Here is a 72,089-nt window from a genome sequence, read left to right as displayed (position 1 = left end):
GTGAACTTATGTTGGATATACTCGATCAATCGGTAGGTTTGATATCTTTGAACCGTCTGTATACCTAGACAACCACAAGTCATACAACCAACCCTTAACCGTCTTTGGTTCTCATTGTTGTGTTCGTTTCAACCATAAACACTGCCCGGTTTCATAAGTGCATAGAGAACTGGTCTTGCAAAATTCTCCTTAAAGCGGCTAACACTTCACATTTACATAGGTGATTCTTAAACATGTCATCCCGTAGATACACTATTTGATATACCCCGTATCAAATTTAGAAATCATTAAAAAGCCTTAATGCTTTATCCTTGGTACTGAACATTGTCTCATCACGAGAATGGACCAAAAGTTTAGTTGACAATGTTGAACCGTCATTAATGACTTTGTTTGATCTCCTTGAATCTAGATCTTGGGATTTTCGATCTTCTAGGTAGAGTTACCTCCACTATGACTTGTTCTCGGCCATAGTCCCATTACCCTTGATGATTTCTCAACTACCTCTCTAGTTAGGACTTTTGTAAGTGGATCCGACACATTATTACTTGACTTTACATAGTCAATCATGATAATTCATCTATAGAGTAATTTTCTAACAGTTTTATGTCTTCGTCGTATATGACGAGATTTACCGTTATACATAACGCTCCCAGCCCTTCCATTTGCCGCTTGACTATCGCAATGTATGCATATTGGTGCCAACGGTTTCGGCCAAAATGGAATATCTTCCAAGAAATTCCGCAGCCATTCATCTTTTTCACCGGCTTTATCCAAGGCTATTAACTCAGCCTCCATTGTAGAGCGGGCAATACAAGTTTGTTTGGACGACTTCCAAGATACCGCTCCTCCACCAATAGTGAATACATATCCACTTGTGGACTTGGAATCAGTTGATCCGGTGATCCAATTTGCATCACAGTATCCCTCAATGACCACAGGATATTTACTATAGTGCAAAGCAAAGTCCTGGGTATGTACTAAATACCACAAAACTCGTTTCATGGCCATCCAATGAGATTGACTTGGAATGCTCGTATATCGACTCAATTTACTTATAGCACAAGCTATATCTAGTCGTGTACAATTCATGATGTACATTAAGCAACCCAATACACGAGCATAATCCAATTGTGATATGCTTTGACCTTTGTTCTTTGCTAATGCAAGATTCACGTCAATTGGAGTCTTTGAAACTTTAAAGCCCAAGTGCTTGAATTTTTCAAGTACTGTCTTAATATAATGAGATTCTGACAATGACAGACCTTGAAAAGTCCTATGGATCTTAATTCCCAGAATTAAATCAGCAACTCCCAAGTCTTTCATATCAAACTTGCCAGTTAGCATGCGCTTAGTCACATTTATGTTGGCAATGTCATTACTCATTATCAGCATATCATGCACATATAAGCAAACAATGACTTTGTGATTTGGAACATTTTTAATGTACACAAGTTTATCACATTCATTTATTTTAAAACCATTTGACAACATTGTTTGGTCAAATTTCGCATACCATTGTTTGGGTGCTTGTTTTAGTCCGTAAAGGGACTTAACAAGTCTACATACCTTCTTTTATTTACCTGGAACCACAAACCCTTCAGGTTGTTCCATGTAGATTTCTTCCTCCAACTCTCCATTTAAGAAGGCCGTCTTAACATCCATTTGATGAATTTCAAGACCATAAACTGTAGCTAACGCTACGAACGTTCGTATGAACGTAATTCTTGTAACTGGAGAGTATGTATCGAAATAGTCAAGACCTTCTCATTGTCTATACCCTTTGACCACAAGTCTTACCTTAAATTTGTCAATAGTGTCATCATCTTTCATTTTCTTCTTAAAGATCCATTTAGAACCCAACGGTTTATTTCCAGGAGGAAGATCAACCAATTCCTATGTATGGTTGTTCAGTATGGATTCTATTTCACTATTGACTGCCTCTTTTCAAAACAATGATTCCGAAGAAGACATAGCTTCTTTAAATGTTTGAGGCTCATTTTCCAATAAAAAAGTCACAAAATCTGGTCCAAATTAAGTAGACGTTCTTTGACGTTTACTACGTCTTGGATCCTCCTGATTAAATGTACTTTCTTTTGTTTCTTCCCGAGGTCGTTTAGATCCTTCACCAATCAACTCACATTCCTTTTTATACGGATATATATTTTCAAAGAACTCAGCATTATCTGATTCTATAACAGTGTTATTATGAATGTCGGGATTTTCTGATTTACGAACCAAAAATCGATATGCTTTACTATTAGTCGCATATCCTATGAAAACACAATCAACGGTTTTCGTTCCTATTTTTACCCTTTTGGGTTTAGGAACTTGCACTTTTGCCAAACACCCCACACTTTAAAATAATTCAAGTTTGGCTTCCTTCTTTTCCATTTTTCATATGGAAATGGATTGTGTTTTGCTATGGGGCTCTCGATTTAAGATTCGATTAACCGTAAGAACGGCTTCCCCCAACAAGTTCTGTGGCAAACCAGAACTTATCAACAATGAGTTCATCATCTCTTTTAATGTACGATTCTTTCTTTCCGCAATCCCAGTGGATTGGGGCGTGTAAGGGGCCGTTGTTTGATGAATAATTCCATATTCTAAACATGTTTCTTCAAAAGGAGATTTATATTCACCACCCCTATCACTTCTTATCATTTTGATTTTCTTGTTAAGTTGCGTTTCTACTTCAATATTGTATTGCTTGAATGCGTCTATTGCTTCATCTTTACTTAAGCAAGTAAACATAGCAATATCGAGTACTATTGTCAATAAAAGTTATGAAATACTTCTTTCCACCGCGAGATGGTATTGAATTCATGTCACAAATATCCGTGTGAATTAAGTCTAAAGGATTTGAATTCCTTTCAACTGACTTATAAGGATGTTTAACATACTTAGATTCCAATACTTAGATTCCACACATACTTGACATTTTGATTTGTCGCATTCAAACTTAGGCAGTACTTCCAAATTAATCATTTTCCGCAATGTTTTATAATTGACATGACCCAAACGTATATGCCATAATTCATTTGACTCAAGTAAGTAAGACGAAGCTGAAATTTTATTATTATTTTCAACAACCATTACATTCAACTTGAAAAGGCCCTCGGTGAGGTAACATTTTCCTACAAACATCTCGTTCTTACTTATTACAACCTTATCGGATACAAATACACATTTAAAACCATTCTTAACAAGAAGTCCAGAATCAATCCACCACTTTTTAGGATTGCCCACCAAGTTGTATTCGGAAAGCATGACACACAAGTCATCAACATCATCATGCTTTTCAACCATGTTTGTTTGACCCTTCTTCTTGTCTTTCTTAGGAGCACGACACTCCGTAGATTTGTGTCCGGCTTTTCCACAGTTGTAGCAATTTCCATTGAACCGCTTCTTGCTTGGGTTGTATTTCGGTCCAGAAGCCTTCTTCCTCTTTTTGTTCTCTTCAACAATATTTGCTCCCATTATTGTTAAGTTTCCATGGCCTCTCTTGTCAGTAGCTTTATTGTCCTCTTCGATTCTCAACCGAACAATGAGATCTTCAAGGGACATCTCATTGCGTTTGTGTTTCAAATAATTTTTGAAGTCCTTCCACAACGGAGGCAACTTCTCAATCATCGCTGCTACTTGGAATGCTTCATTGATGACAAGACCTTCAATGAAAATTCTGTTAGTAAACATAATAAAATTAATACTACCAACACTAGTATTAATTCTACTTATACCTTCAGCAAGGAGATCGTGAATAATCACTTGCAATTCCTGGACTTGGGTAATAACAAACTTGCTATCTACCATTTTGTAATCCAAAAACTTTGCAGCAACGAACTTCTTCAACCCGACATCTTCAGTTTTGTATTTTTTTTTCAAGCGCAATCCACAGTTCTTTTGACGTTTCCACGCTATTGTAGACGTTATAAAAAGCATCCTCCAACCCGCTTAGAATATAATTCTTGCACAAAAAATCTGAATGCTTCCACGCCTCAATCACGAGAAAGCGTTCAGTCTCTAGAGTTTCATCGGACAGCACAAGAACATCTTCCTTGATGAACTTCTGGAGACTTAGAGTAGTCAAGTAGAAGAACATCTTTTGCTGCCAGCGCTTGAAATCAATCCCGAAAATTTTTTCGGGTTTCTCCGCCGATGCCAATGCTGTCGGTGTTGTTCGGCTCGTTAAGGCACATTGGCAGTTACCATCGGAATAGCTTGGTTTCCGTTGTCATTCGTCATTTTTGTAAACGAATGACACAAACGTTAAAATTACGTAGATTTTAATCTCTAATAGAGTACAAACCACAAAGGTTTTACTCTCCAAAAACAATGAGTATAACACAAATACAGAAAATATATTAAATTTCTTAAGCTTGTTAGTAATCTGTATTTGTAGAACAATTCTAGAGAAAATAAAATAACATAAACAAAAATGTAAACGAAATAAAAAAAAAAACAATTCGAGCCCACTGAATTCACAGTGTTTCCTTAAAGAATTTAATCCCCTCCTAGTACCCAAGGTTATGGATTATTTCCTCCCAGGATAGAACCAATTACACACTGGTGTAGTGGTACTTCAAACCCCAGTGTTTCAGCGAATACAAAGTTCGGTAGCAAATCACACTAACTGTTGCTTTCTTTGAAGTTAAAATATGCAGAAGAAAGGAGAAGAACTCAGAAAATTCATATGGAAAATCTGAGAGAATGGACTTGTATTTATAGCCAAAGTTAGGCTGAAATCTGAAGAGGTGCAACTCTTCAGAATGGCTGTTTTTGCAAAACGGCCAAAGAATAAATGTCATAACATAAATGGTTATTTACTCAACAATAAAGAGGGAAAATTGAAGGGTAGTTAATTTTTTGTTACAAAAACAACAACAACAACAACAACAACGACCCAGTATAATCCCACAAGTGGGGTCTGGGGAGGGTAATATGTACGCAGACCTTACCCCTACCCCGAAGGGTAGAGAAGCTGTTTTCAGGAGACCCTCGGCTCAAAAAAAGCAACAGGAGCCGATATATTAGTAACATAAAAATGCATAATAAAATAACAGCAATATAAGAGATATGAAATACAGAATACGAAATATGAAATAGATGGCTGGTATATTAAAACAGAAAACTGAAAATTGGATAACTGAATTGGATTTAATATTAATATTTATTTTAATATTAATATTTTGTTATTAAACCATATATTTAATAACATTTATGTTAATATTTACTATTAACAAATAAATTTTGTCCAAAAATTAATCAAACGATCATTTGACCAAATCCGAAGCCGAGTGACGACGACGGCGGTGCGGGGCTTGCCTTCTTCTCAACTCTTTATGAGTTAGAAGAAGAGAAATTGCTTATATACCCATCAAAAACCTTTTCCTCTTCCCATATGGGACAATCAAGGAGGGAAACTCAAATATTACTCAAATATTTTATTTTTCTCTCCGTTTCCCATTCATCCTATTTTAAGCATTAATAGCTTAAAATCCAACATTAGGTGTTGGGTGTGTGAACAAAGTGCCACGTGGAAAGTAGGAAAAAAAATACTACTTATAAGGTGTTTAATACTATTAATGATGTACTGCCTTTCGGGGAAAATCGTGCGAGCTTGGCCCAAAGCGAACAATATTACACCATGTTAAAAGTATCTTTGGACTGTTTTAGCCCAACATCACATGCACAACAAGATTTTGATGTTTCTCCAATCGTCTCTGTGCTTTGTGTATGACAGTGAATATGGTTATGTTACTTGAGACAAAAGATGGAAAATAATGTAAATTTGAGATAAAGAAATTATTCTATTCCTGGTTGAATTGCTCATTTTATAAGATTGACATTCAGTTGTGATTATGGAAAAATTACATTAGTCTCTAAACATGATGAGGTCGAGGATTCTTTGACTTCTTGAGGATCTAATGGGAAAACGATTATGGTTTTGTAAGCTACATCGCCATGTCGTATATGCTGAGAAACTGCATATAATCTACGGATGCTTTTCTTTCAGGGGATCAAGCTGGAGCGGTATATGTCAAATTGGCTAATTGTCATCTGAAGGTAGTGTTTTATTGTCCTGTTGTAATATGTCTCTATCTGATGCTTTTCCTATACAATTCTGTTAGTTTTACTCTATGTTCACAGTTGGATAGCCAACATGAGGCGGCTAATGCTTATGCTGATGCTGCTCATTGTTAAAAGAAGACCAATACTAAAGGTCAGTAAGTTAAAGCATACCTCATTCTCTTTGGAGCAATACTTTTGCGTTGCAGAACATTTCATGTGCTTCAAACTAGTATTTGACATATTTTGATATAAGTCCATTCCTGCCTTATATAGAAGCATTTACAGAATTCCTTCAGCAGGAAAACGCTGATGGGTTTAGGGAGAAGCAACTCATTGGAGAAGTTTATCTTTGAGTGGTCATAGGTGGTGATAGTTGATTGCACCATATATTTCCTCTACTTTCTTAATGTCAGATAATGTCACTAGTTGAAATATATAGCTCAGCACCACGAACCTGAGTAGACCGCTTGGTAACTGTCTTGGTACATCATACATCAATAATTAACTGATAATAAAATTCATATAGCATGTATATCTTCATTATAGTCTCATATCGTTGATCATTTCTGGGGTTATCTTCTATGAAATCATCACATTTTATTTGTTCATCCCTTCCTTTCTTGTCAGCTTCTCCTTTGGCTAAGAATTTCTTAACACGTATATTATGCAGAGGCAAAATATTGTCTAGAGCAGGCTGTAAACATGTTTCTGGAGATTGGAAGACTAAGCGTGTCTGCAAGATATTGCAAGGTATAACTTTATTACCGTGAGAAGCTGGATGTGCATTCTGGTATTCTCAATGCACGTACTGTGTGCTTAATCAAACTTTCAAGTGGCAAACAATGTTGTCAAGGCTCATTAGAGGCGGTTTAAGTCCTAAAGCTAGATGCACCATAGGATGGGTGCTTCGTCGTGCTTAGGCGGCCCTTCAATGCATGCACCAAGGCTATAAGGCATGCACGTGATCGCCCACGGACGAGAAACAATAAATATAACTAGCGAAGTGATATATTGTTGTTAAGAGGACGTTATAGAATTTATTTGTTTCAATTAATTTGAAATTGCATATTTGCATCTAAATCAGAAATTCAAAATATTTATTTAACCTGATTTACATGATTTTCACTTCATATTAACGTGGTTGTAGACCTTCGCATCATTTATCCGTACCACTGTTTTTTCAGTTTCTTGTATTACATATATAATGTTTATTTTTCTTCCCCTCTCTTCAATAAATCCTGCACTTAACACTTTAAGGTGCTTATATATTAAGAAAGTGTAGTGAATTGGTCTTTATTGAGTAATTTTCGTGTTGAGGTAGTATATGGCCCTTCTTCCATCAAATGATTCTAGGTACTCTTCTTCTGTATGCAGGAAATTGCTGATTTATATGAGCAAGAGAAAAATTTGGTGCAGGCTATCGTTTACTATGAGAAAGCAGCTGATCTTTTCCAGAGCGAAGATGCAACATCAACTGCAAATCAGTGCAAGCAAAAAATTGCAGAGTTCTCTGCTCAAATAGAGAGGTATGTATTGATGGTCTATGATAGCTTTTCTTAAAATAAAGAATTTCAAATAGTTGTCATTGAAAAACTCAATGTTGAACGGTGAAAGATTGACACATGTAAGACAAAGGGAAAATGGTCAAAATATGAACTTTAACTTATAAAAGAAAATTCCTTACAGAACACAAATAATCCTGGAGATCTGAAATTGATGCTAAGCTTACCTGTTAATCTTACACATTTCTCTGTGGAATCATTGAACTTGATCCAAGTCTCCCTGGAGATGCTGGCGCTGTTAATCTCATGTTCGGTAGGATTAAAAAAAGGAAAGTAGAAAAAGGGGTTACTATCAAAGAGTTAGGAAAACGGAACTAGTTCAGAATTAAGAAAAGACCTCTACTGATAAAAGGGAAGACCTCTATTGTAAATGCCATGTTAAAAGCGCTGAACCTTCACTTATGTTGATAAACAAATATTTTAACTTGTAGTATTGCTCAACGTCTAAGAAGAATTGGGTCTTCCTGGAAAACTTGACTGTCTGACACAAAATTCCCCCAGATTCCAGAGAGCAACCGAGGTCTTTGAGGCGATAGCACGAGACTCAGTCAAGAACAACTTATTGAAATATGGAGTTAGAGAGCATCTTCTTAATGCTGGTATTTTCCAGCTTTGTAAAGGTGATGTTGTTGCAATTAACAATGCATTAGAGCGTTACCAGGTACACACTCTCTTCCTCTTGTGCCTCCAAGATTTTAATCTGCAGACATGATTTCTAATAGAAGTAGTAAATCATTTGCAGGAACTTGATCCCACGTTTTCAGGTACACGTGAGTATGAATTCTTAGAGGTATGTCATAGCTTGTCTATTTAGGCCTTACCGTTCTTCTCTATCTTGCTTCCCCGCTCTTCTCTTTTAAACTTGTATCCTTCCATTGTCTTTGTAGGAATGGTGATTTTTGTATCATTTCAAGTTAATAAAATTTCAATTGGATCTGAAAATCTATACCTTTGCAGTTGTATCTGAATTTTGAATATGGTGTCTAGATGAGAGGGAGAGTAAGATGATATTCAGATAGCGAACATATAATTTAGAGATGAATTACCTGATTAATTTATATGTGAGAAAGCACGGGAAAAAATATATACTATTGATGTTCCTTAAGTGTTTTACAATAGCTTATTTATATACAATGTTTACATATACCTAAAGCTTTCTATACCAATGGGGGAGGATGTAAGGCCCCGTGAAATTTCTACTCAAAAAACTCGAAATCTCGTAGTGCTAAGTTAGGAATGTGTAAGAAGTTCGTAAAATTCTTGCAGTTCGGACCCTTTGGATTGATCTGTGCATTAAAAAGTTAAGGAATTATGTTTTTCAGAAAAACGCGTTTCTGCAGTCCATTATGCGGTCGCATAATAGGTATGTGGACCGCATAGTCGCCGCAGAGTGAGGCAGTTTGATGGTTAATTTGAGGTCAAATATGCGGCCAAATATGCGATCGCATAATCAATATGAGGGCCGCATAGTCATCACATAATCTCCTTGGAATTTAGCGAAGGACAGTTTTGCGGTGCATTATGCGACCGCAGAACAGGTATGTGGACCGCATTCTTGTCGCATACCCGGGCAGTTTGTTCAGGTTTTGGGGGCCATTTTGCGGTCTCTTTTGCGGGCCGCATGTCCATTATGCAATCGCAGATTGTGTCGGGGCTTCTAATTTCTAATTTTTAAAACCCGTCTTCATTCCGTTAAAACACCCATATTAGGCCATTTTGAGCATATTTTTTTGATAGTTTAGAGTGGGGGAAAGGATCCTAGGGAGAGAAAGTGGTCTTCATCAATTGTTCTTTAACTCTTGCTTAACCACCTTGAAGATTAACAAGAGAGGCACCTAGGTCTCCTTCCCAAGAGGTAAGCTCCTATCACCCAAGCTCTTAATTCCAAAATGTAGCTAAAATGGGTTATTAACAAGATAGTTCTTAGACTTGAGGGTTGTTTGTTTTGCATGCATGGGTAATGAAAGAATGTAGGAAGATGATGTGCTAAAAATGATAAAAGAGGGATTGTGGAATGATGGAATCTTACACAAAAAAAGAGTCTTAAACATAATGTACACATAGTGTTTGATAGAATGTATTAGTGAGCTAGAATCTTGACTATCCTTCTAATTCTTGATTCAACTTGTAATTCTCATAAAATAAATCGAAGTTGCTAGGAGTTCCGAAGTTATTCTTGTTGTAAGAATTTAAGGAAAGCTCTATTGAGGTATGTATGACTAAAATCCCATCTTCTTAGAAATTGAGCTCCATTGGTGTCTATGCAAATGTGGTAAGACAAAAATTTGATTAATGTATTGATTGTTATTTCACATGAATTGGTTTAGAAATTTTATATATACATGAAAGGTGTACCTCAATGTGTGCAATGTACTATTCTAGATATCAAAAGATGTGCGAAGAATATGAACCATGTGTTGAAATGCCTAGACTTCACGTCAAGATTAAAACTGAGATTGTCATGTCAACTATGTGAAACCTTAGCTATGCTTACAACTTGAATCGCTTTTGTATGTGCCTATGATCCTAAATTGCAAGGTTAACTTTGAAAGTGGAATTGATGTGATAATTGTGGCCCTAAGTGCCTATGAATTGATATATGTGAAATAAAGATTGAAACGAGATGATTAATGAGAAAGGAATAACGCCTTGGTAAGGCGGCCTAGCCGATCGGGCCGTGATCGGACGTCATGCCGCACACATGGTAGTATTGTACTAATATTGAATTCCGAAAAGGGAGAATGAGATTGTGATTGAGGTACATGTCTCAAATGAGGCAATCTAGCCGATCGGGTCGTGATCGGACTCCGTTCAAGCAAGCGGTGGTATTGTGAATGGTAATGAACAGTATGAAATGGCCCAAAACTAAAGCTATGGAAATTATGTGAAAGTTATATGATGCTTTTATTTGATGACGTGGTGTCCGGTTAAAGCTTTTGATTGTCTCTTGTGATTTCCCTGTTCTTGTATGATAGTTCTTTCTAATAAGATGGTGTTTAGTTATACATACTAGTACTATTCCATGGTACTAACGTCCCTTTTGCCAGGGCGCTATATTTTTGAAATGAATGTAGGTGGTTCTATAGCGGACAGTGCCGATCGCAGGTAGCGGAGTATCCTCCTCTCAGAAAATCTTGGTGAGCCCCTTTTTCTTCCAGGGGGTTATGCCGTACATCTTTTGTTATAAATTACCACTTTTGAGGTATGGCCGGAACCTTGTTGCCGTCATTATCATAACTGTCTTTTGTATCCTTAGAGGATCCGTAGACGTTTGTGTGGGTTATGTACGGGCATTGGATGGGTCCCTAGACTAAGTTGTAATTCTAAACTCTTGTTTTCTCTAAATTGTAACTGTATGGAATCTTGGAAACTTAACCATGGTTTAAGGTTGTGATACAAAATGAACTAACGATGTTGAATGTACGATCTTTCCTATTGTCTAAGTAAACAAAAGCGTGGTTTCCTTATTCATATTGAGTTGGGTAAAAAGTGTTTAATAAAGCTTGCTCAGTTGGGTTCACTCGATTGAGCATCGGTCAGGACTCCCGAGTTTGGGGCGTAACAGATGCTATACATGAACTAATTCTAATACTTCCCCTCAAGCTGGTGCATATAAATTATATGTACCAAGCTTTTTACATATATAACTAATACGAGGATCAGTAAGAGATTTGGTGAAAATATTTGCAAGTTGATCATTTCACTTTACAAACTTTGTAACAATATATCCCGAGAGAATCTTCTCTCTAATGAAGTGAAAGTGAATCTCAATGTGTTCGGTCTCCTCAAGGAATACCGGATTTGATGCATGTGACGACTCGGCCAGTCGTCTCATGAGTTACCGTTTCGTTTTCCGCATTTCAGCTTCTTTATGTTTCGCTATCTGTGTTTTTGTGGTATCGGGTTGGGCGGATCGAGTCCGGAATGAGTTTGGTGAAGTTTGGGACACTTAGTCTCTTTTAAGAAGGCTTAAGTTGGAAAAGTCAACCGGATGTTGACTTATGTGTTAGAAGGCTCGGAAGTGAGTTACGATGGTTTAGTTAGCTTCGGGAGGTGATTTGTGACTTAGGAGCGCGATCGGAATGGATTTTGGAATTGTAGAGAAGAGTTAGGCTTAAATTGGTGAAGTTGATATTTTGGCGGTTCCGGTTGATTGGCGAGATTTTGATATACGGGTCAGAATGGAATTCCGAGAGTGGCAGTAGCTTCGTTGTGTCATTTGGGATGTGTGTGCAAAATTTTAGGTCATTCGGACGAGATTTGATAGACTTTTTGATCGAAAACATAATTTAAGAGTTCTTGGAGTTCTTAGGCTTGAATCCTATGTTAAATTGGTGATTGATGTTGTTATGAGCATTTCGAAGTTTTGAACAAGTTTGAACGATGTCATGGGATGTGTTGGTACAATTGGTTTGAAGTTCCGGGAGTTCCGGGTAGGTTCCGGGATGTTTTAGGCCGAAAATCATAGTTGTAGCAGGTCCAGAAGGGTTGCAGGCCTCGGAACCCATCCGCGCGGTCCGCACAAAAAAGAAGTGCGGTCGCGGTATGTGCTGTACGGACCGCACAAAATGAAGTGCGGCCGCGGTAGCTGCTGTGCGGACCGCATAAAAGCAGTGCGGCTGCGGTGGGGAACATTTCACTGGTCCTACTTCGGAAGTTCATATCTTTTGATCTACAAGGAATGTTGAGATGATGTAAAAACGAAAGTTGTAGCCCTTCGTGTCTAGTTTTCAGTAAGGTAAAGATATTGCAATTTGGACATCTGTAGCGAAAGTTATGGCCAAAATACTAAAGCCTGTCACTGCAGAGGAAAGCTTGTGCGACCGCGGTAGTTTTTGTGCGCACTAGTTTTATGCGGACCGCGGTCGATTTTGTGCAGTCAGCGGAGGTGGAAATCTGTGGGGTACTCTATAAATACGAGGTTTTGGGTTTTATTTGATATTTTGACCTAGAGAGCTCAGATTTTGGTGATTTTTTGAAGATTTTTCAAGAAATTCATTGGGGTAAGTGATTCTAACTTAGATTTGGTTAGAGTACATGAATCTATCATTGAATTCATCATTTAACTCGTGATTTGGGATGGAATTTGGGAAGAAAATTGTGAAATCTTTTAAAAATGTAAAATGATGATTTGAAGGACCAAATGGTATCGGAATTGGATACTTTTCATATGGTTAGACTCGTGAGAGTATAAAGATTCTAGTTTTGTGAATTTTGTCAAATTCCGATATGTGGGCCCGCGGGTCGGGTTTGACCAATTTCTGGAATTTTGTGGTATTTGTTTTCACTTGGGTTTTGTTCCCTTTGCATATTATGGCGTATTCGTTCTGATTTTGGATAGATTCGACGCGCGTGGAGGCCGATTCGAGGGGCAAAGGCATCGCGAGTTAGAGATTTAGCCGGTTCGAGGTGAGTAATGATTGTAAATGATGTCCTGAGGGTTTGAAACCTCAGATCGCACATCGTAGTGCTATATTGAGATGAGGCACACGCTTGATGACGAGTGTGAGGTCGTGTACTATTATGGATCGTGACTTGGTCCGTCCCAATTGATGATTTTACCGCGTATTTGACTGAAACTTATATGTTATCATCATGATTTGGGCTGATTGCCATATTTGGGCTTCGTGCCAACTATTTGAACCCTTCGGGAATTTTTATTACTATTTCCTCACTGTTTTAACTTATTAATTGAACTCAGTCATGTTATTTTTCACTGTTTTTCTACTCAGCCATTTTTACTCCGTTTTGAGACTTAAATGATATTTTAAATGATGTTTTGGGCTAAGAATACTGTTTTACTAATGCCCGGTGGGCTTGTGAGTATTTCTTTGACTGAGTAAGGCTGAGGGCATAGTTATGAGGAAACACTGATACTGATTTGAGGCCGAGGGCCTGAGATATATACGCCACGAGGTGGCTTGATTGATATGAGGCCGAGGGCCTAGATTTGATGCCACGAGATGGCTTGATATTGCGCTTGGGCCGTAAAGGGCCCCTCCCGGAGTCTGCACACCTCCAGTGAGCGCGGGTACCCATTGTGATATGAGATTGAGCCCGAGGGGCGAAAATTATTGATGATGTGCCCGAGGGGCGAAACTCACTAAGTTGGAGTACTCACTTTACTCCATGCACCCTTTGTGCAGATTCAGGCGTAGCTAGTACCGCTCCTGAGTGCTGATTCCTCCGGTTCCAGGCGGTTTTTCGGAGACTACGAGGTAGTTGTTGATGTCTGCAGCCCCGTGTCTCTACTTCTCTATCATTTCTGTTTCCTTTCAAACACTTGTAGTAATTTATGACTTTAGCAGACTAGTATTATGGTTTAGTGATGCTCGTGACTTGTGACACCCCGGTTAGAGTTGTGTCGGGTTGGACTTTCCACATTGTTATCGATATTTCCACTATTTAGTATTGTTTAAATCATGTTTAGACTATTTTTATGTTGATTAACTGCTTTAAAAGTTGAGTTGGGTTGAACTGGCTGTCCTTGTCTTCACGAGAGGCGACATCACGACTGGGTTCGGGGTTAGGGTCGTGACAATGCAATATGAAGGACAACTTGTTGTAGACATGTGATTTTTGACCCTTCCCAAGATTTTTTATATATTAGCATAAAATATTTAATTTAGGCATAATATAGATATTTTAAGTAATTTTAGCTCTTTTTACTTTATTTATTACAAGAAAACAAAAAATAGGTTCATTAATGTTTTGTAGTCATTTTTAATCTAAAAATAATATCTTAAAAATATATACACAACAATAGTATCGTATTTTTATTTTAATATGATATTTGAAAATACCAAAAATAGATTTGTTTTAATGATTAGTTTTATTTTAATAATTATTTGAATAGTAGGAATAATTAATAAATGGGCCTGTATTTTTAATCTCGTTCGCAGCGAAAGAATAGAGCTTGGGCTCGAGCAACCATTGTTAGGCCTAATTTTGGACCTAGCCCATAATTTTTAAGCCCATAATTCCTAGGCACATACCCCCTTAACCTAAAACCCTACCACTAACCTAGACCTATGTATATAAACAAGCTAACACCTAAAGAATGAAAAAAGCGGGGAATAGCTAAAAGAACGAAAAGCTGAAAAAAATAGACTATCGGCGCAGCTTTTGGGAAGGGACCCCATCGTCCTGCGTTTGAGCAAAAACAATACAGACCCCCCCCCTGTTAGTCATCTTCTCCAAACGACCCTTGCTTCTACACGCGACCCCCCCCCTCACCAACATAGCAAAAATAGACCCCTCCAGTTCCCCCGTCGATGTTTCTCACTCAGCCGCGACGCCATCACAGCAGCCCATTCAACACCATCCATCGTCATCCCTTCACTCTTCTTCAAAGGTCACTATGAACACACCATAACTTCAGTAGCGGATCAGCCATGAGAACAGTTATCGGGGCAAGACAGATGTTCGCTCGAGGTTTGCTGTCAAGGTTCCGACCGTGACCCTACGCATCGTGAATTTTGAAACAGTCAGTGTTATCTATTTAGAGGTACATTTCCCTTTCTCTTGAGCTTTAGATCTTTATTTTATATCTGGTTTGTACTAGATCATGACTGAGTTTGAATTAAATGTGAGTTTTGATTACTATATGTGTGGTATATTGATTTGTCCTTGTTTAAAAGCACTGCATCGTTAGATTTTCAGAAAAACCATGAATCGTTTCTCCCAGTTTGTTTGCTTTTTGTTTCATAGGCTTTGTCTTTATTTGGAAGCTCAGTTAGTTTGAAAATTAGAAACGGAGAATTTATGTATTACCACTCGCTTTACAAATTGTTTTGGTTTAAAAACATTGAGACTGTTGAATTGGGTAATCGCTGTGTGACTGATGAAATGGCGGAAAGGGCAGACGAGTATGTGTGTTCGGTTGAAACGGCTGACTGAACTTTAAAGAGGAGGAGGGAAAGGTTGTTGGAAGAAGCAAGGAAAAGTGTATCTGAATCAAGAAAAGTGATGCATTTGTTTAAGGCTTTTGAGAAGCTCTCTTTCAATACCAACAAAATGAACAATTGGAGTTTCCTGTTAACTAAGTTGGTGTGCAATCGTTATCGTTTTCTATGTATGACGATAAATCAATTTTTTTTCCTTGTTGATAAATCAATTTGTTGTGTACATGTGATGATCAATTACGAAAATTGAATGGTGGATGCTTTGTTGAATTAAGTGACAGAAGCTGGTGGATAAGAAATTTTCGGGTGTGCATTTATGTGACCCAAATCCGAATCTCAACAACGTTAAATAAAATGTATCGTGGACCGCGGGTGCATTTATGTGACGTGGTCTAAAGACGTGTTTTAGATGACGGTGAATCTTTCTCCTAAAAATAATTAATTCAAGCGGCTATAAAGTTGAAATTGCACCATAGGCTAAAACATGTATTAAAATCAGATAATAGGCCAATTATAGTAGTTGAGTGACCGTGCTAGAACCACGGAACTCGGGAGTGCCTAACACCTTCTCCCGGGTTAACAGAATTCCTTACTCAGATTTTTGGTTCGCGGACTGTTAACAAAGTCATACGTTTCCTCGGTTCGGGATTAAACCGGTGACTTGGGACACCACTAAACTCCCAAGTGGCGACTCTGAATTTTAATAAATAAATCTCGTTTCGATTGTCCTTTAAATGGAAAAACTCTTTTATTTATACCCTTTCCCCGGGTGTGTAAGTGAAAAAGGAGGTGTGACAGCTCTGGAGACTCTGCCAGGGACCTAACCCAGAAACTCTGGTTCAGGGTTTAAGAATTCGAGCTTAGAATAATTGTTGTGTTGGCTTTATCTGATTTCCTTACATGTTTCATGCTAAAGGTGCTAAATGCTTTATCGCTTTGATATTATCTGAACTGTATATAAGCTATGCCGAAACCCTTCTCTTCTCACCTCCCGGGATGTGCTTACTGGTTGAGACTCCCTATTCTGTTAGTGTCATACCCTGAAATAAAAAAAGAGGCTCGGATAAGTTGCAAAGCCGGACGATCCCGCGGGTCCCTGGTACGCTGCCCCTCCTCGACTCGAGTTGTCCGCTCGAGTGCACTGTTTAGAACACATACCCAGGTTTTGAACCTAGAATAACTTGACTTCATGCCGGATCCCTAGTAGGAGCGCTTAATTGCATCATGATGCATTTGACTTAGGGGACTCAACACAGGGGTTGGGTCTGTCTAGGACAAGTGAACCCGAAATGAAAAGACCATCTTGATGCATCATGTTTGCTACATGTTGCATTTATTCAAGGGTAAAAGGGTCATTTGACGGACCAATGATAGTTGAGGGCAAATGAAAAATGAAAAAAAAAAAAAAGAGGGTGAAGCGTAAGGATAAAGCGAGCGGGGCCTAATTATGTTTTCTGTTACATTTTTGTTTAAAAAAAAGAGCTTGAAAATTGAAAAGATTTTGCACTTTTTATCATTTTCAAAAATAAAAAAAATTAAAAAAAAAAAGAGAAAAGAAAATCCAAAAAGATTTTATATGTTTCATCACTGTTCGAAAAAAAAGGGAAAAATGTGTTTTCTATATGTCAGTTGTTTTTATTATTCTCGTCCATATCTGATCTGCCCGAACTACGCAGGTTTGATTCTCACAGGGCGTGAGATACGTAGGCAACCCTCATCGGGTCCAACCTCCCCTTTGCAAAAATAGCCAAAAAATGTCAAAATTTTTATTTTTGTGTCATAAATAAATCGGGTGATGCCGTTTTTGTCAATACAGCCGAACGTTCCCGAAAGGGACGCCAGAAGGCTGACTTTGCATGAACAGCCACCTTTTGAGTCACTTTTTAGATTTTATCCGATTGACCCACACAGCCTTAAAATCTTTGTCCCCGGGGTATTGAAAGGCTGTGTTTGCGAAACCAGGTCTTTTATTTTAATTTGAAAAACAAGAGAAAGAGTCTTTGGTCAAGTGAATACCATTTGGATTTTGGTCAAAACAAGCCGATCCAGTTTCGGCGGCGTCTTAAACCGTTCTTGCCGAAATAGCCCTAGAGTATCTTTCAGTTGTCAAAGGGCTATTCTCGTAAAGAATGGACAAGTTTGTGAAGTGTCATAAAATAATCCTCTCAAAATTCATGCGAAATTGGGAAGGGACCACATTTGCAAAACAATCATTTGGTTAAAATTGGCAAATAGGGAAAGGAATTTGGCCGTTGGTTTTTGAGTTCGTAATTCTTTTGATTAAAGTATGAAGTATGTTTGATTTTCAAGTCTGTAGGTCGTCTTTTCGTCAAAGTCTGTTAGTAGGGTAAGTTTTTTTTATTTAAAAAAACCTTTGTAATCAAGTTTGTTTTATTATGAAAATTCCAAAAATGTTTTATTGTCGTTTACCTTTTATTTCCAGAACTACGCAAAGATCTGATTCATGCGGGGTCATGATACGTAGGCAACCTACATAGGGTTCGATCGAATCATTTTTTTTATTATTATAAAAAAAAAGGAAAAAAAGAAAAGAAAAAAAGAGGTGAAATTGTGGAATGTGAGATATGAGAAATAAAGAGTGATAAAGAAAAAAGAGAAGAAATGAAGGAAAATGGGCAAGCCAGCAAGTGCTAGAAAAACAAAGAAAAGAGAGGTTGAAATGAACAAATTGGGATGATGTCAACTGACCTTTGTACCCTCGAAGTCATTTTAGAACCGATAACTGCGGCTAGGTGCATTGCACATAAAGTGAGATTATCTTATGTTAAATGCCCTAACGCTAACGTGATGGCTTCATTTTGTTATATTCAAAGCAGAAGGGTGGTTGGTTTGTGGTTTTTAAAGTGATAACTCTTCTCTACAACACAAAATCAAAAGGCAATGGCAGACAACAACAGAACTGAGTTGGTTGATACCGGGGCCCGAAAGCAGTTGGTTGAACAGGACAATGGGTTGGTTGAAGAGGTGAGGATGTTAAGACGACACATGGCGGACATGTATCATGCCTGGATGACTGGGAGGGAACCACCCCCGCCACCACCTAGCTTCCTAAATGCTACCCTTACCCAAACACCGGTCACAGTGCCAGATGATCCCCCATACTCTCCAGATTCACCCGCTTACCATGGCTTTCCTAACCACTCCGGTAACTCCATCACTCATCATTCAACTATCTTTTCCCAAAGGTGCCTTCAGGTCACATCCACTATGCTCGACAAAGAACACTTACCCAGAGCTCATGATGCCCAATATTACCCCTTCAAGGTCACTCATAAGGGTCCTAACTCGCACAAACAATGGCCGCAAGATAAGCCTCGTGTTGAAAATGGAAGGTTCACAGAAAGAGAAGGGACAGACGGGGAATCCATGAAGCTGAAAGAACCGTCCGTGGACCGTTCCTCCTTGTCTGGAATGGAAAAGAAGCCAAGGGAAAGCTTTAGAGAGTTTGGGCTCAGATGGAGGGAACAAGCTGCTCGAATCAATACCCCGATTGATGAGAAAGAGATGGTCGAACTTTTCATACAAGCTTAGGGGCCCTCCTACTTCAATCATTTGATCCCGGCCGTGGGCAGACCTTTCGATGATGTGTTAAGAATGGGGGAGTTAGTAGAAAGGGGAATCAAGTCGGGCAAAATAAGGAGTTGCTCGAAAGACATTCAGGACATCTCGGTAAGCTCGGAAGTGAGAAGGAGAAACAGAAAAGATGATCCAAAGGGCTCTCCTGATCAATATTTCCAACCCTGATATCGTACCTGTGAATATCCTCGGGCACCGGATGACCCTCACCAACGTTACTTCTCTCCATGGGACTCCTAAAGACAGACTCAATTTTCCAAATACCCAGCTCCGCAACATGCTTATCCACCCCCACGAGCATACCAGAAACTCCCTAGGTCAGGTTTTAGGCCAAATCAGGCGTTTAGGAACGAGAAGTTGCTGAAACGAGAAAAGGCTTTCACCCCTATTAGAGAGTCATATACCAGTCTGTTCTAGAAGTTGAAGCAAGTGGGCATGCTGAAGCCGATTCAGATAAAAAAGTCGAACCCTCTGAAATGTGATTTTTCTCTAAAGTGTGCATATTGCTCAGATGCTCTGGGGCATGACACGGAAAAGTGTTGGAGGTTGAAGAAAGCAATTCAGGAGCTTATTAACGCAGGTAACATCATCGTACAAAATTCGGATGCATCGGACACCAGCCAAAATCCATTGCCTGCGCATAATAAGGTAGACATGGTGGGTATGATTTGTTTTGAAAAGGAATGTGAGGATTCTCTGAGAGCCTAGGAGGCCCAAAACCAACTTGTTGAGGGACGATGTGATGAAAGTTTGTAAAGTTCCTAATGTTGGTAACGCAGAATTCAGTGTCTAAGATGCTGTACTTGGTAATTGGAAAGACGCTTCATTCCTAGGTCAGCCGGGGAGGAGCTTTGGTGGTCCATGTTGCTATCATTTCTGCTGTCCAGGTTATTTTCAAGGTTGTAATCCAGACATTGTCTGGTGGCTCAAACCCTTCTATCCTTTTATTTTGCCTAGTTTGTTTAGTCATAGTATCCCGTCTAGTGTTGTCTAGGTTTGTTCTAGGTTTGTGTCCCCAGTTTAGTTTGTTTGTTTTGTTGTTCAAACCCTTTCACCATCTGTCTAATGCAATTTTCTGTTTTCTGTAATTTCTAGTCATTTTCACTTGGTTCTCTTTTCTTTTATATTTCTTTTCCTTATTGACTCTAGTGACACGACATGCACGCGTAATGCTCGGTCTGGTCTTAAGAAGTTAATTTAGTCATGAAGCAATGAAACAATGTTGAAGATGTAAGGACATTTAAGGGAAATAAATAAAGGTATTTTGAGATCACTTCAAGCCCGAATTGTGTGAAACTGGGGCAGATAGAACATAAAGAACCCCTATTGAAATGCATCCTACCGCATCAATTTGAATATAAAAGCAAGTTTGCTCCAACTTGTAGGGGGCCGTTCATGGTAATGAGAGTGTTGTCCAATGGTGCTTTGGATATAACAAATGTAGAAGGCGAATGTGTGGGTGCGGTCATCAAGTCTGGCACAACCAAAAGATGTTACGCATGTTTTCCTTGGTTTGTTTAATTGTGTTGTTTGTACTTGGCATGTTTTGAAGGTTGGAATGACGAAGGCATTTTGTTCTGCTATCTAAAAACTTTATCCCTCGTCACCCATTTTGAGCCTTACTTATTTTTCTTTCATACCCCTCTTTCGGGATCAGCGACACAATTCAGAAACGCAAGTGCGAAGGATAAGAAAGTGAAAAGAAAAAGAAAGAATCAACAAGAAAGGAAAAGGAGAAGAAAAATGAAAAGAGAAAAAGAAAGAGAAAGAAAAGAAAAGAAAAGAAAAGAGAAAAGCAAAAAAAAGGAAAGAAAAAAGAAGGAAAACAATAAAAAGAGAAAAGAAAGAGAAAGAAAAGAAAGAGAAAAGAGAAAATCACAACAACAAAGTAATTCCTATGCCATGAACTACGTTTGACCTGATTCCTTTTAAGGATACGTAGGCAGCCTCACGGTTCGGTCTCCTCAAAACAAAACAAAAAAATCCAAAAGTCCCCGAGCAAGAAACCGGGGCAGAAGTTGTGGTTGTTGTAAGAAATCTGATTCCGAAAGTTGTAACTTTAACCCATTTGAGTTGTTTTGAGTCTTTTATACCCTTTCCTTCTAACCCTGTTCAAAAGCCCACATTACGGTCTAAAGAAAGACCTTCTGATCAGTCTTTGAGAAATGCCAAGTCGAGCAGGTAAAGGTAATTCATGTCAGTGGCAGCACTCTGGTTCAAGCAGGAAAAAGAAAAATGAGAGAATCTTATTGGTGAAAACCTTACGGGCACCGTAAGGTGGCGGGAGCTGAGAGAAATCAAAAATGAGAGAGTCTTATTGGTGAAAACCCTTGCGGGCACCGTAAGGCGACGGTAAGTTGAGAAAAAGAACAAAATGAGAGAGGCTTGATGGTGAAAACCCTTCGGGCACTACAAGTCGAATAAGGATTGCGAATCAGATTGGATGATCGGAGCATTGAAGCTCAGTTTCACGGTTTAGAGGTATAACAGGAGTTGAACATCAAACGTGCTCAACAGAATAGTCTACAGGTGCATGTCATGGTCATTAGAGTTGGTATCCACATCTAATAGGTTTCTACTTTGTAGTTTTCTTGTTAGGAATCACCTCTTTCCTTTGTCCTTTACTCTGTTCCTTTTGTCTTGTTTACTTCCTCTTCCTGAGTCTATTTGGTCAAAATAAGGATAAATGACTTCAAAATCTGCCATCAGCTTTCCAATTGTACAAAACGGGATCTGGCCAGCACATCAGTATCATAAGTCAGGAAAGAACAATAAGTGCACTGAGTTGATAGAAATCAACATGCTTTGGGGTCCATGAGAAATACAAAGGTTTGGTATATTTCAATTCGCGAGCAGTGCAACAGATAGAGGATGTTGGGTGAACGGGTCAAAGGTATTCTCTGTGATGAGGTCAACAAAGTGTTTAACCAGTGACAAGCGATGTCTTTCGAGTAGAAATCAAATTTATCGTGACAAGTGAGAGAACAATAGACTTCAAGGCCAAGGCCAGTAATTTAAGTCAGGAAAGAATAGCATGCACACTAAGTGGATGGAAATTAACGTGCTTTGGAATTCATGAGAAACACAAAGGTGCAGTACATGTCAACACAAGAGCACGATGTAACAGATGGAGGATGTTAGGTGAACGAATCAAAGGTATTTTCGGTGAAACACAAAGGTTGGTAAATGTCAGTTCATGAGCAATGCAACAGATAAAGGGAATTGTGTCTGAACGGAGAAGAGGTATTTTCTGTGATAAGGATGACAGAGAAAGTGGTTAGTCCATAAGCAAGCAAGGTCCTCGAGTGGAAATCAGTTATCATGGGAAGTGAAGGAGCAATCACCCTCAAAGTCAAGTCCACAAACCAACCACCACATTTTAAACTGACAATATTTTTCTTTGATTGAAACAGGGGCAGAAAATTTCGTTTGTTTCGGAGAAACCCTCCGTAAGGAAAAGCAAGCACCAGACAGGTTTGACCGTAAACTTCAGGACCCTCCTGGATAATGGGATTTAGTTTTAAATTTTCAGGACCCTCCTGGATAATGGGATTTAGTTTTAAATTTTCAGGACCCTCTTGGAAAATGGGACCTAGTTTCAAGTTCAGAAATAGCATAATCTAGCATAAATGTATCCCAAAAATATAAGTTAGCTTAGAAGTCGGCATGTTCAAGAAAGGATTCAATTAGGAGTTTCCAGGACCCTCCTGAATAATGAGACTTAGCTTTAAGATTTCAATTAGATAACAACATTTGGCGTAAACTCTGTTGTAGGGTAGTATAACTCAGACATGAAAGTTGTCACCCTTAAGATAAAATTTGACCTTTGATTTTCAGGACCCTCCTGGATAATGGGGAGTAGTTTAAAGATCCTCCTAGATAGCAAGATTTAGCAGAAATCACACTTGTAGAAGATATAACGTAAGTTTTAAATCATCGTTTAGTCAACAATTGTCAGGACCCCCCTGAATAATGGGACCTAGCTTTCAAATCCTTAGTAATACTTGGTAATATGGTTTAGTTTTACAATCACATCTGCCCCCAGCTACCAAATTAGGGCAGAAAAGCTTCTTTGATTTTGTCTATCTTGAAGTCAGGAGCCCGCCTGGAGAGCAGGGAATACATTTCAAGTTGAAGTCAGGAGCCCGCCTGGAGAGCAGGGAATACATTTCAAGTTGAAGTCAGGAGCCCGCCTGGAGAGCAGGGAATACTTTCAAGTTCAGCAGTCAGGAGCCCGTTTGGATAACAGAGGAATACATTCAAGTTCAAGTTCAGCAGTCAAGAGCCCGCCTGGATAACAGAGGAATACATTCAAGTTCAAGTTCAGCAGTCAGGAGCCCGCTTGGATAATAGAGGAATACATTTAATTTCAAGTTCATTAGTTAGGAGCCCGCCTGGATAACAGAGGAATACATTCAATTTCAAGTCAGCAGTCAGGAGCCCGCCTGGAGAGCAGGGAACACTTTCAAGTTGAAGTCAGGAGCCCGCCTGGAGAGCAGGAAATACTTTCAAGTTAGCAGTCAGGAGCCCGCCTGGAGAACAAGGGAGTGCAATTTAAGTTTTAGATTTCAAATTCTTTGTTTGTCTTTGATGAAGTCAGGAGCCCGCCTGGAGAGCAGGGAATACTTTCAAGCGCAGCAGTCAGGAGCCCGCCTGGAGAACAAGGGAGTACAATTTAAGTTTTAGCTTTCAAAGTCTTTGCTTTGTTTATTGTGAAGTCAGGAGCCCGCCTGGAGAGCAGGGAATACATTTCGTTGAAGTCAGGAGCCCGCCTGGATAACAGAGGAATACATTCAATTTCAAGTTCAGTAGACAGGAGCCCGCCTGGATAACAGATGAATACATTCAATTTCAAGTTCAGCAGTCAGGAGCCCGCCTGGATAACAGATGAATACATTAAATTTCAAGATTCAGAAGTCAGGAGCCCGCCTGGATAACAGAGGAATACATTAAATTTCAAGATTCAGAAGTCAAGAGTCCGCTTGAGGAATAGAAACATACAGTTCAAGTTCCAGTAATCGAGAGCCCACCCGTACAATAAGGGAATACATTTCAAGTTGAAGTCAGGAGCCCGCCTAGAGAGCAGGGAATACATTTCAAGTTGAAGTCAGGAGCCCGCCTGGAGAGCAGGGAATACTTTCAAGTTAGCAATCAGGAGCCCGCCTGGAGAACAAGGGAGTGCAATTTAAGTTTTAGATTTCAAATTCTTTGTTTTGTCTTTGGTGAAATCAGGAGCCCGCCTGGAGAGCAAGGAATACTTTCAAGTTAGCAGTCAGGAGCCCGCCTGGAGAACAAGAGAGTACAATTTAAATTTTAGCTTTCAAATTCTTTGTTTTGTCTATCTTGAAGTTAGGAGCCCGCCTGGAAAGCAGGGAGCACTTTCAAGTTGAAGTCAGGAGCCCGCCTGGAAAGCAGAGAATACATTTCAAGTTAGCAGTCAGGGAGCCCCGCCTGGAGAATAGGGTCAGTTTTTACTTTAGCCAAGCTTAGTTTACAGTTTTCCTAGTCTATTCTTTAGTTTAATTTCATCATTGCATCAATAATACAGGTGGTTTACAATTTTGCTAACAACTCACAAATCTTCCTAGTGCAAACTGGGGCAGAAAAATTTCTTTATTTTGGTTATTTTGTTGTAATCAGGCGCCCACCTGGAGAACAAGGGAAAACAACTCAAGTTTCTAGGGAAAGCAGTTTCGAAGGAAGACAGTTCGAGTTTCAGGGAAAATGGTTCAAAGTGCAAGGGAAAACAGTGTCAAGTAACAAGAGAAGACGGTTCAAGTTCAGCAATTAGGCGCCCACCTGGAAAAAAAAGGGAATTCAATTCAGAATGCAATTCAGAAGTTGATGAAGGATGTGAGATGCTCAAGACATGGCCGAGGTCACAAGCACTACATGTCCGGTCCTGACCCAAAAGCTGTAGAAGAACGAGCTAGCACCTGCAGCTAACAAGTGTCAAGGTTCAAATCTAAAGTCTGCATGAAGAACCATTCAAAACTCAAGATCAAGCTTCAGAAGACTTATAGATAGGAATCTTGTAACTCGTAGTCGATAGGCTTAGCTAGTCTTTTTCATCTTTTGATTTTCGATGTAATAACAGAGACCGCAGACCGGAACCTCGACGGAACGGCACCTCGACCGGATCTCCACCTCGGCATACTCTGTCATCTCACTCATCTCTAAACTACACGTGGCCTTATTCCTTTATAGCCAAGGATATGTAGGCAGCTCAAATGCCAGAGCTCGGTCACATCCCCCTTTTCTCTTAGTTTTAGTCTCTCCAAATAAAGGTCGGGTCAAAAACCTGTCTAGTCAGTCTTTGTCTGAAAACTCTGTACGTTTCCAGTCAAAGAGGGGCAACTGTAGACATGTGATTTTTGACCCTCCCCAAGATTTTTTATATATTAGCGTAAAATATTTAATTTAGGCATAATATAGATATTTTAAGTAATTTTAGCTCTTTTTACTTTATTTATTACAAGAAAACAAAAAATAGGTTCATTAATGTTTTGTAGTCATTTTTAATCTAAAAACAATATCTTAAAAATATATATACAACAATAGTATCGTATTTTTATTTTAATATGATATTTGAAAATACCAAAAATAGATTTGTTTTAATGATAAGTTTTATTTTAATAATTATTTGAATAGTAGGAATAATTAATAAATGGGCCTGTATTTTTAATCTCGTTCGCAGCGAAAGAATAGAGCTTGGGCTCGAGCAACCCATTGTTAGGCCTAATTTTAGACCTAGCCCATAATTTCTAAGCCCATAATTCCTAGGCCCATACCCCCTTAACCTAAAACCCTACCACTAACCTAGACCTATGTATATAAACAAGCTAACACCTAAAGAATGAAAAAAGGGGGGAATAGCTAAAAGAACGAAAAGCTGAAAAAAGAGACTATCGGCGCAGCTTTTGGGAAGGGACCCCATCGTCCTGCGTTTGAGCAAAAACAATACAGACCCCCCCCCCCCCGTTAGTCATCTTCTCCAAATGACCCTTGCTTCTACACGCGACCCTCCCTTCACCAAATCAGCAAAAATAGACTCCTCCAGTCCCCCGTCGCTGTTTCTCACTCAGCCGCGACGCCATCACAATAGCCCCTTCAACACCATCCATCGTCATCCCTTCACTCTTCTTCAAAGGTCACGATGAACACACCATAACTTCAGTAGCGGATCAGCCATGAGAACAGTTATCGGGGCAAGACAGATGTTCGCTCGAGGTTTGTTGTCAAGGTTCCGACCGTGACCCTATGCATCGTGAATTTTGAAACAGTCACTGTTATCTATTTAGAGGTCCATTTCCCTTTCTCTTGAGCTTTAGATCTTTATTTTATATCTGGTTTGTACTAGATCATGACTGAGTTTGAATTAAATGTGAGTTTTGATTACTATATGTGTGGTATATTGATTTGTCCTTGTTTAAAAGCACTGCATCGTTAGATTTTCAGAAAAACCATGAATCGTATCTCCCAGTTTGTTTGCTTTTTATTTCATAGGATTTGTCTTTATTTGGAAGCTCAGTTAGTTTGAAAATTAGAAATGGACAATTTATGTATTACCACTCGCTTTACAAATTGTTTTGGTTTAAAAACATTGAGACTGTTGAATTGGGTAATCGCTGTGTGACTGATGAAATGGCGGAAAGGGCAGACGAGTATGTGTGTTCGGTTGAAACGGGTGACTGAACTTTAAAGAGGAGGAGGGAAAGGTTGTTGGAAGAAGCAAGGAAAAGTGTATCTGAATTAAGAAAAGTGATACATTTGTTTAAGGCTTTTGAGAAGCTCTCTTTCGATACCAACAAAATGAACAATTGGAGTTTCCTGTTAACTAAGTTAGTGTGCAATCGTTATCGTTTTCTATGTATGACGATAAATCAATTTTTTTTCCTTGTTGATAAATCAACTTGTTGTGTACATGTGATGACCAATTACGAAAATTGAATGGTGGATGCTTTGTTGAATTAAGTGACAGAAGCTGGTGGATAAGAAATTTTCGGGTGTGCATTTATGTGACCCAAATCCGAATCTCAACCACGTTAAATAAAATGTATTGTGGACCGCGGGTGCATTTATGTGACATGGTCTAAAGACGTGTTTTAGATGACGTTGAATCTTTCTCCTAAAAAATAATTAATTCAAGCGGCTATAAAGTTGAAATTGCACCATAGGCTAAAACATGTATTAAAATCAGATAATAGGCCAATTATAATAGTTGAGCGACCGTGCTAGAACCACGGAACTCGGGAGTGCCTAACACCTTCTCCCGGGTTAACAGAATTCCTTACTCAGATTTTTGGCTCGCGGACTGTTAACAAAGTCATACGTTTCCTCGGTTCGGGATTAAACCGGTGACTTGGGACACCATTAATCTCCCAAGTGGCGACTCTAAATTTTAATAAATAAATCCCGTTTCGATTGTCCTTTAAATGGAAAAACTCCTTTATTTATACCCTTTCCCCGGGGGTGTAAGTGAAAAAGGAGGTGTGACACTTGTTATCACACACAAGTTCCATCCGACCGATTTCTCAAAATTTTAATTCTTTGAGCAATTGTTTGACACAAACTAGCTCACATGTTGCAAGAGCCATGGCTCGATACTTTGCTTCTGTGCTAGACCGAGCAACTCCATTCTGTTTCTTGCTTTTCCAAGAGACCAAATGACCTCCTACTAAAACACAATATCTAGATGTGGAACGTCTATCAGAAGGTGACACTGCCGAATCAACATCTGTGTATCCAACAATATGCTCATGGCCTCGATCCTCGAATAGTAGTCCTTTGCCTGGAGTTGGTTTTATATACCGAAGAATACGAATAACTGCATCCCAATGACTATCATAGGGAGAGTCCATAAACTGATTTATAACGCTCACAAGAAATAAAATGTCAGGTCTAATCACTGTGAGGTAATTCAATTTGCCTACCAACCACCTATATCTTGCAGGATCGTTAAGAGGCTCCCCTTGTCCTAGCAGAAGCTTAGCATTCAGATCCAAGTAAGTGTCAACAAGTCTACAACCTATCATTCCTATCTCCTCAAGAATGTCTAAAGCATACTTCCTTTGTGAAATAACAAAACTTGAACTAGACTAGTGACTTCAATACCTAGAAAGTACTTCAATCTGCCGAGATCCTTAGTCTGAAAGTGCTGAAAGAGATGTTGTTTCACACTAGTAATGCCATCCTATTAATTACAGTTAACAATATCATAAATATAAACCACCAGATACATACGCATATTAGGAGCATAATACCGATAAAACACTATGTGATTGGCTTCACTACGAGTCATACTGAACTCCTGAATCACTGTGCTGAACTTGCTAAACAAGGTTCGAGGAGACTGTTTCAAACCCATAAAGTGACATGTGTAATCGATATGCAAGGCACTAGACTCCCCCTGAGCAACAAAATCAGGTGGTTGCTCCATATGAATTTCATCCTCAAGATCACCGTAGAGAAAGACATTCTTAATGTTCAACTGATAAAGAGGCCAATGACGAACAACAACCATAAATAGAAAAAGGCGAACATATGCGACTTTAGCCACGGGAGAGAAAGTGTCACTATAATCAAACCCAAATATCTGAGTATATCCTTTTGCAATCAGACTAGCTTTAAGCAGATCAACATGGCCATCCGGGCCGACTTTGATAGCATAAACCCAATGACAACCAACGGTAGCTTACCTGTAGGAAAAGGAGCAAGCTCCCAAGTACCACTCGCATGTAAAGTAGATATCTCATCAATTATCGCATGTCGCCATCCTGGATGAGATAATGCCTTACTTGTAGACATAGGAATGGAAACAATGGATAGAGATGATAGAAAAGCATAATGGGGTGATGACAGACGGTAATACTTAAATCAACATAATGGGGGTTAGGATTAAGTGTGGATCATACACTTTTCAGAAGTGCATTAAGTGGACTAGGAGGAGAAAAGTCTGTAGTAGGTGCAAAAGCTGATGTAGGACGTGAATCATCTGGGCCTAATGCTGGATGTGGACAAATGATAAGTCAAGAGTGGTGGCCTTGTGGCTGGGGATGTAGAAGGAACAACTTTAGACTCCTCAGAAGTCGGTATAGGTAGGAGTGGCTGTTGTGGTATTGTGGACATCGATTGGGATGTAAGAGGAGGAACAATACATTCCTCACAAGTAGGTACAGGTAAAGCCTCAGATATATCCAAATGATTAGATGAAGTAAAGTAAGGTTGAGACTCAAAGAATGTGACATCGGTTGATATAATATACCTACGAAGATCAGGTGAGTAGCAACGATACCCCTTTTGAACATGAGAATAGCCAAGGAAGATACAATTAAGAGCACGAGGAGATAATTTATCTTTTTGGGAGCTAAGTTATGAACAAAACATGTATTCCCAATAACATGAGGAGGAAGAGAACATAAGGGTAACCTAGGGAACAATACCAAAATGTGGAATTTGATTCTAAATGGAAGTTGTAGACATCCGATTAATTAAGTACAAGCTCTATGAGCTGCATCGCCCCCCCCCCCAAAAACGCAGCGGGGCATGGGATCGAATGAGAGGTGTGCGTGGATTTTCAATAAGATTCATATTCTTTCTCTCTGCTACCCCATTCTGCTAAGGAGTATATGGACAAGATGTCTAATGGATAATTCCTTGAGAAGTCATAAATTGCTGAAACTAAGAGGATAAATATTTTAAGGCATTATCACTATGAAAAGTGCGAATAGAAACACCAAACTGAGTTTTAATTTCAGCACAAAAACTTTGGAATATAGAGAACAACTCAAAAAGATCTTTCATTGAGAAAATTCAAGTACTTCTTGAGTACTCATGAATAAATCTAACAAAATAACGAAATCCTAAGGTTGAATTGACCCTACTAGGACTCCATATATATCAGAATGAACAAAAGAAAAAACGAACTCTACACGACTCTTAGCACTACGTGAAAATGTAGCTTGAATATGTTTCCTAAGTTGACATGACTCACAATCTAATGTAGACAAATTAGGCACCATCTTCTGAAGCTTGGATAAACTCGGATGTCCTAAACGTTTGGGAAGGTTTGGAGGATCTGTAGCTGGACATGCTGTAGAGGGATTGAGTGAGTTAAGGTAGTAAAGGCCTTGTGATTCACGCCCTGTGCCAATCGTTTGTCCCGTACTACAGTCCTGCATAATAAAAAATCATCAATAAAATATATACCATAATGAAGGGCACGAGTCAAACGACTAGTATATGCGAGATTAAAAGGACAACCAGGGACATAAAAAATCGAATCTAAAGTGACAGAGGATAGTACAACTCCTTTTACTTTTGTTTGGACTTCATTGGCTAGAGTAACACTGGGAAGAAATTGAGAATAAACAGTATTTGACAAAAGTGACCTATTACAAGAAATATGATTAGAGGTGCCTGAGTTCATGACCGATTGTCCAAGAGTAGTAGACGAAACACAAGCAAAAGAATTACCAACAATAGAAATATCAGTCTGAGCGACAAGACTACTTGTGGAGGTGTCTGATTAGTTACTCGATACTGAAGGGACTCATTATACTCCTCTCCAGATAAAGAAAACCGCTAGTTACCTGCAGTCTTAGTTTGAGCAACATGAGCATTTCTAGGTGGTCGACCATGCAAAGAGTAACACACCTCACGAGTGTGGCCAAGCTTGTTATAATAAAAACACTTTGGTCGAGTTCTTCCAAAACGACATCCTCCTTGTCTATTCTCCATAGTCTGAGGTGCTCGATTTTCCAATGTCTAGGATGTGAGAACAAAGGATTTAACTATCTGTGATGAGATCACTGTATGACTGGGCACAACAGCAAGGCGAAGTAATCGAGAGAGTAATTCATCAACTGTGGGGACAGTCGGACTAGCCAAAATCTAGTCGCATACTTAATCAAGGTCATTAGGAAGTCCAACGATAATAAAAACTAGAAACATTTTCTATCGGTTCTCTTGTTTCTTTTCAACACTAGCATCAACTTCTCAAATTCCTCCATGACTGGGTGTACTTGTCCAAGGTAAGTAGACATATCTAATTCCTGTTTCTTTAAATTTGTCATCCGCAATATCATATCATAGAAACGAGATATGTCATTAGTGTATAAAGTGCGAGCCTTTTCTCAAACTAAATAATATGTTTGAATGGATGAAACAAGGGCATCAACTTGGAATGAATAGATCGCCACAGGATACTGCATAAGAGCATCGATCTTCTCCCAAAGTGCTTTGGCCTTTTCATATCATTTGCTAGACTTAGTGGTTAAATGATCTTGAACATCTTGACCTTTACACCACAACTCGACAAACAAAGCCCAAGCTAAGTAATTTGAACTTCTCATTAAAGGTTCCGAGGTAATCATAATACTGGAACTTTCAGACCCCGTGTTTTTAGACCCAAAAATATCAAATCCCAAAGAAATCGTCGAATTAAGGAAGGGTCTAGAAAATTATCACCAAATAACAAAAAAGATTAACACTAACTCGCCGAAACAGACGAAGAAATACTATAGTTGCCGGAAAATTAGTGTAGGCTCGGAATAAAAAGAAAATGATATGGGTAGGGTCAGAATCACTAGACGAGACAACTGTCCTTAAATTTGCTTCTTAAAATGGTCCGAATAAATGTCACGCGCTGGCGTGTGGGTCTGATGCGCCGTTGGCGTCAGAGCTTTTTCAGGCGCGTGGCTAGGTTTCTGCCGGTGTGGTTTCCTAGGGTTTGGTCGCCTGAGAATTCCGTACTTGCTGGTGGTGTGACTTTTCATAAAAAAACACCGGAGAAAAGTTGACGCAAAAACCGCCTGAAATTCACCGGAAAAAAGGCATAGTGACTATTCCGGACTCGCTGGTTACTGCACAAAGGAGATTTCTCACTAGTTGCACTGATACCATGTGAGAAAGCACGCGAATTTTTTTTATTATTGATGTTCGTTAAGTGTTTTACAATAGCCCTATTTATATACATTGTTTACATGTACCTAAAGATTTCTATACCAATGTGGGACACTATACATGAACTAATTCCAACATTGTATTAAAGTGAACTTAAGAAACAGACTTTAATTCAGGGGCTGGCATGTACCTGACCTTTATCACTCACTCACTTCTTTTGAAGATGCGCACTTGTTTAATACTTAAAACAATAAATCTGGAAAAGTATAGAACTATGTTTTATATGGAGTAGATATTACTGTCTTATGCCAATATAAAGCTTTTGGGTATTTGTGATAAGTAGGAAGAGCATTGATGGTGTTGCGAAACAATATATAATGAAGTGATTTGAGAGAAACTGAGAAAAAAAACAATTTCTATTGGACTCACATTTCACATGGCACAAACTGGCAAATCATCATATTTAAGCATCCTTGTGCAAGGTCCAAAGTGACTATATACTTTCGCTCAAGTGCTTATACTCGGTATTTCTGAATCACTACATATGTGATTTCAGATTGTGGTAACAAAGAACTAACTTTTGGAATTACCTTTTCAATGAAGGATTTGGCAGCTGCTATTGACGAGGAAAACATTGACAAGTTTACTGATGTGGTCAAAGAATATGATAGCATGACCAAAGGCGGAGCCAGAATTTGAAGTTACTAGGTTCGGGATTCTAGGTTTTTTATGTTATTGGGTTCTAAAATAAGAATTTGTACTTATTCAATGAATTTCTTAAAACAAATATAATGTTTGCACTAAAACTACTGGGTTCGACCGAACTGCTTTGACTCCGCCCCTGAGCACTGGTAAATTCGAGACACTTTTTGTTTTGTAGTCCAATCACAGACTACTTAGTAATGCTTGGATATCTTAATGAAACTCTTGGCTCCCACGACAGAAAAGTTTTCTTTGAAATGTTAGATCTTTTCCCTTAACAAGTAGAACCACATGGGGAGTACTTTAAATGTGGGATACTCTATTGGATCCAATATTTTTGGCTTGGTTGGAAGAGGCTAGAGAAAAATATAAATGGAGTGTTTGTTTGGTAGCACTTTCCGTGACCCCTTTTCTATCTTTGATTATTGAGTTGTAGCAACTTTCTGACACCAGTGGAGAACAACTCCTCTTTGGTTATATCACTAGTGTCGATGAATATGAATTCAGAACTATGACTTAGTGAGATTGCAATGCAGGTTTATTTAGGTAGTGTGGATGGCAAACCCGGAGATGTGCATTTAAACTTGAGCCTTGTCTGAATCTATTAGCACTGGGAATGTTTTCTTGATCTGGATAAAAGAGAAATAATCCTTTCTCTTTTTCAGTGTTGGGTGTGCGAACAAAGTCCCACATTGGTAGCTGAAAAGATTGGGAGTCTACATATAAGGTGTAGGGATCTCTTAATGGTGTGAGGCCTTTTGGGGAAAACCACGCGGGCTTGGCCTAAAACGGACAATATCACACCATGTTAAGAGTGTCTTTGGGCTAGTTTAGCCCAACAACTGGTATCAGAGCTCAGGTTCAGTAGGACGAGTATGGAGATGGCGGAGTGATGGTGCGGGGCCGTACGCACACAAGCAAAAGCTAGTTGTGGGCTTCGGGTGCCATAATACTCTAATAATGTGGGTGGCACACAGTAATATCGGAAATTGACCCGTGGATTGTGGTAGTGGGCCACGCGGAACTTAGTTCGAGGGGGAGATTGTTGGGCGTGCGAACATAGTCCCACATTGGTAGCTGAAAAGAATGGGAGTCTACATATAGGGTGTAGGGATCTCTTAATGGTGTGAGGCTTTTTGGGGAAAACCGTGCGGGCTTGGCCCAAAGCGGACAATATCACACCAGGTTAAGAGTGTCTTTGGCTAGTTTAGCCCAACATTCATGATAATTGACATATACTTCTGCCAGAAGTTATCTACTCGTAAATCAGGAACATGATAAGTGAGGATTCTTATGGTCGACCTCAACTGTAGTTGTTTGAGATTGAGGGATAGTGGTTATTGTTGTTGTTTATCTTACTATGTTGTCTTTTTCGTTGTTCATCTTTGCAATGTACTTATCTTTCTCGTGACATTTATTTCGTGCCAGGATGGTTGGAAAATAACGCTTCTTCTGAAAGTGAAGGAAGCAGTGAAGGCTAAGGAGTTAGAGGAAGATGATCTCACATAACGTTTTCTTCTCTCATAGTACTATATATATATATTTGTGAATTGTCTTTTATTATACGATCATATTTCTAGTTAGCTTATTATAATGCTTGCTTTGTGCTAATTAAGTTTGACTAGCAACTAGATTTTAGCCTGATGGTCAGGGCTTTGTTTCTTGCATAAGAAGAAATAATCTCCATAAAAAACTTTATATTACTGATATGTACAATGTTTGGTTCCAGAATAATGTTTGAGTACAACATGAAACTCGGCATAGAGAAACAAAATTTGATTACTTTTTTCATCCATCACATTGGTAATATCTGTTGCATTTGGCAAAGTCCCACATCGGTGGGTTAGTCATTTGGTTGGGAAATTTTCCCTATAAAAGAAGGCCTAATGTTTAGGATTTAAACACACCTCTCATTTGCCTTCTCATCTGTTTAAGGCATTTGTATCTTCTCTCTTTAGTATTATTTCACTTGTATTTTTGGAGTGAAATAAAATATTGGTTGTGTCCGAGGAGTAGGCAAAATTAGCCGAACCTCGTAAATTCTGGTGTTCCCTTTATTGTTGCTTTATTGTCTTATTTATTATTTGGTGGCTGTCATAATTTTTGGTATAGTAGTTGTGACTTATTCACACTATATACATTTGGCTTCCGCAACAATTGGTATCAGAGCCAAGGTACTGTCTAAGTATGCTCTGTGGTTGCAGCTTAGTCTGATCTTCTACATCAGAAAGGAAATAATCTTGATTTGTGTCGTCAGCTATTAAATAATATTTGTGTCAAATATGGGAGACAATAAACAAGAAGAATCTACATCAAGTGTCAACAATACGTCATCATTGGCATCTTCGCTTATGACAAGAATTGTGTCAAATGCGAAATTTGCGGTAGAAATTTTTGACGGGTCCGGGCATTTTGGGATGTGGCAAGGCGAGGTTCTAGATGTCCTTTTTCAACAAGGGCTAGATCTGGCCATTGAAGAAAAGAAACCAGATGTTATTGGAGAAGAAGATTGGAAGATTCTCAACCGTGTTGCTTGCGGTACCATTCGATCCTACCTTGCTAGAGAGCAGAAATATCCATACACAAAGGAAACTTCTGCAAGTAAATTATGGAAAGCACTGGAGGATAAATTTTTGAAGAAAAACAGTCAAAATAAATTGTACATGAAGAAGAGACTGTTTCACTTCACCTATGTTCCTGGTACCACGATGAATGAACATATCACCAGTTTCAATAAGTTGGTCACAGATTTGCAAAATATGGATACAACTTATGATGATGGTGACTTGGCCTTGATGTTGTTGGCGTCACTTCCTGATGAGTACGAGCACCTTGAAACTACTCTACTCCATGGAAATGACGAAGTTTCTCTCAGAGAAGTTTGTTCGGCTTTGTACAGCTATGAACAAAGAAAGCGAGAAAAACAGAAGGGCGGAGAAGGAGAAGCACTATTTGTGAGGGGTCGTCCTCAAAATCAAACGAGGACAAAGAAGGGAAGATCCAAGTCAAGATCCAGACCCAGCAAAGATGAATGTGCCTTTTGTCGAGAAAAAGGGCACTGGAAGAAAGACTGTCCGAAGTTGAAGAATAAGGCCAAACATAACAATGGAAAGGCCATTATGGATTCAAATGTAGCTGATTGTGATGATTCAGACTTCTCATTAGTTACAACAGAGTCATCAACATCATCAGACATATGGTTGATGGACTCGGCTTGTAGCTATCATATGTGTCCCAACATGGACTGGTTTGTGGAATTTCAAGAAGGAGAATATGGAGTCATCCACACAGCGGATAACAGCCCTCTTACCTCATATGGAATTGGTTCAATACGATTAAGGAACCATGATGGAATGATCAGAACATTAACAGATGTTCGATTTGTACCGGATTTGAAGAAGAATCTCATCTCTGTAGGAGCCCTAGAATCAAAAGGGTTCAAAATCATTGCAGAAAATGGAGTGATGAGAGTATGCTCCGGTGCACTAGTGGTAATGAAGGCTAATCGGAAGAATAATAATATGTACCGCTATCGTGGCAGTACAGTTATTGGGACAGCGACAGTGACATCCAGTGACGACAAAGAGGCAGAAGCAACCAAGCTATGGCACATGCGCTTGGGACATGCTGGAGGAAAATCCTTGAAAACTCTATCAGATCAAGGATTGTTAAAAGGAGTAAAGGCTTGCAACTTGGAGTTTTGTGAGCATTGTGTCAAAGGGAAACAGACAAGGGTTAAATTTGGTACAGCGATCCATAATACTAAAGGCATTTTGGATTATGTACACTCTGATGTTTGGGGTCCTTCCAAAACACCTTCATTGGGTGGGAAGCACTATTTTGTAACCTTTGTTGATGATTTTTCTCGAAGAGTGTGGGTGTATACAATGAAAAACAAAGATGAAGTGCTGGGAATTTTTCTCAAATGGAAGACGATGGTGGAGAATCAAACAGGCAGGAGGATCAAGTGTATTCGCACAGACAATGGAGGTGAATACAAAAATGATCATTTCAATAAGGTCTGTGAAAATGATGGCATCGTCCGACACTTCACTGTTAGACATACACCACAACAGAATGGAGTGGCAGAACGTATGAACCGGACCTTGCTGGAGAAGGTACGGTGTATGTTGTCCAATGCTGGCTTGGGCAAAGAATTTTGGGCTGAGGCAATTACATATGCATGTCACCTCATTAATCGTCTACCATCTGCTGCTATTGATGGCAAGACACCATTTGAAAAATGGTATGGAAAGCCTGCTGTAGATTATGACTCTTTGCACGTGTTTGGCTCAACTGCATATTATCATGTGACAGAGTCAAAATTGGATCCAAGGGCAAAGAAGGCTATTTTTATGGGAATTACTTCTGGAGTCAAAGGATATCGCTTATGGTGTCCTATAACAAAGAAAGTAATATTCAGCAGGGATGTTACCTTTGATGAATCTGCTATGGTAAATAAGGTAACAGAAGATACCAAACAAAATGAAGGTGCTTCTAAGCAGGTGGAGTTTGAGGGAAAATTTATTTTTCCTACACAAGAAGCAGAGGAGGAAACAAATGAAGATTACCCTCTGGAAGGAGAGCCAGTAGAGGAGATTCCAACTCAGGAACCTCAACAACAACTTGAATCAATAGCAACCAGCAGGCCAAAAAGAACAATAACGAAACATGTTCGTCTCATAGAGACGGTTGCTTGTGCAACCTCAATTGTAGCTGATGATGTTCCTACTACTTATAAAGACGCTGTCCAAAGTTCAGAAGAAGATAAGTGGAGGATTGCCATGAATGATGAAATACAGTCCCTTCATCAGAATCATACATGGAGATTGGCCAATCTCCCGAAGGGAAAGAAAGCAATTGGGTGCAAATGGGTATTTGCAAAGAAAGAAGGATTTCCTAACCAAGTAGATGTTCGCTACAAAGCAAGATTGGTGGCCAAAGGATATGCTCAAAAGGAGGGAATTGATTACAATGAAGTGTTTTCTCCAGTTGTAAAACATTCCTCCATTAGAATTATGTTGGCTTTGGTAGCACAATTGGATTTGGAACTAGTTCAGATGGATGTAAAAACTGCGTTTTTACATGGAAACTTGGAGGAGGAAATCTACATGACTCAGCCAGAAGGATTCAAAGTTGCTGGAAAAGAAAATATGGTGTGCAAACTTGAAAAATCATTGTACGGATTGAAACAATCTTCTAGACAATGGTACAAGTGATTTGACGAGTTTATGTTGCGGCAAGGGTACAAGAGAAGCAAATACGATCATTGTGTGTATTTGCGCAAGCTTAAAGATGGTTCCTTTGTATATCTTCTCCTATATGTTGATGATATGTTGATAGCTTCCAAGAATTCGGAAGAAATTGATAAGTTGAAGATTCAACTGAAGAAGGAGTTCGAGATGAAGGATCTAGGTGAGGCAAAGAAAATTCTTGGCATGGAGATAATAAGAGATAGACGTTCAAAGAAACTCTGTTTATCTCAAAAGGAATATTTGAAGAGAGTACTTTAACGTTTTGGCATAGATGACAAGACTAAGCCAGTTAGTACTCCACTTGCTCCCCATTTTAAGCTGAGTACTACTATGTCGCCAAAGGATGAAGTTGAACGAGAGTATATGTCAAAGGTACCATACGCAAATGTTGTTGGTAGCTTGATGTATGCAATGGTTTGCACAAGGCCTGACATTTCACAAGTTGTTGGAGTTATTAGCAGATATATGCACAATCCAGGGAAGGAGCATTGGCAAGCTGTGAAGTGGATTCTACGGTATATTCATAATACTGTAGATGTCGGGTTAGTTTTTGAGCAGGAAGACAATCAGTCTGTAGTTGGATATTGTGACTCAGATTTTGCGGGTGATCTGGACAAACGAAGATCAACTACTGGTTATGTGTTTACTTTTGCAAAGGCACCAGTTAGTTGGAAGTCTACTTTGCAGTCAACAGTTGCTTTGTCTACAACAGAGGCAGAGTATATGGCTATTACAGAGGCTGTGAAGGAGGCAATTTGGCTTCAAGGATTGCTAAAGGAGCTTGGTGTTGAACAAAAAGGTATCACAATTTTTTGTGATAGTCAAAGTGTTATTCAATTAGCGAAGAACCAAGTTTATCATGCAAGGACGAAGCACATTGATGTTCGGTATCATTTTGTACGAGAAATCATAGAAGAAGGTGGAGTCACGATGAAGAAAATTCATACTACAGAGAATCCTGCTGATATGCTGACAAAAGTGGTGACTGCGGTCAAGTTTCAACATTGTTTGGATTTGATCAACATTGTTGAACACTGAAGATTGAAGATGAAGACACAACCAAAATTTGTTATTGAGAGAAGATTGAAGATGTGGAATTTTGCCAAGGTGGAGATTTGTTGAATTTGGCAAAGTCCCACATCGGTGGGTTAGTCATTTGGTTGGGAAATTTTCCCTATAAAAGAAGGCCTAATGTTTAGGATTGAAACACACCTCTCATTTGCCTTCTCATCTGTTTAAGGCATTTGTATCTTCTCTCTTTAGTATTATTTCACTTGTATTTTGGAGTGAAATAAAATATTGGTTGTGTCCGAGGAGTAGGCAAAATTAGCCGAACCTCGTAAATTCTGGTGTTCCCTTTATTGTTGTTTTATTGTCTTATTTATTATTTGGTGGCTGTCATAATTTTTGGTATAGTAGTTGTGACTTATTCACACTATATACATTTGGCTTCCGCAACAATATCCGCATAACTTGCGGAAAATTTATATACTGTTTTATATGAGATAAAATGCAGAATACAATCACATGTATTAGCCATAATAGATAATAGTATATTAGTATAAAGTCAAAAATACTTAAATGAGGCAGCTTAATTTGTATAATAAAGTTAAAAATGATGATAGTATTGAATCTTAATAGTTTTTAATTTGAATTTTTCTATTTAAACTAAAATTTCCACATTTATACTAATTAGGAAAACTAATCTTTCATTTTGATATTGCAATTAGGAATATCATATCTTAATTACTCCCTCTGTTCCAATTTATGTGAACCTGTTTGACTGGGCACGGAGTTTAAAAAAATATAAAGACTTTCTGAATTTGTGATTCTAAACAAGTCAAAAAGGGATCCAGAGTATTTGTGTGGTTATAAAAGCTTTTCATTAAGGGTAGAATTGGAAATTTAAGCTAAATTGTTTTCAAATTTAGAAAGGGGTCTTTCTTTTTGGAATGGACCAAAAAGGAAATAAGTTCACATAAACTGGAACGGAGGGAGTACTACTTATTGATTAACCGTTCTTGTATTATTATTTGTCGTATAAAAATTCTAATATTATTGTATTACTATTAATTGTATACCAAGCTTTGTATTATTCACATATACTTAATAAGGACTTATAAGGTAGTCAATCAATTAAACAAATGGAACAACCTTGTTCAAGGTGAAGAGTGATTACTCTCATTGTTTATTATTAATAAACAACTATGCATATATGTGGAGCCAGGATTTGAAATTTATGGGTTCAGTATATGATGAACGGATATTCGATTTATGAGTGAGCAATCAAGCTCCTTTTGCACTTGGATAAGGATCTGTCCTCTCGGAGTCAGGAGATTATCCATATTACTTTGGGTCCTGTGAGCGTGGTCGATATATGGATTGTGCTTCGGGTCGATACATGACTTTCATATTGGGCTTCAGTGATACATGAATTGTGTATCATGATACATGAATCTTGTACTGGTTATGGTAAGACATAAAGTCTTGAGCATGCATAGACATCCTCGATTTATTGAGAAACATTCATTTAAATGCCAACTGTTGCATGTCACATATATATGTTCCGTTGGTTGAAGTATGCGATCGTTAAATATAATATCTAAGCAGCATTATGATTATCTCTTGAATTGAAAAAGCATGCTCTATATCTTTCAACTGTTTCATATCTTTGATACCTGGAGAGTTTGCTATTATATATGTGTCGTAAGTATCTTGATGTCTATAGCCTTGCCACTACTTCTTCAAGGTTGGACTTGATACTTATTGGGTACCGACTGTGGTGTACTCATATTACACTTCTGCATATATATTTTGTACAGATACTCAGGTGGGTACTACTGGAGCCTCTTGGTGAGCCTAGGCACTCACAAATTCAGGGTGAGTTGCACCTCATGAATTTATTTCGCAGTGCCCAAGTCCCTGTCTTTTTATTATCTCCTGTCTATTTTCGTTATCACAGATAGTTTTGATCATATATTCAGACGTGTACTTATTTAGTAGTTTCTCATGTACTTGTGTCGCCTAGGGGATTATATTGTTTGGCAGAATGTTATAGTTCAAGGATTTGACTTATTTTCACTATTTTGAGATTTGGAGCAAGGTAAGAGGCGACTTTTGAGGTGATTTTCATCACTACTTTGTGGGTAAGTAATCTCACTTGTATTTGGCTATTTATCTTAAATTTCCATGAATTTATTCACTTTAATCATGGGATTTTGAAGGAAGATTTGGAGTTTTTGTCTACACTTTAAGAGAGTGTATTTTAAGATTTTGAAGATCGATTTAGACCCGAATTTGGAAATTAATTATATATTTAGACTCGCTAGGTTATGAGTCATCTGATTTTGGTATTGGTTTCAGATTTTCGGCATGCAAGCTTGAGTTGAATTTTGTTGACATTTTAGGAATTTATCAAAGATCGAAGCTTTATGGTTTGGGATCGCTTTCTATAACATTATTTGACTTTCTTGGATGATGTTGGGATTGCACTACAACATTTTAGGTATGTAGCCACCCCAAAAAAGTGTGGCCTGAACTGTCAAAAAGTATGGCATTTAATCAAAAGCCACACTTTTCAACTATACGCAATGCTTTCCAGGGGTGGCCTAAAGTACCGTAACCTATTCCCTGAGACCACGCTTTTTGGACGTAGCTTTAGAAGCCACACTTCAAAAGCGTTGCCAATAAGATACAAAGGACACGCTTGTATTATCTGATACGACAACATTTTTCATGTGCTAAAGCTACACCTATGAGGTGTGGACTTTGATATCCATTAGGCTACACTTTTGAAGTGTGGCAAATCTTGAATAGGTAATTCCAATTCTTTTTAAATAATATTTATGTGAACCACAATTTTGTAACTGAAAAGTTATATGTTTTTACATAAATGTTGTAATCACATTTATTCAAGCATATACATTAGGATCTCAAGCATTAAATTACACAACAAATAACCAAAAGAAAAAAACAACAATTCCACTGAACTTCAAAGCAGAAATATATTTCATGTACTACACATTAATAAAGCTTTGTTTCAAGATGTGAACTAGCAACAAACTATAAAAAACCGAATGTATTCACATAGATGAAAATAAATATCACAATTATTGAAAAAGTCTTCATCATTCACTTCAATAGATTAAATTGGACTTGTGGCCAACATTTCCAATTGGATCACCTGCATTTTTCTACACATTTAAGATGAAATTAGAAATTACAAAGAAATACATATATAATATGAGCGGGTTAAAGCAACATTTGTCTTACTAAAAACTAACAAAAATCTGACATAAACTATAATGTAAAAGGTACAACAACCTTTTTTTTCGTCAAGATATTTCATTACAACAACACTTAAGTGTTGGATTAGAAGTAACTTTGATTACAAGCTCCTTTAACTATATGTATGGAGTTAATGCAGTCAACAATATTACTTAGGGGTGGGCATATATCGGGTAAAACCGATAACCCGAACCGTTAATTACTTATTGGGTTATCGGTATTGGGTTATTGGGCTAATGGTTCGGTAACGGGTTAAAAAAAATTTCTTATTGGGTTATCGGTTCGGGCTCGGTTTATCAAATCTGTTATTGGGTAAACCGATAACCCAATAAGGGTTTACTAATTTACTAGTATACCCTTTAGTCTAGTAATACTAGGGTTTCATTTTCATTAGTCTGTCCGCCTCCTCACAGCCTCACTAACTCCTTTCCTTTCCTTTCCTTTACTAGTATACCTGCAGGACTCCTCACTCCTCAGTTAAGCTCAAGCCCTCAGTGACAAGTTAAGCTCAAGCCCTCAGTGCTCAAGCCCTCAGTGGCATCAGGCATGAAGTATAGAGTCCTTCATTTCTAAGGCGGAAAAGTCCTTCAGTAACAAAACATTGAGGCTCAGTCAGTCAGTCAAGCCCTTACCACAGTCCTCACCCAGTTCTCTGCCAGTCCGCCACCGGCCACACGGCTGAAGCAGTGAAGCCCTCACCAGTTCTCTGCCTCATGACTCACGCAGTCACGCCCACACGACTGAGCCCGTCAAAACTCAGTTTTCTATATCTTTTTCCGGCAGAGCGTTGCACTAAGGTTAGTGTTTCATATCCCATTTCTGAATTCGTCTTAGTTTGGTATCTTAGAAATCAATTTTTGCATATTTTCCTTTTTTATGAAGCTCGAAAGAGTGGGGGTTACAAAAGAAGTTAGCTAAATGGGAAATCGAAAGGACGCAGAAGCAGGACCAAACTAAGACTGATTGGTCTTAGTTTCCCTAAAATGTTTGGTTTCTTGAATTTATACTACACTGATTGTTTGGTTTCCTTTTTCATACTATACTGATTTATACTATAACATCATGCAAATTTAGTGGGTAACATCCTGAAAATTTGGTGTTGCACTGATTTCCTTTTTCCTTTCTGCTTGATAGTTGCTGCTTAGAGCCTTAGACTGAGTAATGTAGTGTTCTGTATTCCAATGTTTAACCAGTTTACAATAACCTGCAAACAAGCTCTAGAGAATTGGCATTCAAAGAACAAATGTTCAATTGTCTCAGGTGCACTATCACATATTGTGCAAATTGTGTCCTGTCTACATACCAGTAACCAGATCCCATGCTATTAACGGTGCTATGTTACTTATCTCTTTGAGATTGGAACCCCAACATACCAAATCAATTAAGCTTTGTTGCTTAAAATATGTGTTTCATTTTAGATTTTAAGCTAAATATGTAGTTATATGTGTTTCATTTTAAGATTTTGTTGTCTCGCTGCTTGATTTCTTTTAAATCAAATTCACAGTGACACAAAAACATGGCTGAAAATATCATGATTGATAAGGTGATTGGTGAAAGTGGAGCTTCTAATTCAAATGCCACATCACAATCTCAATCAGTTCAATCGAAAGCAAAAAAACAAAGAAAAAAGAGGTCTGTTGCATGGGAATATTTCGACCAAATTATTGATCCGGAAGGAAATCAAAAGGGTGTTTGTAAACATTGCAAAAGAGAATATTTTGCCGATTCAAAAGATAATGGTACGAAATCACTCCTTACACATATGGCCAAGTGTTTAAAAATGCCTTTAGATGTTGCAAAAAGTCAATCAAAACTAGGCTTTAACCCTATTCCGGGGGTAATAAGGGTGATGTAGTTGTTGTTCCTTGGAAATTTGATCAAGAACAATGTAGGAAGGCTTTGTGTCGTATGGTGATCGTTGATGAACTTCCTTTCAGCTTTGTTGAAAAGGAAGGTTTTATGAATTTATGAAAGTTGCACAACCTTTTTTTCGAATTCCTTCACGTAGAACTATGACTCGGGACTGTTTTGATCTTTTCAATGATGAAAAACGTAAGTTGGTGAAGCTTTTTAAAGATCAGAGAGTTTGCCTTACCACTGATACTTGGACTTCCTTACAACGAATAAATTATATGTGTATTACTGTTCATTGGATTGATAGTGAATGGAAAATGCATAAAAGAATTGTCAACTTTTGTCCAATTTCTAGTCATAGGGGGGAAGATATGGCAAATAGTATTGTTAATTGTTTGAAAGAGTGGGGGTTACAAAAGATTTTTCACTGTCACAGTTGATAATGCTAGTTCAAATGATGTGACGGTGAAGGAGCTTTCTAAGAAGTTAACTAAATGGGGGACCAATTCTATGAATGGTAAGCACCTTCACGTGAGGTGTATGGCTCATATTATGAATCTTGTTGTTCAGGATGGTATAAAAGAATCAATTGTGTCTATTGAACGTATTAGGCAAGCAGTGAGATATATCAGGCAGTCTCCTGCTAGGTGGAAAAAGTTTCAGGAATGTTGTGATGAAGGAAATCTAGTTAGGAAATCTTTATGTTTGGATGTTCCTACAAGGTGGAATTCTACATACTTAATGTTGAACAGGGCTATTGAATATGAGAGTGCAATTTTAGAATATGTTGATCATGATATTGGCTTGTCACATCATCTTGAGTTTGTTGATATTGTAAATGGAAGTCCTGCAGGTACACTTTTGAGTAGTGATTGGGAGGATGTAAAGAAATTGACAAAATTTCTTGAAATCTTTTATAAGCTTACTGTAAAGGTATCTGGCTCACTTTATGTTACATCAAATCATCATTTTCTTGAAATTTGTGAAGTTGCTGTTTACTTGAAACAATTGATATTAAATGAAGATGTTTTGTTGGGTTTAATGGCAAAGAAGATGAAGGAGAAATTTGATAAGTATTGGGGTGATCCAGAAAAAATGAACAAAATGATTTTCATTTCATGTGTTTTGGATCCTCGATACAAGTTTGATTCTGTTAGTTTTGCACTTGCGAAGATGTTCGAAGAGAAAGGGCCAATTATCGCGAAGGGAGTACATACATACATGACTTCATTGTTTAATGAGTATGTAAAGTCTTATTCAAAAGATAAAGTTTGTCGTCCCTCTTCATGTTTATCTAACTCTTCATTGGACACAATGGAAACTTCAAATGGATCTTTTGGTTCTTTCTTTGAAGAATTAAAAAGACATAAAGCTGGGATTGGAGGTTCAGATTCTAAATCAGAATTGGAAAAATATCTAACAGAAGAAGTTGAAAATGAAATAGCAGACGGTAATATATTGCTTTGGTGGAAAGTAAACTCACCTAGATTCCCCATTCTTGCTGAGATGGCTCGGGATGTATTATCTATTCCTATTTCAAGTGTTGCATCTGAATGTGCATTTAGCACTGGAGGGCGTATTCTTGATTCATTTAGGAGTTCATTGACTCCTAAATTGGTGGAAGTTCTCTTGTGCCTTCAAGATTGGCTTCGAAGTGAGCCATTACCTGTAAGTGTTGAGGAAGATTTAGATGTTCTCGAGCAACTAGAACAAGGTAGCAATATTTTAATTTGTTTGATTGTATATTATTTTTATAAATAGTTTATTTAATATTTTTGTTGTTTGACTTGTTAATATATATTATCATAGATTTTGCCAATCTTGGAAACGAACCCTGCGATGATGATATGTAGAATCTTAGATAGTTGTAAGTTAAAACTTTGGTAAGTTAATTATTCAACTTATATGTTATACATAGTATGATTACAAATATTACTTGCTTAATATATTTTCTTGTTATGTTTAATAGGTGTAACCATGCCTCGACTTTGTGGTCTCAAAGCTATCTCACATGTTTGGAGTCACTATGAAAGGATTGAAGAAGGTGATGATGGATGGTGGAAAGTAAGATGTAGTTATTGTCATCTTGTTTTATGTATTATGTTTGGACTTTGGACAATTGGACTTGTTAATCCTAAGGTTGATACTACTTTGCATTGTTATTAATGTGTTTGAACTATTACTTTGGAGTTTGGACATTACTGTGTATACATCTGTTTTTGGGTTGTGAAAGTTGGGATCTTTTTATCTCCTATTTTTGTTAGATTGGAATTTGAGCTATTTGCATTTTGTATGCACAGGCAATTGAGGTACTGCCGTACTGGGTATGTTTAGTTTGAGGCAAAAAATGTACAGCTTTGTGTGCTGAAATTATTCAGTGAGAAGTTTAACTTTAAACTGAAATTATTGTGAGAAATGTTAGTTTTATGTGCAGCTTTGTGTGCAGTTTTCTGTTATCATATTTTTTTTTATGTGTCGTTTTATGTGTTCAATATAGCAGCTGTAGTTTGATTCTTGTTACTCAGCTGTAGTTTAGCTTGAAGTGTCATATATAGCAGCTTCCAGTAAACTTTGTACAAAATTTACTTTGTACAAATATTAGCGTTCAACACTCTTAATTTTAGGTAATATTCAGCGTTCAGCAATCAGCACTCTTAGTTTTAGTTTTACCTTATCGGGTAAACCGATAACCGAACCGATAATGATCAATAACCGATTAACCGATAACCGATAACCAATATCTTATCGGTTTGGTTATCGGGTTATGATATTTGTAAACCGATAACCGATAGGCAAAACCGATAATATTCAAAACCGAACCGAACCGGCCGATTCCCACCCCTAATATTACTAACAACTTCAACATCTTCAATTGGAATCAGAAAACAAATTGTGAGAAAAGTGAGAAAGAATCACCATAGGCGAGTAGCACGAGTATAAAATAAGTTAAACTCTTTCAAAAATCCGGAGTAAACACTAAGCGATAAAGAGAGTGCATAATTTAGGTGTTGTCAATCTTAAGGTTCAGACATATCTTACCCGAATTTTAGTCTATTATGTTGGAGGAAAGTAATATTTATATTTGTCAAATCTATAGTAAAAGTTTGAAATAAGAAAAGGCTAAACCTAATGCTAGAGCATCCCTTGCTTTATCTATAAAAGAAGCTAATAATCACCAACGAAATATCTTCAAAAGAGCTCATAACAGAGCAAGAGAGAATCAGCTAGCTATTTTAGCTAAATGCTCATCATATTTTTCAAGTGAGGGGACAAAAATTTGCAAGAATATCTTCATAAGCAAAAATATAATGCCATGAAGAAGACATTTTCTTCCGGGCGAGGCAACCTTAGACTAAGGAAAATTGAGAATTAAGTAAACTTTACATTGTTTCGATATTGCAAAATTAAATTTTTAGAAAAGCATGTTCTTGTAAGTTAAATACCTTTTCAAGACTCGGAGGATGACCTCAACCAGAAGAATATAGATGATTTTAGCCTCTCAAAATCATGCACTGCCTGCATCAATAGATGAAGGAAGGTTGAATCCGACACACCTTAGTATATATCTTAAATATTCATTCTAAGGTTGTTTACCAATTGACGAAAAATATATCACATTTTTTCTCTAGTTAAGTGACTAAAACTAATGTGAAATACATGCTCACAATCAATCACATAGTATAACGAAAAAGAAAGATGGACTTGTATGAATTATAAAAGCCAATTGGCTGATAGCACAACTATACAAGACCTGGAAAGTTTCTGTTTCACCAAAATTTTATTTTGGAGCTCCAAGTACACTGTTCAAGCAACTCAAAGTTTAGCAAATCAATGGGTTAATGGTAAATTTCACCCAATTTATTACAAACTACTGGAGTTCTAAACTAAAGCTAGCTCCCAATGAATAATATAGTTGCAGTTAAATTTTTTCTTAAGTGAAACAGAAGCAAAACACAATTTCTCAACAAAAGACTGCACTTTTTTCAAACTGCAACTTTATACCAAGTGTTTATCCGAAGAAAATGAGTTTTGGAAGTTCTAATGTTCACATCACAATAGTAACCATGAAATACAAGAGCAAATTGAGCTTGTACACGTGTTTCCTATGTTTAAAGTAGGTATCAGAAATCATTTGTCTAAGTGGCACTAGTTTCTGCTAGCTGAAACATGCTAACTTTGGGATGACGCAGATGATCTATACTCCAAATCAGAATTCAGAATATAAAATGTACCAAATTATTCGAATACATCACTAACTCCTATCCAATGTATCTTTTATTCACATGAAGTAATGTTGATCTTCTCCCAATAAATCTTAAGCTGCCCTGTGAGAGATACATATGTTTTACAGAAGATCACTAAAGTACAAGATATTACATAATATAGAAATGGAACAGGTTTTATGCTTGAATGTAGCCACCATACCAGTGAAACTCTCAGAGATGTTTTTCAATCAACAATAATTGATATGGAAAGCTTAAAATCAATCAAGTAGCACATAATCAAAGGAAATCAAAGCAACAAAAAGATATACCATTAACCTTGTCAATTTGCACCAGAAAACAAGATATCCACACATACCAAAATTGAAGAACATCTAAAGAATCTAAGAAGATAAGATCTTACCTTGCAACATGACTTACTATTGCAACTTGGGTATCTGTACATTTAGAAATTTGACATGAAAAGGAACAGAAAACACAATAATTACTAAAAGAGGGAACATAAAAAAAATTATTCATGAGACTGCTAAAATGAATCTACTTAAGACCTTTCTATACGTAGAAACAAGAAAAAAAATGACATTTGTGAGTACCCAAAAAAGAAAATGACGTAAGCTGGTGCGAAGGTGTAGAGCAAGAAAAATATGAAATTTGTGAGTACCCTGAAGCCATATATACTTGTAGTCAAAGAAGAAAGAACATACTGTGCGCAGCTAGGGTTGTTTCTGCTAGAATTAGGCTCACAAATCAGCTAGGGTTTTGAAATAAATTACTAATCTTTGGGACAAACAAAGCAATAAATAATTTATGCGTTCATTCTTTTCTGGAATAAGTATCAAATTAGATAGCAGGAGTAACAACAAAAATATTAATACTGTTTAGAATATAGGAAATTACAGCAATTGGAGACCATAAGATGGTAAACATTGAAGTAGAAGAGCAGCAACCTGAAATTGAGGCCACCTCTTCTACCATATCTATCCATTTTTTTGGCCCACACTACAATAAGACAAATGCAAAAGAATTCTCGTTTCTCTAACTTTAATAATTTCTTCGATGTGTTTGGAAAAAAAAGAACCATAATTTAAAGCAAACATTTTCTTTTGATAGTGATTACAGAGGAACACTACTCAAAGGAGGGTGAAAAGGTGCAGAAACACTACCTAAGAAGGTGTAGAAACACTTCCGCAGATTCATCAAAGGTGCTGAAGCAAGAAACCCTAAACTAATATATCCATAGAGATTCTAGGGAGGCGCGAGATCTTTTGCCCTTTTGAAATGGAAAAAATATTCACTTAAGAGATATAATATTGGACGGAACATTTTAGCCAAAAAATTTATTGGACTTTTAGAGCACACTTATAAAGTGTTGCTTTTAGAATAAAAAAAGAGCACACTTAAAAGTATAGCCATATATACAAGTAATTGTTGTTAATTATTTTATGATTTAGCAAAGTTTAATAAGTGTAGCCTAATAAAATAAAGATCACACTTTACAAGTGTGGCCAAGTTTTCCGTAGCCAAAAGTTCTATACAAAGGCCACCCCTTGAAAGCGTGCCCAAATATATTTTTGGTCACACTTTTCAAGCGTTGTCTAAAATTAGTGTGCCATTAGGCCATATTTGTTGTAGTGTTGGATTTGCATGATTGGAGGGCTAGAACAAGATTTTGACGTGATTTATGGTTAAAGCTAGCCCGGGAAAGAGGTAAGTCTCTTGGATAAGAGGAAACCCCTAGGATGACTTGATTGCTATGTGTTTAATGTATTTGGAGGGTGATGTATATGCAAGGTAGTGAACGTACCAAGTTTATATCATGTCTAAGATAGAATTTAGATATTTTATCCTTATTTTGATTATGTGCTCATCTTGATTCATGATTTATTTGACTTATATGACTACATTTGCGCTCTTATTCATGCTAGACTAGAAATTATGCCTCTTTGTTTTTTTAAATTGTTTATGAAGGCTCTTATTCTTGAAATTTTGAATTGCTTGAATCATCCATGGTCATATAGAAATTCCATGAGCACATAATTGTATTATTATTATTATGTCCACGTTCATCTTTTATCAATATATTCTTGGGCATATGCATATGTATTATATTTGGATATCTGATTTGGACTGAGATCATGGAACAAAAGGTAGAGTCGTGTGGTTGAAATACAATTTTGGCACACATAATTTGATGAACGAATATTTGATTTATGAGTGAGCTATCAAGCTACTTTTGCGTTTTGATAAGGATCTGTCCTTCCGGAGTCAAGTAATTATCCATGTTACTTTAGGCCCCATGAGCATAGTCGATATATGGATTGTGTATCGGTGTTGATACATGAATTTTGTATCGGGTTTCAGTGATACATGGATTGAGTGTGGTACACGGATCTTGTGCCGGTTATGGTAAGAGATAGACTCTTGAGCATGAATAGACATCCTTGATTCATTAAGAAATATTCATTCAAAATTCCAACTATTGCCTGTCACATATATATATATACTAGTTGGGAGCCTTGACTCCATTGATTGAAGCATGTCATCTTTAAGTACCATATTGGACCAGCGTTATGATTATCTCTTGAACTTGGAAAGCATGTTTTATATCTTTTGACTCTTTTATATCTTTGATACATGTTGTTCATGAGGATATTTGTTGTTTCAGTTCCAAGCTCTGTTATTCATATATGTGTTGTATGTATCTTGATGCCTATAGCTTCGTTGCTACTTCTTCAAGGTTAGACTTGATACTTACTGAGTACCAATTGTGTTATACTCATACTATGGTTCTGCATATCCTTTTGTGTAAATCCTCATGTGTGCACTAGCAGAGCCTCTTGTTGAGCCTAGGCATTCGCTCAAAGACTTAAGGTGAGTTGCGCCTCATGGATTTGTTCTCTAGTGCCCGAGTCTCTATCTTTTTATTATCTTCTGTCTCTTTTCATTATCTTCTGTCTATTTTCATTATCTTCTGTCTATTTTCATTGTCTCAGACACTTTTGATCATGTATTCAGACTTGTAGTTATTTAGTAGTTGCTCGTGACCTTGTGCTACCTAGTCCTTGGGGGTTTTAATATTTTGGTCATGCGTCACGACCCAAATCACCATCAATCGTGATGGCACTAACCCACTTGCTAGGAAAGCCAGTTATAAATAATAACAAAATATGATAATGAATTACAAAATCGATAAATCTGAAAGACAAATAACCATAAATAATGACAAATCATAATACAACTCCCCAAAACTGGTAACGATAAGTCATAGGCTCTACAATATGAATACAAGTCTAAAATACAGAAATATTATTTGAAACAATAACAACAATAAATAAACATAGAAAGAGACGTTGGGGACTGCGATTAGGAAGCAACTCTACCTTGGTCTCCACAAAACACATCAAACAGCTCCGCTTATAAAGCTCTACTAGATCCAGCTCCTAAATCTGTACAATTAAGTGTAAAGTGTAGTATAAATACAACCAACCCCATATACTCTGTAAGTATCATGATTAACCTCAGTGATATAGTAGTGGCAAGAATTACCAATGATACTCACTTAATAACCTACTTAGTTCGTAAATATCCAAGAACACAGCAATGCTACCAAAATAAATATAAAATACATGTATAACCAAATTAGTGCATAAAGAGAAGACGTGCCCAAGTCTTATAACAGTTTAAGAACTCAACATATAGAGAATATATGCATTTATAACAAAAAGATCATCAACCTTAGCATATAGAGAAGATACACATTAAGAATCAGTTAATGTTCACAGGTTAACATATAGAGAAGATATATACCGTGCCCTCACTTTCCAGTCAAAACAAAGAGGCACGTATACGTTTCAAAACTAGCATATAGAGAATATATACAATAAAAACATGTATATACCCGAGGTGTTTGAAAATAGAGAAGAGATGCAAAGACCAAACATTGGTCAGTTCTTTCTCATACCATGTGTACGTCATCAAGAGAGAAACATGAGAGGACGTTCCTAGGGGGATGGATCCTTATCCATATGATGTAAGATAACTCACTTACCATAATATAACAACTGCACAGACTACTCACGTGCTATCATAACATCAACGGCATGGACCATTCACGTGCTACCAATCCAGGATATATCACACAGAAATCATATACAAAAATATATTTATACGAATAATGGATATCAAATCACACACTCATGGACTAATTAAAGTGACATGCTAAGGAGTATGCATATGCAAAGTGTGCTACCATAGCTCAGACTAGGCGAATACACCACAAAATAGCAATTATCATATTTAAACAGGAAATTAACCTACACATGATCTGTAGCATGATGAAAGTAGCTCACGAAGGGATACGAATATATGAAGCATGATAGTAAGAAGTATAGTATTTAATACAAGGCATACATAGTCTACGCACTAACACGAGCATGGATAAAAATCTGGAGCATGCACACATGCTCATCCCCCACACGTGTGTCACCCTCGGCACATAGACATCATCAATAATTCAAGCAACTAGTGCATCAAACCAATGCTAGGCAAGGTATTTACCTCAAACAAGCCAAATCAATACTCTAAAAATGTCTTCCCTCGCAAATCGGCCTTCGAGTGAATCGAATACAGCCAAAACTAACTCAATAATGTCAAACAAAACTATAGGAATTAATTACAAACAATAAAGCTTCAATTTTTACTTAATTCCCAAAAAGTCAACAAAAGTGAACCCCGGACCCACACGGTTAAAACCCGAGTCAAGGAGTAGATCCCGATTACCCATAACCCCATGAGTCCAAATATTTTAGATTCCAAAATCAAGTCCAAATCGACCTTCAAATTACCAAAATTTATTCTCTTAAGTTGTAGGTAAAAACCTCAAATTTCCTCTTTCAAGTCCATGTTCCCACTACACAAATCTATGGGGGAATTGAGATATATAATTAAATCCAAGTAGAAAATATTTACCCTAAAAGTGGTGATAAAAACTCTCCAAAAAATGCCTCCAGCCGAGCTCCAAAACTCAAAATAATGAAAAATAGACCAAACCCTCGAAATATAAGTTTGCCCAACATTTTTTCGTATTTGCGGACAAATCTATCACATCCGCGATACCGCTTCTTAGAGCCCATTCTCGCATCTGCGAAAGTCACTTACTCAGCCTGCCTTCGCACCTACAGCCAACCTTCTGCTTCTGCGACATCACAAGTGCGACACCAAAAATATGCAGATGCGCAGTTCCTCAGCCTAACAATCCACGCATGCGCGCCTAGAAGCTCCGTAGGTGCAACTGCGCAACCGCCCCTTCTTTGCAGAAGCGACCCATCACAAGAGAAGTCAACTTCGCAAAAGCGACCAACCCCTCACACATGCGCCTTCGCAGCTCCAATAAAACCTTTGCAAATGCAATGCAATGCGCCAGAACCAGAACTGCCTAACCATTTACAAATGGTCTGAATAACTAAACCAAACTTATTACAAAGCTCAAAACATCACAATAACATCCAAAATCATGAATCACACATCCAAACTCAAGTTACATAACTCTTAAATTCAAGGACTTTCTAACTTGAAACCAAGAGTCTGATTCAAGCCTAATCGATTTGGATTACAACCAAACTTTGTGCAGAAGCCCCAATTGACAAAATGAACCTTTCCCAACTTCCAGAACAACAATCAGAACCTATCCCAACTTCTGGAACAACAATATGAGCCTGATATCATCAAAGTTGACTCCTTGTCAAACTCATAAACTTTCTAAACCTTCAAATAGCTAATTCTCGGCAAATAGAGCCAACACATCCTTGGAACCCTCAAATTTAAATTCAGACATACGCCTAAGTCCAATATTAACATATGAAACCTATTGAAACCGTCTAATCATCAATCTTAGGTCATCTATTCAAAAGTTAAACTTCAGTCAACTCTTACAGCTTAAGCTTCCAAAATGAGACTAAGTGTCTTCAATCACTCTCAAACCTTCCCGAAACAATGATAACCAACCCCGCAAGTTATCAAACAACAAATATACATACGAGAAACATTAAATAGAGAACCGGGGCTCAATACACAAAATAACCGGCAGGGTTATTACATTCTCCCCTTTTAAATCAACGTTCATCCTCGAACGGGTTTAGAATCATACCTGAAGTGACAAAATGATGAGGATATCTGATCAACATATCATGCTCAGTCCCCCAAGTCGCCTCCTTGACCGTTTGACCTCTCCACTGAACCTTTATTGATGCAATATCTTTTGACCTTAGCTTCCAAATCTGCCTATCCAAAGAGGCCACCGACTCTTCCTCGTAAGCCATATTCTAATCCAACTGCACTGAGCTGAAATCCAACACGTAACTGATCTTCATGATACTTATGAAGCATGAAAACATGAAGCACCAGATGAACTCCCGACGAGCTGGGTGGCAAAGCAAGCCTGTAAGACACCTCACCTACTCTCTCCAAAACCTCAAATGGACCAATATAGCGAGGAATCAACTTGCCCTTCTTTCCGAACCTCATCACGCCCTTCATAGGCTAAACTCTATGGAGAACCTTCTTACCTACCATGAATTCCACATCATGAACCTTTCTATTAACATAACTCTTCTACCTGGACTAAGCGGTACGAAGCCTCTTCTGAATCAACTTTACCTTCTCCAAAGTATCAGAAATCAAATCTATGCCCAATAATCTAGCCTCACTAGGGTTAAACCAACCAACTGGAGAATGACATCTCCTCTCATATAACGCCTCATACAGAGCCATCTATATACTAAGCTAGTAGTTGTAGTTGTAGTTGTAGGCAAACTCCGCCAAAGGTAGAAACTGATCCTACTGGCCTCCAAAGTCAATAATGTAGGCCATCCAATATATCCTCCAAGAGCTGAATGGTCTGCTCAGACTTCCCGTTCGTCTGATGGTAAAATGCAACACTCAACTCAACCTACATGCCCAACTCACGCTGAACAACTATCCAAAAGTGCGATGTAAACTGAGTGCCACGATCCGAGATGATAGAAACAGGTACACCATGCAAGCAGACAATCACTCTAATGTAAATCTTAGCCAACTGTTTTGAAGTTTAAGAAGTCATAACCGAAATGCAATGCGCCAATTTGGTCAACTAATCCACAATGACCCAAATGACATCAAACTTCCTCAACGTTTGTGGCAACCCTACTACGAAGTCTTTAGAAATATGTTCCCACTTCTACTCCGGTATATTAGTCTTCTGAAGTAAACCACCCAGTCTCTAATGCTCATACTTGACCTATTGATAGTTTAAACTCCGTGAAATATGTCCAACAATGTCCTTTTTCATACTTCTCCACCATTAATTCTACTTCAAATCATGATACATCTTTGTAGAACCTGGAAGCATAGAATACCGCAAACTATGAGCCTTCTTAAGAATCAACTCTCTCAAGCCATCAACATTAGGAACATAAATCCGACCTTGAAGTCGCAATACACCATCATCATCAATAGTCACCTACTTAGCACCACCGTGTTGCACCATGTCCCTTAGAACACACAAATGGGGATCATCATACTAATGAGCCTTAATGTGCTCAAACAAGGATGACCATGAAACAATACAAGCAAGGACTCTGCTCGGATCCGAAATATCTAATCTTACGAATCTATTGGCCAATGCCTGAACATCCATAGCTAAAGGCTTCTCACTAATGGGAATGAATGCTAGACTTTCCATGCTCTTTGCCTTTCTACTCAAGGTGTCTACTACCACATTAGCCTTCCCCGGATAATAAAGAATAGTGATATCATAATCCTTCAACTCCTCCAACCATCTCTGTAACCTCAAATTCAAATCTTTCTGTTTAAACAGATGCTGGAGACTCTGATGAATCGTATACACCTTACAAGAGATGGCATAAAATTAATGACTCCAAATCTTGAGTGCATGCACAATAGCTACTAACTCCAAATCATGCACCTGATAGTTCTTTTCATGGGGCTTCAACTGGCATGATGCATAGGCAAACCCTACCATCCTGTATCAACACACAACCAAGACCAACATGCAAATCATCACAATAAATAGTGTACAACCCCGATCCCGAAGGCAATACCAAAACTGGAACCGTAGTTAAAGAAGTCTTGAGCTTCTAAGAGCTCTTCTTACACTCATTTGACCATCTGAATAAAGCACTTTTCTAAGTCAATCTAGTCAATGGAGCTACTATAGATGAAAACCCTTCCAAGATATTAACTAGCCAAACCTAAGAAACTCCTAATCTTTGTAGCGATAGAAGGTCTGGGCCAACTCTGAACTACCTCAATCTTCTTTAGATCCACCTTGATCACACCGTTGGACACCATGTGGCCCAAGAATGCCACAGAATCTAACCTAAACTCACTATTGATATCTAGTTGCCAATATCGAACCACTTTGTATATCATAACTACCCTATAGTTGTGTGTTAAAATTTGCTCAAGACTCTTTTTTCTCTTTTTCCTTTTCTCCCTTTTTTCACTTCTGGTTTATAGATTGAGTGTCTACAATAAGATTATGTGAAGATTTTGGTTTCAAGTATGTTGGCTCTAACTTAGCCACACGCTTCACATGACACAACCTCGAGGTATTTTCTTCTACACACGATATGCATCTTCACTATTTCCCAAATTAACACCAACACCCTCGACTTAGGCACTTATCCTCATTCATAACATTCAAGGAGGGACGGGTTCAAAAGAGGAAATTATTTTACAGAAGGGTTAAAGGTTTGTAATGTGGTAGCCAAAAAAAGGTTAAAGGTCCAAAGGGGGGGAAACTAGGGTAATATGTGCATAAGGGACGTAAGTATGGCCAAATTTGGTTAACAATCACAAAGAGAGCCTAGGTCATTTCTACAACCAAACACCAACCTAAGATTCACATTAAGGAACCAACGAGGCACGTTTTAGACGGTCTGAGTTAAGCACATGCATTATTCACAAACTCTTACCACACATGACACATGAACTTCTCAAATCGACATATCTTTAGCCCTTAAATAAACACAAGGCATCATCTAATGATATTGGAATTCTAGTAAATACAAAGTCATAGAACGAGCCTAGATTTCACAAAATTTATCAAATGATTGATTCTAATGCAATAGCACCAAATTAGTCAAAATATTTCATAACTATGGTCGTGGTTCTACTATTATACCCTTGGAAAATAACCCGACAAAGAAAATCAAGGGAAATTTATTACTAACTACAGTATCAAAACTAAAATCTACGTATATCAGCAAAAATGTTCTTGCTCCCCAACCTAACATAACAGCTTGCATTGTCCCTATTGCATTTAAAAATTAAGAACAAAGTTTTGGGGCTTTCTGTAGCACAGTAGGTGCTTGGATATGTTGGACTACCTGATGCTGTCGTGGGGCCGGGAGCTAAAACTATAGGTTTGGTGGATTAAACCTCAGGCTGCAATGTAGAGTCTGGGACTAGAGTAGTGGACTCCTCAAGCTGCGGAGACGGGTCCTGGACCATTGAGCTACTTGCCTTAAGTTGTGACAGCCCTGTAGAAGTGGTGGCTACCTTGGCAGCTAAATCCTCAAGAGATTCTACGATGGTCGTCTGTAACTCTACATCATCTTCTTCTCTGTGTTCTGGAGGTGCAACCTATTTTCCCTTGTCTTGCAGCCGGTCATCGACCTCTTTATCTGCCTATTCTTCATCTATCTCCTCACAAGACTACTACTATTTTATCATCATATTACTGATCAGTAGTAATTGTCACAGGATTCAAAATTTTTGAGGTGTTAATGCCATGGTCGTCATCTATTAGAAGAAGTTCTGTGAACTCCAAGTTCAAGGACTTCATCTGATGCATCTCCTAATTTAGTTGGGAAACATCTTCTTTCATCTTTGTCATGTTATCATCTCCCCCTAGCTCCACCTTATCAAGTCTTGTCTCAAAGTTCTAGAGTCAATCTTCATAAGTTTGATGTTTCTTGAGAAGTTTAGTCACTTAGGCATTGAGTGGGGCCAGAGCTGCCTGGATAAGATCAAATTGGCTATTTGTTAAATCAAAACCTACCCAAATACCAGCCCAATCCCCACCTGACCCAGTCCGAAATAACCTCCTTTATCCACTTTGGTGATCCGCCTAAACCCCTAAAAACCAATCGAAGTGTGCCATGTCATCCTCAATCCCACTCACAAAACAAACACATTCAATTCAGGTTGTTGATCCATACCATCAACTGACCACGTTTATTCTCACCTTTCCCATTATTTTAACCCCATGCGAGATTATATCCTCATCTTTGGATCACACAGATCCAACGGTCCCTATTTTTTCCTAATAATGTATTTTTTAAGTTCATACAACTTAAATTGTCAAGGTCGTTGAACAAATGATCCAACGGCCCAGATCTCTTCTCTCGCCTTAAACCTATGAGGCCAACTAAAGGTCTAAAACCCTAATAATTTCCCCCTTGAACAGCCGCCCCTCTTTCCCTAAACTCTCTCTAATATCTCAAACTCCCCACACTCATCAATCCCAAATCCTTGCACAAATATTTGCAAGGTCAAGAAATTAAACCTCACAACACTCAATCTTTCTCTTACACCCCATGAGTCTTACGATTTCTTTCCTCTTTCATCACTAGATTCACAATTCCCAAATTGAAACCCTAGGCTTGACGATGAAACCTCAAATCGTCCGAATCTCCCTTATGTTCTTTCAAATCCATGACATACATGGCTATTGTCTATGATTCCATCATCATTATTCATGTCTAGAGGTCAAACGCAGTGACCTCTAGACATTGGGTCTTTCTTCGATGAGTCTTTACCTTAAACGGTCATTCTCTTATGCCAAGGTAATTTCTATGTTGCTTTTCCCCTATACCTTTTAGTGATGTCACCTCTATTGCTATCATCACCTATACTTCATCACTTTCCACTTACAATTCAAATATGCCGAAACCCTAGGGCATTGAATGCTACTATAAATAGGAGCTTTAATGGCTCACCTAACAAAACCAACTTAACAAACGAACAACACCTAAGAGAACTAAAATTCTTTATACTTCCTCACTGATTTTTACTTTCCTCTCTTTCTCTGGTTCTGAGTTTCTTTACTACTCGAGCTTGAGTTTGGATTCCTAAATGGCTAGACGAAGCTCTTGTTTGGTTTGTTGCTCCGTAGAATGTCAGTGTACACTGACCTCGCTTTCTTTAAATTTGTTGTGTTTCGCGCTTACCATATCTTCTATTTATTATCTTTTGTTTATGGCATATGTTATTAATTTATGATTGATTATCACGCCTTGCTCTCATGTGTTAGTCTTATTGTTTGAGCTAATTGTTTCCTGATAATTTGTGACCATTCAAATGTTAGCTGTTTATTATTTGCTAAGGCACTTAGTGAATTTTACCGGATGAATGCTTCTTAAAAAATGAACTACCTAAGCCCTATATATATATATATATATATATATATATATATATATATATATATATATATATATATATATATAGTTAAAATGTACTACTATGCTTTGCTAACTTGATTAGGTTGTGATCTTAGGCTTTATTGATATCCTGTTGAGAGATTATGTCAACTGCACCAGCATTACATTGATCCTAGGATTAGAAATGTTATGCCACATGTTGATCCATATAATATACTTAACATGTCTACTTTGATAATGTAACAATTCGACCGATCATTTTGAGCTTTAAGGTTCTATTCCGTGGTTCAAGGTCTTGAGTAGCTTCCTATTGTGTATTATGACTTGCGTGCATGGTTGGATTTAAATTTCAGATGTTTCGGGATGAATTTGGATGAGTAATTCTCGTTTTAGAAGCTTAAGTTGAAAATATTGATCGGGGTTTGACTTTTGTAAAAACGACCCTAGAACAGTGCTTTGATGGCTCTAATAGGTTCGTATGGTGATTTTGGACTTGGGTGTATGCCTAGAATCGAATTTGGAGGTTTGTAGGTTGATTTGTGTTATTTTGACGAAAGTTAGTAATTTAAAGGCTTAGAATTTTGATAAGTTTGACCGTAGGTTGAATTCATAGCTATTGTATTTGGATTTCTAATTCGGGACTAGTAATAAGTATATTTTTTCATTTGGAACTTGTCCGCAAAGTTTGGCGTAGGAATCGGACGCGTGGTTGTGTTTTTAGAAGTTCTTGAGTTTCATGTTGATTTCATGTGTTTTGGAGGTCTGATTCATGGTTTCGGATGTTATTTGGATGATTTGATCGAGCGAGCAAGTTCATGTTATATTTTTAGACTTGTGTTGATGTTTGGTTTGGATACCCGAGGGCTCAGGTGATTTTTTAACCCGTTTTGGAATGTTTGGAAGAGTTTGGAAATTGCTGAGTTGATCAGATGCCTCAGGTCTCGCATTTGCGAGATTAGGATCACAATTGCGATATTAAGCTATAGACTGTTAGGTTTGCATTTGCGAGCCAAGAGTTCACATTTGTGAACCAAAAGTTCGCATTTGCGAAGGTGGGACTTGGTAAGCTTTCTCGCATTTGGGATCAGACAGGTCGCATTTGCAATGTGTCTATTGTTCGCATTTGCGACTGTACCAGGGATGTGAGGTTCTTCACATTTGCAGTTGATTTCACGCATTTGTGACTCCTGCAGCTGTACAAAAAGCTGAGGGTTGTTAGTCTCATTTTCATATTTTGGAACCCTAGATTTAGTAGGAGGCGATTTTGAAGACGGATTTTCATCTACAAACTTTGGGTAAATAATTCTAATGTATTTCTAATCATATTTCATCAATATATCTTAGATTTTAACACCAATATCATGTGAATCAGAGTGAAAATTTGTGAAACTTTATCATATTTTGAAAAAAATAAAAATTTGAGTTTTAAGAGTCGATTTGGACTCAGATTTTAAAACTAATCACATTTATGAACTCGTAGGGTCATGGGCAAACAGAATCTACCATTGGACCCAGGTTTTGATTAGACGGGCCTGGGGTTTACTTTTGTTGACTTTTGAACAATTATGTAAAGATCATTGCTTTAATTATTGGAATTGATTTCTCTTGTATTATTTGATGTTATTGAGTTGATTTTGGTTAGATTTGAATCGAGTGGAGGTGAATTGTAAAGTAAAAGCTATTTTAGAGTGTTGATTGAAGGCTTTTGAGGTAAGTATCTTGCCTAACGTTGTGTGAGGGAATTAACCCGTATGGATTGGTTCGTTTGCACTATTTGAACTATGTGAAAGACGTGTAGACAAGGTGACGAGTGTCTACACGACTCATATGTGGAAATTTGACCGACTTAGACTCTTAGGTTCCTATGTACATTAAAAAAAAGTTGTCTTATCATGTTAAATCCTCCATTGCTAAATTTACCCTTATATGTCCTATTTGAAGTTGATTGATTCATGTTCTACCCTTGTTGACAAATATACTCTTATATGCCCTTAATTGAAATTCTTGCCTCTTTTATTGCCATGTTATCTCTTCCGTAATTGCTTAACCTTAATTGAGGTTATTGTTATCCCTTCCATTGTTGACTTATCCTTATTTGAAATTGTTGTTACATTTTATCTCTCTTATTTTGGAGTTGTACCTATTTGGAATCATCGTTACATATTATCTCTCTAATCGTCAAGTTGTACTTATTTGGAATCATTGTTACATGTTATCCCTTCCATTATTGAATTACTCTTATTTGATATTGTTGTACATATTATCTCTCCCATTGTGGAGTTATTCTTGCTTGAAACCATTACTACTTGTTATGACTTTCATTGTGAGCTCATTCTTCCATTCTTTGTGTTTAGAGATTCTTGTGTTGGTTTACTTGCCGTACTTCGGTATTATAGTTGTTGTTGTTGTTGTACTTAGTGTTTTTGAGCTGAGGGATATGTGTGGTTGTGGTTTTGGAATTGTTTTAAGAAATTTTGTGGCATATGGGCATAGGTTGTGCGAGTTTTTATATTGTGCTGTTATGTTTTGGCACCCGTGATACTGTTGAGAGAATTGTCGGGATGTTTGCACGTGAGTTGTTCGTGCTATTATTATTATTGATATTTGCACATGCGGCGTGACAAGGAGGGTTATATATATGTGTATTTACGCATGTGGTGAGACAAGGCGTGAATATTATTACATGCATGCGGCGACATAAGACGGACATTTACTTTATTGTTGCGCACATGGCGAGACAAGGAGGCTTTGTCGGTGATGATTTGTGATGACTTGTGATGGCTTGGAGGCATGGTTATTGATGATATTTGTGTAGTAGTGTGCCTACCTTGTGCGAGTTATGCATTTTACATTTTTTGTGTTGTTTCCTATATGCCATTCGTTGTATCTGCTCTTACTTATTGACTCGAATTGTGATATAACACTTCCACAAGCATACACGTAAATATTCACTCATATCGGCTTAAGAAGATGAATCCTGTTGTTTATTGATCATTTACATGTATTTTCGTTTACTTGACTGCTGTCTAAGAGTTGTACTATTGGCACGTGAGTTGTCCGCGCGGTTATCTGTTATTGTTATTGCTTATATGTGATTTGACCGTGCGGATATGAGATATTGTCACTCCCTTAGCACGTGAGTTGTCCGTGCAGATATAAGGTATTAATGGTATTGGCACTTGAGTTGTTTGTAGGGTTGTGATTTGTAATGTGAGCACAAGATGCCAAATGATTAGGGTTCGTGAATTGGGACCCGTGATTTGTGACTATGAGGTATGGTACCTCGGGAAATTCTTGAATAAATCTTGTGTGAAAGCGGTTGTTCTTATTGATTTGTCACTTGTTTTCACCGGACTTAAACTGTGTTTCAGCTTCCTCTACGGCGTTATTACCTGTTAGTTCCCTGTTTCTAATTGTTGTTTCTAGTTTTCTATTGCGAGTATTTTTTGTTATTTTTACCATACTTAGCTTTATATTGATATTGTTCTCTGTTAGTTTCACAGTCATACTTGTACAAGTTATTAAGTCTAATAGGTGTTTTGACTGTCCCTTGTCACTACTCCACCGAGGTTAGTCTTAACACTTATTGGTATCATTGTGGTATACTCATGCTACACTTTATAAACATGTTTGTGCAGATCCAGGTACTTCGGTGTTTGTTGATCATTAGCTAGTTGATCGGGCATTGTTGTGGAGACTCAAGGTATACCTGTCGTCACATTCGTTGGCCTCGAAGTCACCTTCTAAAATTTTACTTTGTACTATTTATTTCTATTCCAGAATAGTTGTACTTAGAAATTTCCTAGTAAACTCAGCAGAGCATATGACTTGTACTTTCGGTTTTGGGATGTTATGTGTCTAACTTGGATTGTTCGCTTATTACAGAAATTTTTATTTCATGCTTAATAATTATTTGGTTAAAATCTGTTATTAAATCAGTAAGTGTAAGGCTTACCTAGTCGTAGAAACTAGGTGACATCATGACATCCTATAGACGAAAATTAGGGTCGTGATAAATTGGTATTAGAGCCCTAGGTTCGTAGGTGTTGCGAGTCATAAAAAGACTTAGTAGTATCTTGCAGATTGGTACGGAGACATCTGTACTAATCTTTCGGAGGCTACGAAACTATTAGGAAAACTTCACTTCTTTCATTCTTATCGTGCGAGTTTATTGATTTCAGACTTTGAGCCTTTGTCATTCTATTCTCTCACAGATGGTGAGAACACAAGCTGCAGTTACTAATGATGTTGCTTCCAGAGTTGGCATTGCTAAGGTCTGAGGCGGAGGTAGAGGCAGAGGCCAAGGGCGAGAAGGAGCACGTGCTACAACTAGATCACTTGCCAAAGCAGTAGCTGAGGAGCCACTAGTTGCTCCGATTAAGGGGAAAGGGCACCGGAGGCACCTGTTGCTACCACGGGACTTCAAGAGACTTTAGTACAGTTCCTGAGCATGTTTGGTACATTGGCTTAGGCAGGATTGATTCCAGTTACACCAACTAATTCTACTTCACATACCGGGTGATGAGCTCAGACTCCCGCCACCCATACCCTAGAGGAGCGAATCCACATTGGTCAGGTTCCAGGAGTCATGCCAGCATAGCTTGTTATTCCGGTATGGCCTGTTGTTTCTGTTCAGCTCGCAGTTAGGGCAACAACATCTGAGGATGAGTAGTTGAGACTTGAGAGATTCAAGAAGTATCATCCACCTACTTTTAGTAGTTTAGCTTCAGAGGATGCACATGGTATCCTAGAGGAGTTCCACCGTATTTTCTGCACCATGGGTATTATGGAGACGAGTGGGGTTACTTTTACTATATTCTAGTTGTCAAGAAAGGCATACCAGTGGTGGAGGGCTTACGAGAAAGGTAGCCCAGCCGATGCAGCTTCACTTTCATGGATTCAATTTTTAGAGATATTCTTGAGAGATTTCGTTCCCTAGACCCTTCGAGATACATGGCTCATAGAGTTCGAGCAGTTGCGCTAGGGTACTATGTCAATGTCGGAGTATATTTTTAGATTCAGTGATTTGTCTAGGCATGCACTTGATTTGGTTTCTACAGTTAGAGAGCAAGTCTGTAGGTTCACTGAGGGGCTTAGTTATGGTATACGATCCAGCACAGCTCGGGAGTTGGAGAGAGATGTTTTATTTCAGCAGGAGGTAGAGATCGCTTGCAGATTAGAGGGTATATGGGTCCGGAGAGAGAGGATAGGGAGGCTAAGAGGCCTCGTGGATCGGGAGGATCTACTAGTCCCTATTTTAGAGGCAGGGTACCTCATGGTATAGGTTTTGTAGGTCAACTACTTCAGGCTTCACGCGGTGTTTCAGATATCCATAGGTCCTAAAGTACATGTAACAAACAACTTCCACAGCCACCTCAGTGGAGAGGTTTCTTTGAGTGGGGAAATACCAGCCACATGGTGAGAAATTATCCCAGACTCCAGATAAATATGTCACGATGGGGCATTCAGGATATGAGTTCTACTTCAATTGCTGCTATACTTGCACTACCATCTAGGGGTAGAGGTCTTCTTAGAGAGGGAGGTCGGGCCCATTGTTATGCCCTTCTTGGTTGGGTAGAGACCGATGCACCAGATGATGTTCTTACCGGTATGGTTTCAGTTAAGTATAGAGATGCATTTGTATTACTTCAATCCGGTCCCATTTATTGGTGAGATTCATTCTACCTTGCTTTAGGTATGGTTATGTTTTTTTATTCTTGTTCTCTGTTCATGTGTTCATGCCAGTTGAGAACTTTATTGTGATAGCCCGTATCTATTGTTCTGGTTTGGTTGCTATTGTAGGTCATGAGACTTGGGTGGACTTTTTGTTAGTTAAATACGGTAGAATTTGATGTGATCTTGGTTGCTATTGTAGGTCATGAGACTTGGGTGGACTTTTTGTTAGTTAAATACGGTAGAATTTGATGTGATCTCCGGATGGATTGGCCCGACTTATGGTTTGGGTGCTTTACAGGTATGGGAAGTTGTTACATGTTGTGGTTCTGGTTTTACGAGGTTGAGTTAGTTAAATGGTTTAGTTGCTGAGTTGTGTACCTTACTCGTGATTCCGAGTTAATGATGGGGACCTGGTGTTCTTGATGGATAGGTGTGTTTGTGCTAGGCTATATGCCGTAGTGAGGTCATATTAATGTAATATCTATTATGGTTGTTGTGTGTTCCTTGCTTCTTTCTTATGTATTAGATCCACAATATTGTATCAGTGCGGAGTTGTGCCTGCTTGGCTTGTTTAACAGTACTCTCATGTGTTCTTTTTTTCATATTCAGTCATATTCGAGTGTTGCTTATTGGGTTTGGCTTGTGATGTATGTGCCCTAGTGGAGTTTGAGGTAGCTTATTGATCAGATGAGTAGTTATGAGTTTCGAGTATTTATTGCATTATTTTCAGCATTGTGAAGGTTTGGAACAAGTCTCTCATCGATATGAGTTTGTTCGCCAGTACGGGTTTGGTAATGGGCAGCTATTGTAGTCAGAGTAGTTGTTATGGGCATATGGTTGATGTGTTATGTCACGTGGTTCTACTTTGTCGGTGTATGCATGATCCATTGTATCTAGTTGAGGGTTTTACAATGTGCTTATGTGATAATAGGGCCCTTGGAAGATGTGGAAATTTGATTCTAAGGCTTATTGGCATGAGTGGAAGGAATAATCTACGGTTGAGATGGTGTTGTCAGGCTTGTGTTGATTGGGTGATGTAGGATCACCCGTGAATATGTGCGTGGTGAGTTTATACAGTGATTTGGTGGCTTGGGAAAGATTCTTGGCACATTTGAGGATGAACGTTTATTTAAGAGGGGGAGAATGTAACGACCCGACCGGTCATTTTGAGCTTTAAGGTTCCATTCAGTATTTCAAGGTCTTTATTAGCTTCCTATTGTGTATTATGACTTGCGCGCATGGTCGGATTTGAATTTCGGATGTTTAGGGATGAATTTGGATGAGTTCTCACTTTAGAAGCTTAAGTTGAAAATGTTGATCGAGGTTTGGCTTTTGCGAAAACGGCCTTAGAAATGTGCTTTCATGGCTCTAATAGGTTCGTATCATGATTTTGGACTTGGGTGTATGCCCGGAAGCGAATTCGGAGGTCTGTAGGTTAATTTATGTTGTTTTGCCGAAAGTTGGCAATTTAAAGGTTTAGAATTTTGATAAACTTGACCGTAGGTTGACTTCATATCTATCATTCTTGGATTTCTTATGCGAGACTAGGAATAAGTCTATTTTTTCATTTGGAACTTTTTCCAAAAGTTTTGCGTCATTCCGAGTTGATTTGATAGGAATCAAACACACAATTGTTTCTTGAGTTTCATGTTGATTTCATATGTTTGGACGTCCGATTCGTGGTTTCGGCTGTTATTTTGATTATTTGATCATGCGAGCGAGTTCGTGTTATATTTTTAGACTTGTGTTGATGTTTGGTTTAGAGGATTTTGGAAATTATTGGTGTGATCAGACGCCTCAGGTTTCGCATTTGCGAGATTAGGATCACAATTGCGATTTATGTTGTAGATTGTTAGGTTCGTATTTGCGAACCAAGAGTTCGCATTTGCGAAGGTGGGCCTTGGTAAACTTTCTTGAATTTGCAAGGTGTTTATTGTTCTCATTTGTGAACATTATGCCGCATTTGCGACTGTAGCAGGGATGTGAGGTTCTTCGCTTTTGTGGTTGATTTCTCGCATTTGCGGGGTTCGCATTTGCGACACCTCCACCTGGACAAAAGTTGAGGGACATGATTTTTAGTCTCATTTTTATTTTGGAACCCTATACTCGGAAGGAGGTGATTTTGAAGAGGGATTTTCATATACAAACTTTGGGTAAGTGATTCTAATCTATTTCTAATCATATTCCATCAATATATCTTAGATTTTAACACTAAAGTCATGTGAATTAAAGTGAAAATTTGTGAAACTTTGTCAACTTATTGAAATAAATAAGAATTTGAGTTTTGAGAGTTGATTTGGACTCGGATTTTGAAACTAATCACATATATGAACTGGGGGTCATAGGTAGACGGAATCTACCATTGGACCCAGATTTTGACCAGGCGGTCTTGGGATTAACTTTTGTCGACTTTTGAGCAATTCTGAAAACATCATAGCTTTAATAATAATTGGAATTGATTTCTCTTGCATTATTTGATGTAATTGAGTCGATTTTGGTTAGATTTGAGCCGAGCGGAGGTGAATTGCAAAGAAAAAGCTATTTTAGAGTGTTGATTGAGGACTTTTGAGGCAAGTATCTTGCCTAATGTTGTGTGGGGGAACTACCCCGTAGGGATGGGTTTGTTTGCACTATTTGAACTACGTGAAGGACATGTACATGGGGTGACAAGTGTGTACACGGCTCATATGCGAAAATTTGATCGGCTTAGACTCTTAGGTTCTTATGTACATTAAAAATGAAGTTGTCTTATCATGTTAAATCCTCCATTTCTAAATTTAACCTTACGTGTCTTATTTGAAGTTGATTGATTCATGTTCAACCGTTGTTTCCAAATATACTCTTATATGCCTGAATTGAAATTGTTGCCTCTTTTATTACCATGTTATCTCTTCCGTAATTGCTTAACCTTAATTGAGATTATTGTTATCCCTTCCATTGTTGACTTATCCTTATTTGAAATTATTGTTATGTGTTATCTCTCTTATTGTTGAGTTGTACCAATTTGGAATCATCGTTACATATTATCTCTCTTATCCTTGAGTTGTACCTATTTAGAATCATCGTTACATATTATCTCACTTATCGTCGAGTTGTACTTATTTGGAATCATTATTACATGTTATCCCTTCCATTATTGAATTGCTTTTATATGATATCGTTGTTACATATTATCTCTCCTATTGTTGAGTTATTCTTGTTTGAAACCATTACTAGTTGTCATGACCCAAAATCACCAGTCGCGATGGCACCTAACTCTACCCGCTAGGTAAGCCAACTAATAGATAAAAACCACTCCTATAACTAAACGTTTACAAATTTATCCAAGACTTAGTAGTACGACTCATGAGCTTCTAAGACTTGAAATTTACAAAGCTAGTATGAATAAATACACGTTCTGTTTGAAAGATACATAAACAAAATAACAAAACCTAAGCCACCAAGGACAAGAGGCAGCTATATCCGAAATGTGCGAACATCTTTAGAATCAGCACCCGACATCACCAGCAACTCAACTTCAGAAACCTGTACACATCGTACAGAAGTGTAGTATCAGTACAACTGACCCAATTTACTGGTAAGTATTTTGCCTAACCTCATCGAAGTAATAACAAGGATTTTAGTTAAACGATGCTTATTGTTATAACATGTACATTAGATTAAGAGTAAAAGTAGTTCAAAGCATAATAGATAAAAGTACCGTATACAACTACGCGAGACAATCAACAATTATTAAAAGAAATCACAGTAGTAGATTTGCAATCTTTCCTAGTATAAGAAGTATATCCAAGATATCACGTCAAACGACACGGTAACACCCTTTGTGCTTCTATCTCTGCCTCACCATATATATATATATATATATATATATATATATATATATATATATATATAATTTATTTATGACAAATCAATTAGCATGGCAACACCCTTCGTACGTTCAACTCATCCTCCCAAATGTACGAATAACAGAACCAACCAGATGATAGAAATATTGATAACATGAATTACAAAGTAGGAAATATGCAAGTACAACTATGGACAAGTATACACATGTGGGCAACAATAAAAGACTAAGCGAAAAGCACGTGAGTGATAACAAAAATTAGAAAATAAGAATGTCAACTTCAATTAACTAGCATATTGGAGGCCTAATACAAATATAATAAATAAGAGGGGAATACATGATTTTTACAAGTTGACAGGTAAGGGCATGAATGGCTAACATGGTGTAGGGCTTATACTAAAGTGCAAAAGAATAGATACAACATGAGTATAATTATATAAGCATAAAATAGGCATGATATTTGCAAGTTAAGCAAGTAGATAATATGAGCAACACAACAACAATTGAAATAGAGATCAATGACAGAACAATATCAATAAGTCACATCAGACTGATATTACCTTCTATCAATAAGGTAAAGACATGAACGTATACATGAAAGACTGATATCAAACATAATGCATGTCCCTCATCCTCGCCTGGAGGGAAACACCCATCAAGACATGACCTCACGATAACACACAATCATAACAATATAAATGAAATGGCACGACATCACCCTTCGTGCTTTTACTCTTAAGATATATGGCACGGAATCACCCTTCGTGCTTTTACTCTCAATAATATGGCACGACATTACCCTTCGTGCTTTACGCTCTTCCTCACATGATAATAAATATAAAATGGCATGGCATCACCCTTCGTGCTTTACACTCTTCCTCATATTTACACTCTTCCTTATATGATAATGAATATAAAATGGTACGACATCATCCTTCGTGCTTTACACTCTTCCTCACATGATAATGAATATAAAAAGACACGACATCACCTTTCGTGCTTTACACTCTTCCTTACCAAGCATATGAATATCAATAAAATGACAAGGAAGGAAGTATTAATAACATCGAGGAGAGTGTTCAACGAATATTCCAAATAAATTCTCAATCACTGCTTTACAAGTTAACAATGATTCAATGAACCCTCAAGGGACATATAATTCAAGTACTTCAACAAGTCTAACAATTTATCAACAACACAAGTATGTAATATAGCATCTCAAAATATCGGCCATAGCAATGTATTAATGATTATGCATAGAGATGAACGAATTAGCATATCAATGTATTCTCAGAATTCTATCAAATTTTAGCAAGTTATATTAGGCTAAGTCTCGATTCTAACATTTAATGCTATGTTCTCAATATCTAGAAGTCAATTGAGGCATGAAGCAAGAAGGTCACGAAATTCTACAAACACAAATGTAACATAATCCACCCCTCGAGCATGATTAATCCTGGCACATACATATACGCTCGTTACCTCATATATGTATCACCCCCGCATGTAGCAAATAATGACAAATAGGAGGAAAAATTTCCTCAACAAAGTTAGGCAAAACACTTACCTCGAACAAGCTAATAATAATACCGAGATAGTCAAGCGATGCTCCAAAAATGCCATCACATGCGTAGTGACCTCCGAATGGCTCAAAACTAGCCAAAAGCAACTAAAATACATCAAATAAAGCACAAGGAAACAATTCCAAATGATAAAGATAGAATCCTAAATCAAATTCCAAATCCAGCCATAAATCACACCCGGGCCCACGCCTCGAAACCCAACAAAACTCACAAAATCCGCCAATCCATTCAATTACGAGTCTATCCATACTAGTTCCACTCAATTCCGACTCGAAATCGATGTTCAAAACTCAAAAATTCATATTATGAAATTTTAGGACAAAACCCCCCAATTTCCTCTTTAAAATTCATCAACCAAAAGCTAAAATCGAAGATAGATTCGTGGAATATAACTAAAACCGAGTAGAGAACACTTACCCGAATTGATATGGTGAAAATCGCCTAAACAATTGCCCAATTCTGAGCTCCCCAATTCAAAATATGTTAAATGAACAAAACCCTCGTTTTAACAATGTTTTGCCTCGTTTCTTATGCCAAATGATATCAAAGCTCGCTTTTTACGCCTCCAATGGATTCCTTGTGAAATTCTAGTCAATTTATGCTCTTTAATCACTCCATTTGACCTTATATTGAAGGAGATATGTTGGTTTCAATATTTGGAAATAATGCAGATTTTTAAATACTAAGTTAGTGGCTATTTCGTAATTAATCTGAAAAAATCTGGCAACCCAATTTTTAGTAAAATAACCATAACGGCAAAGGGCTAAATATACCCCTCTACTTTCAAAAATTATTTCCTTGTACCCTTCATTATACTATTGGGTTATTCATACCCCTACCGTCATACTTTGGAACAAAAATATCCCTATTGTCATACTTTGAAAAAAAATACCCCTATTTTGGATGGAGTGCCACGTGGCAACACCAGATTAAAACGACCCATTTCTTTTTTTTTACCCGATCCGTTTTTAAAAAAACTCACAACCCGACCCCTATTTTTATTTTTTTCCATTTTTTTTAAAATTTCAGTTTTTAAAAACCAAAAATATTTTGTTAAAAAACAAAACAAAAAAATTATGTTTTTACAAATTTGTTTTTCCAGTTTTTACAAAACAAAATCTTTTAAAAAAACTGAAAATATTTTTCAAAAACGAAAATATTTTGTTGAAAATAATATTTTCAATTT

At 37.8% G+C, this 72,089-nt stretch overlaps 1 protein-coding gene and 2 long non-coding RNA genes across 4 annotated transcripts in view; 2 read left to right on the top strand and 1 right to left on the bottom strand.

The window, feature by feature from the left end:
• LOC104241997 (alpha-soluble NSF attachment protein-like) overlaps window positions 1–10,993 on the top strand; it is a 12,544-nt gene extending 1,551 nt beyond the window's left edge. For both annotated transcript variants that reach the window (XM_070174067.1, XM_070174068.1), the window contains exons 2-8: window positions 6,014–6,063; window positions 6,148–6,220; window positions 6,740–6,819; window positions 7,444–7,595; window positions 8,133–8,292; window positions 8,374–8,421; window positions 10,679–10,993. In XM_070174067.1, the coding sequence (XP_070030168.1) occupies window positions 6,772–6,819; window positions 7,444–7,595; window positions 8,133–8,292; window positions 8,374–8,421; window positions 10,679–10,699 (429 nt within the window). In that variant the 5' untranslated portion in view covers window positions 6,014–6,063; window positions 6,148–6,220; window positions 6,740–6,771 and the 3' untranslated portion in view covers window positions 10,700–10,993. The remainder of the gene's footprint in view (window positions 1–6,013; window positions 6,064–6,147; window positions 6,221–6,739; window positions 6,820–7,443; window positions 7,596–8,132; window positions 8,293–8,373; window positions 8,422–10,678) is intronic.
• A 30,857-nt stretch (window positions 10,994–41,850) lies between these two features.
• Window positions 41,851–49,673, bottom strand: LOC104235350 (uncharacterized). The gene is made up of 4 exons (XR_011407621.1): window positions 49,520–49,673; window positions 48,760–48,793; window positions 47,577–47,649; window positions 41,851–42,185 (listed from the first exon to the last, which is right to left on the bottom strand). It is a non-coding gene; the product is annotated as an uncharacterized lncRNA (long non-coding RNA).
• Window positions 45,618–46,295, top strand: LOC104210115 (uncharacterized). The gene is made up of 3 exons (XR_011407622.1): window positions 45,618–45,847; window positions 45,943–46,000; window positions 46,103–46,295. It is a non-coding gene; the product is annotated as an uncharacterized lncRNA (long non-coding RNA).
• Window positions 49,674–72,089: the final 22,416 nt, after the last annotated feature.

The sequence above is a fragment of the Nicotiana sylvestris genome, chromosome 5, assembly GCF_000393655.2.
Source record: "Nicotiana sylvestris chromosome 5, ASM39365v2, whole genome shotgun sequence".
Classification (NCBI taxonomy): Eukaryota; Viridiplantae; Streptophyta; class Magnoliopsida; order Solanales; family Solanaceae; genus Nicotiana; species Nicotiana sylvestris.
This window is presented reverse-complemented; position numbering and strand designations above follow the sequence as displayed.